This window comes from Physcomitrium patens, chromosome 11 (genome assembly GCF_059467195.1).
Source record: "Physcomitrium patens ecotype Gransden chromosome 11, ASM5946719v1, whole genome shotgun sequence".
Lineage (NCBI taxonomy): Eukaryota > Viridiplantae > Streptophyta > Bryopsida > Funariales > Funariaceae > Physcomitrium > Physcomitrium patens.
Window position 1 is genome coordinate 3,867,995 of NC_143420.1, and position 50,585 is coordinate 3,918,579.

The 50,585-nt window shown below is 36.4% G+C and overlaps 3 protein-coding genes and 1 long non-coding RNA gene across 12 annotated transcripts; 2 read left to right on the top strand and 2 right to left on the bottom strand.

Annotated features, from left to right (window-relative positions):
- Positions 1–4,866: 4,866 nt before the first annotated feature.
- Positions 4,867–15,387, bottom strand: LOC112288307 (enhancer of mRNA-decapping protein 4). 5 transcript variants are annotated; one of them, XM_024532378.3, is made up of 17 exons: positions 15,108–15,387; positions 13,695–14,349; positions 12,935–13,194; positions 12,671–12,763; positions 11,135–12,167; positions 10,947–10,996; positions 10,501–10,651; positions 10,108–10,335; positions 9,742–9,867; positions 7,659–9,521; positions 7,428–7,512; positions 7,000–7,271; positions 6,661–6,780; positions 6,367–6,537; positions 6,057–6,209; positions 5,737–5,877; positions 4,867–5,568 (listed from the first exon to the last, which is right to left on the bottom strand). In XM_024532378.3, exons 5-17 carry the CDS (start codon positions 12,125–12,127, stop codon positions 5,263–5,265), a joined length of 4,659 nt encoding a protein of 1,552 aa, XP_024388146.1. In that variant the 5' UTR covers positions 12,128–12,167; positions 12,671–12,763; positions 12,935–13,194; positions 13,695–14,349; positions 15,108–15,387; the 3' UTR covers positions 4,867–5,262. The 5 variants fall into 5 exon arrangements, with proteins under 5 accessions (XP_024388146.1, XP_024388145.1, XP_024388151.1 ...); XM_024532377.3 differs by having other exon boundaries at positions 15,103–15,387; XM_024532383.3 differs by having other exon boundaries at positions 6,661–6,777; positions 13,695–15,387.
- Positions 15,388–20,152: 4,765 nt separating this feature from the next.
- Positions 20,153–31,185, bottom strand: LOC112288189 (kinesin-like protein KIN-14I). 4 transcript variants are annotated; one of them, XM_090254114.1, is made up of 27 exons: positions 30,772–31,181; positions 30,462–30,605; positions 29,939–30,267; positions 29,445–29,534; positions 29,183–29,246; positions 28,817–28,945; positions 28,462–28,530; positions 28,117–28,286; positions 27,659–27,983; positions 27,104–27,203; positions 26,685–26,863; positions 26,043–26,158; positions 25,610–25,712; positions 25,238–25,390; positions 24,917–25,063; positions 24,619–24,831; positions 24,303–24,467; positions 23,862–24,059; positions 23,458–23,595; positions 22,978–23,172; positions 22,668–22,794; positions 22,344–22,546; positions 21,875–22,057; positions 21,596–21,700; positions 21,290–21,487; positions 20,850–21,121; positions 20,153–20,614 (listed from the first exon to the last, which is right to left on the bottom strand). In XM_090254114.1, exons 3-27 carry the CDS (start codon positions 30,082–30,084, stop codon positions 20,446–20,448), a joined length of 3,957 nt encoding a protein of 1,318 aa, XP_090110240.1. In that variant the 5' UTR covers positions 30,085–30,267; positions 30,462–30,605; positions 30,772–31,181; the 3' UTR covers positions 20,153–20,445. The 4 variants fall into 4 exon arrangements, with proteins under 4 accessions (XP_090110240.1, XP_024387891.1, XP_090110241.1 ...); XM_024532123.3 differs by having other exon boundaries at positions 30,462–31,185; XM_090254115.1 differs by lacking the exon at positions 30,462–30,605 and having other exon boundaries at positions 30,772–31,182.
- A 289-nt stretch (positions 31,186–31,474) lies between these two features.
- On the top strand, positions 31,475–35,048 carry LOC112288190 (peptidyl-prolyl cis-trans isomerase FKBP42). The gene is made up of 8 exons (XM_024532131.3): positions 31,475–31,581; positions 31,874–31,943; positions 32,085–32,445; positions 32,575–32,664; positions 33,032–33,216; positions 33,370–33,492; positions 33,722–33,874; positions 34,218–35,048. The coding sequence occupies exons 3-8, from the start codon at positions 32,109–32,111 to the stop codon at positions 34,551–34,553; spliced, it is 1,224 nt and encodes a 407-aa protein (XP_024387899.1). The 5' UTR covers positions 31,475–31,581; positions 31,874–31,943; positions 32,085–32,108; the 3' UTR covers positions 34,554–35,048.
- Positions 35,049–47,359: 12,311 nt separating this feature from the next.
- On the top strand, positions 47,360–50,239 carry LOC141045947 (uncharacterized). 2 transcript variants are annotated; one of them, XR_016505398.1, is made up of 4 exons: positions 47,360–48,201; positions 48,506–48,794; positions 49,177–49,312; positions 50,177–50,239. It is a non-coding gene; the product is annotated as an uncharacterized LOC141045947 (long non-coding RNA). The 2 variants fall into 2 exon arrangements; XR_012218563.2 differs by lacking the exon at positions 50,177–50,239 and having other exon boundaries at positions 49,177–49,565.
- The last annotated feature ends 346 nt before the right edge of the window (positions 50,240–50,585 follow it).

Consider the following 50,585-nt stretch of genomic DNA (forward strand, 5'->3'; position numbering starts at 1 on the left):
TTGTACATGATACAAAATGTGCCATTTTGGTGATGTGATCGATGATTATAAATATAGAATCATATGAACCTAAGATTAGGAGATCTGTGATAAAATCTATAGAAACAGAAGACCATGGTTATTCTGGAATATGTAACGGTTGAAAGAATTCATAAAATTGATGGCAAGGAGTTTTGGATCTTGAACAAGTATTGCATGATTGTACGAAGTCTTTGATTGCCTTCCATATTTGAGGCCACCAAAAATCTCTTGATATTAGCTCTAAAGACTTATTGTATCTAAAATGTCTCGCTGCTGAAAAATCATGATGAGCTTGAAGGACATGTAATTGTGTCTTGCCTTCTAGAATATATAAGCAGTCTTTGAAATATAATAGGTTATTTTTGAATTCAAACTTTGAAGTGTCATAGGACTTAGAGGAATTATTCTTAATATCATGAACAAGAAGATCAAATGACATACTTGATTGAATTTGCTTGACAAAGGTTAAATCAACAGTCAATGTTGATTTTATAGCTCAAAGATGAAAATGGTCGGGCTTCAAGAAAATCATTCTTTGTTGATCAAAAGATGCATCTCTTTCTTTTGGTACAAGATAAGAACATCTAGAAACAGCATCTCATAGACCTTGTTGTTTTCAGGGTTGATAAGTGATCTTGAAATTGAATCTGAATAAAGACATACTCCAATGGGCTTGATGACAATTCAAAACATATGCTGACATGAAATACTCGAGGTTCTTATGATCCCTATACATGGTGACTAGACTTGAGGTGCCTGTTAGATAATAACGCCATTCTTAAAATGAATCCATGATTCTAAGGAACTCTTTTTCATGAATCTCATAATTAATCTCGATTGCTGAAAATTTCTTGGAATGAAAAGCTATTGGGTGGAATTTTTTATTTGTTTCTATTTGTAACATTGTGGCACCTATAGCAAAGTTTAACTGGCCTATTTCCACAAAAAATGTCTTGGAAAAATAGACACAATGGAAGATTGATGCAGAAGTAAATTCCTTTTTTAAAGCATCAAATGATGCTTTTGTTTCTTTATTCCACTCAAGTTTGTCTTTACAAGTCAAACATGTGAGTGGAGCTACAACTTCAAAAAAGTTCTTTATGAAGATTTGATAGTAATTAACAAAGCCCAAAAAATATTGCACATCTCATACTCTTCTTAGAATCTTCTAATCTATGATAATTTGAATTTTTTTGGGATCCATCATAAGACCTTCATTGGAAATGATGTATCCTAAAAAGTCAACTTAAGTAGTGTAGAATATACACTTTTCCAACTTGGCATATAATCTTGCATCTTTAAGTTTCTACAATACATGACAAAGACAAAGTTCATATTCTTCTATATTCTTAGAATAGATTAGAATATCATCTAAATAGTCAATGAAAAAATCATCTAAAAACTCATGAAAAACATCATTCATAAGATATTAAAAAGTGGTCAGTGCATTCGTAATTCCAAAAGGCATGACATCATATTTAAAATATCTATATCTAGTTGAAAAACCAATCTTCCATTCATTTCTTTCTTTGATACCAACTAAGTTGTATGCTCTTCGTAGATCTATTTTAGTATAGATCTATTTTGGTATAGATCTTTGCTTAATTGAGTTGATCAAGAAGTCCTAAAATCAAAGGCAAAAGATATCAATTCTTGATGGTGATCTTATTGAGTCCTTGATAATCCACACACATCCGCAAAGATCCATCTTTCTTCTTCACAAATAAGATAAGAGCTCCGGCTGGGGATTTAGAATGACGTATGAAGTTTTTTTTCAAGTTCTCATCAATGTACTCATTTAATGTAGCCAACTCATTCTATGATAAGCTATAGATTGGTCTGAATTGTGGTTGAACTCTTTTTTACAAATCAATTGAATAATCATCAGGTTGATGCTCTAGAAGAATATTTGCATTCTTCTTTTAAAAAACGTCTTAGAATTCTTCATATTGGCTAGGAATACCACTTGATATTTTTTCACCATTAGAAATGGGTGTAGCATATATTGCAAAAGATGACGCTTCTTTTGCAGCATGCATGAAAGCTCTCACACCTACTGGTAAAGGTTTGGATATACTAGACTTTTGTGCTTCTACTTTAATAACTCGATCTTGGATTATACTACCATAAAAATTAAAGTTATGAGAAATCCAATCTATTTGAGGGTTATATTTTTTTAGGCATGATAATTTTAAAATAATTAGATAAGAGGGAGATCTTATTATATTAAATACTACTATGCTATTATGATCTTTAATGCTTACATCCAAAGGAGCAGTATCATGAATAATATTTTCAAAAGACAACGAACAACCATCTATGATTTCTACATGTACGGATATAGTTTTCTTGACTAAAGGTATTTTTTGGTTTTTGACAAAATCTTTGTCTATTAAAAAAGGCTGAGGCACTTGAATCTAATGAGACAAAGACTTTGTGATTTTTAGGTCTTAAACATACATCTATTATAAAATAAGGTGAAAGATCTGAGGAGAGAATAGGACCTTTATTAGATATTGTACATGATTTCGGCCGCATAGTTTCTATTGTAGCTAAAAAAAATGATTTTTCAACATACTATCTTCTTTGGTAATTGAACTCTTCATTTTGTAATTGCATTACTTCTTTGGGCAATGTTGAGTAGAGTGCTTAGCTTCTCCATAGTATAAACATAAACCCTCTGGGCAATGTTGAATCTTTTCCTCCTTTGTGAGACTTCTAAAATGTATCGTATCAATTTGCATTGGTTTTGGCTTAGATGAATACATTTCAAAAAACTTGGAAGCTACTGCCATTACTTGACTTGTTTCTTTCTAGCCAAGTCTTTGTTCTTAATGCCTTTCAAATAATCGATTACTGCATGCAATGGCTTGAGCAATAAATTATTCCAAAGATTTTACTTTTGGCATTGTTAATAAAAAATCTTTGACATTGTCCTTCAATCCATATCAAAATTGATTGATAAGTACTTTGTCATTTCAGTCCATATCGCAAGGTAGATTTTGGAATTCAACAGCATATGTGGTGGCTGATTGTGATCCTTGTTGTAAAGACAAGAGTTTAGTTTCTACTATTTGTTCTCGATCACTTTCTCCAAATGTGGCCATAAACACTTCTAGGAATGAATTCAAATCATAGAAGAGTCGCAAATCTTTTTCCATTAAAGGTGCAAACCAAAAGAGAGCACTTCCTGATAGAAGTGTGCCTATGAATCCAACTTGAGTAAATCCATCAAGATATTGGAAAGGATGCAACCTTAGATAGAGCTTGACTTGTTACAAAAATCCTCAAAATTTTGATCTTGTTCCATCAAACTTCTCAGGCATACTAATCCTTGCTCCCATCATACTTGTAGAAGTAAAACTCCTTGGATTTGGTTGTAAGGTCGATCTACTTACTTCTTTCAATTATACAACTTCTTGTTCTAGACTCTAAACTTCTTTCATAGGCATAGGTATAATATCTCCATGATTCACATTAGAAATATGTGAGATTTCTACTCTAAGAGTATTGACAAGTTTATGAAGATCTACAATAGTTGCAAATCTATTCTCACTTGTGCTAGGATCAACATCCATAATCTTTCTTTCCATAGGCAACTCAAACAAATCCAAAAAAAATAAATTAGAGGAAAGTAATCTACAACCTTTGATAAAAATTTCCAAAAAGAGGGATAATCTACTTTCTTTAAGTACTTCTACTTAATCATATAAGTACTTCTACTTAATTATATAAGTAATTATTGAGAAAAATGTATATATCTGAGACACATAGATACCTTCAAACAAATAATGGACTTATTAGATGACTTTATAATTACTATTTTTCAAGGCATGTTTATTTTACTTAGTGCTATTCATGCACATTTGTATCTCTATGATATTTTTGCATAATAAATGGTGCACAACAATTCAAATGACTATATTCAAGAATTTTATTTTAATCTTTAGCAATTTAAACGTCAATATTTGTATTGGCCTTTTATACAACAAGTCATTATGTATGTACAAATTGCATAGCTTCAAATAGGCTAAATGCCAATTCTTTCAAATTTTCTTCTATTATCTCTAAAAGGTCAATCCATTTGCACCAAAAATATGATAAAGTTATCAACCAATCTTGACTTATCTACCTCTGACGATGCAAGAAAGAAAGTGCAAAGATGTAAACAATATAGTTTCTTTAACCACAACAAATACATGTATCTTTTGTGCAAGATATATTTCCTAATATCTATAGTAGCCAACATATAAACATTTCTTGCTTCCATATCCATTTTTGCCAAATTTGCACCTTTTAATACAAGCATGAAAGATCTGACAACCAACAAGATTAATTGAAAGTTGTAAGCTAATACAATCATTTTTTGATACAATGGTAATTGAAGAAAATTACATAGTGGTGTATAATAAATAATAAGTGGCAATTTGTGTCAACATTAATAATATCCTAAATTCATTTAAGTTATAATCTAATTTTATTTGATTTCAAAAAATAATATAGCAACATATTAATTTAACATTATGATTTAATCAAATTAACATTATAAATCAAAGATATAATTAAATTATATACATGATTAATATTAATTTATGTCTTTGTCAAAACTTTAAATATAATGAAGAATACATACATAGAAGCTATTTTTAAAAAATAATGATATGAAGCTTTTGTTGAATAAAATATTATTTAAGTAATAAAAATTATATAATATAATAATTTTAGAGTTCATTTTAAATACCTCCAAAACATAATACTAAGTAAATTTCACATAAAAAAATTTGTTCTAAAGAAAAATTTGCAATACTATCTGTACAACTCAAAAGAGTTTCTAACTTGTATATGTTAGCAGTCAAAAAGAAAAAAACGAAGCCACTGTGGTAAGTGGACAAGAACTGTATTTAATCCATAGCACAATAAAGAGGTGAAAAATCTAACAGCAAGATGGCATGTGCATCTGTGCAAAGTTCTTTCATATACTCTATTCTGAAATGTTCTAATAGGGCCGTACAAAACTCTTATCTATGACAACTTTTTCAGAGCGTTTTCGACACGTTCCTTTCCATTTTACGCAAGTATGTAATTGCATTTTCTAGTCAACTATCCTCAACAACACACCAGACCATATTTAATTGAAGAATTCGAGGGTCCAAGTTGCCTGTGCTGACTGTTCTTCTGAGATTTGCAGTCACAATGGTTGAGGAAACTTCAGAACCTTGTCACTCTCCCAAAACCCGTCAGTCAGTTGCACGTACTTAGCAAAGAGTTGATGACATGCGAGATAAGTTTTAATGTTGACTGTTCAGATTGATTCTTTGTAGTACTTATCATTTGATAGCAATTCTGGTAGCATTGTCCAAGGTATCCACGTAAATGCGGAACCAAGCGAGGATCATAGGGATCCAGAGCAAGTGCAGCTTCTTTGATCCACTGGAGCTTGTTCCCTGTGTCCTTTACCAGATCAAAGGACAAGTTTCGCACTAGAGACAGCAACACTCCTTGGCTTAGAGGTAGAGGCACTCTTGAGAGAAGGGAACTGGGTTCAAGCTGTACACAACACATTCATAAGGATGAGTACCTACAGTTGAAGAAAACGTAAACGGACTACCCTGCTCTCGGTCTTCACCTCGCTTTATTCACAACTGCTAAATCGTTATATATTTGGATAGTGGGAGAAATGAACTTTAGGGTGAGCAAATGGGTAGAGCAGAGAACCTGTAGGCACAGCCAAGAAACAAGTTGCAGATCACCAGATAATGCTTTGTGGAAGGCCTCCTCCAATTTTCCTTCCTTGAGCAGTTTATTCAACTCAACAGTTGGATCCAAAGTCTGTTCCACATGTTGCACCGTAAGCGCCTACATGAAATGAACGCAATTATTTGATTAGCTAACCTTAAACTAATCGAAGAATAAAAGAGAACTATTTAATAATATGTTAGTGAATGTTTAACACTCCATTTACTGAAGATAGTGCTTCAGCATCAGCGGAAAGGGTAAATGGCAACGAAAAAGAGCAATGGGTGCTACATATCTACCTGCTCAGGTAGGCTCCTTTTGTTGTGATTAATCACGTCATTTCCAGAAAAATTTGCACAGACTGTTTCGATAAGCTCCAATAGCTTTGCAGTGCCATTTAATAGGTCATCACTTAAGACATTGGCTAAAACTGAGGCGCCGCCAATTACTTCCTGTGAATTTTTAATACAAAGTTCAGACTTGTTAGCTGATTTGCGGAACAATGTCACAGAATCTGAACATTTGTTATATGACCCTAATGAGGCTTACACGAGGAACATGCGGTTTTGAGACGCTACAGCATATAGGAAAGTTGAAAAACCGAAGCACCTGAAGAGTCATTGCAAGAGGAGTATCCTCCGAAGCCTTTTGCTGCTGAGCATTACAAAAATGCTCGGCCATACCCGTCTGGAAGGCCGTATCGAGCTGCTCTGATATTGCTTCACAAGATCGTTCAAATGCTGGAATCACTAAGTTCTCAAGGCCTGCCCGAAGTTCTTCCTAGAATCAAGATCAATCATCACAAAGTCAATATGAAGCTTAGAAATGATTCATTACATAGTTGCTCAGAAACAGATACTTTCGGAGGATTGATTGTCTATCTTGTATGTTGATTAAAAATACCTGCAATGTTTGTCTTCCAGAAGTTTGAAATTGAATCTTGAGCAGTCTGGTTATAGAAGCCTCCAACTTTGCAACTGCTGTTTTCTCCAACTGGGGTAGAAATTTCTCGATTGCACTCTTCTGGATGCCGAGACCAAACCACCCACACAGATAAAGAGTGAGATTCTCGTCGGAACTTCGACATATAGAATCATCTGAGGAAACTGATGTTGGTACTAAAGTCGGAACTTACAGCCTTTTAGTGTCGAGTAAAAGAAGACTCATAAATCAATTACTTGAATGATGGTAATTTGCAGCCTTACAGAGTTAATGATTCACGAAAATTGTCATAGGGCATACCTGAAGAGCTTCAGCTACTCCTGTTAACAGTGATTTTTGAAGAGGTAAAAGCAGAGTTTGAGAAATCTTAGGCCCAACGCCAGAAAGCTCTTTCAGCCCGCATTCCAAGGCGATTGGCATATCTTTGTCTAAAAGGTTATTTAGAAGTGTCGAGACTTGCTGCGCTCTATCAATATCTTGCTTCTCCCTCCTTACATTCTCGTCATTAACCCGTGCCAACATAGCATCCATATTAGCTTTCACAACTTTCTCCATATGTTGGCCAAAAGCACCTGTGAAGATTATCTATATTAAAAAGCATGTTTCAATCATAGAAAATGATGTCAAGAGAAGTGCAGTATCATAAAACTTAATATTTGGGTCCCACAAAAAATTACCAGAATTAGAATCCACTTTAACCAGTACTGAACAGGAATACTATCACAAACCTTCCAATCGTTTGGCTTCCTCGGCAACTGGAACTGCAACCATCACCGGTATTTGTTTCTGCCAATCTTTTTGAATTGCAATCAACTGCATGCAGTAAGTTCGAACATCATTAGTTACATAAGCGATCCAATTACAACGTAACGATGACAAATTGCATCTTTTAATCAGGCCCTATACATCACCGATATATTAAGAGGAAGTAGCAAGGTAGTAAATTAGTCAAAGAGAACCTGATTCAGAGACTCTTGCATCGTAGCAACTTGAGTTATAAGGCCAAGGTCCAAAAAAGCTGAATTGAGTCTTGATTCCGCTTCACCCTCTGGAAGTGTTGCAGGAGCAGAGAAGGGTTTGGAGGGATCAGAATTTAGAGGTAGGCTTGCCGAAGCGAGATTGGTTTTGTTCTTACTCTTCCTCCCTTTCACAGATGCAATCCTATGTTGCGCGGCAGTGGCAGAGACACCCGCTTCACGTTCCTTAGCAATCACATTTTTTAGTTCATCTTGCGAATCCACTTCTGAGGCGGACCACAGCTTATCCTCCAAGAAATTTTCAGTATGAGCGTCATCCACGACTATTAAATGCATAACCTCGGACGACCCGAGTTCGGTAGTACAATCCTCAACATTCTGAATGACTGATATGTCTTTCTCAATGAACTCAGTGCCTTCCTCGTCGTCTTCCTTAAAGGCTCTTAGATGTGAGGTTATCGTAGAAGCACAGAATGCATCTTCTCTTCGTGCAAATAATAAACTATCTGACGACTCGGCAACGCTGTCCTGAACACCAGTGCCACTGCTGAGGTTCTTCACCGTGGATGGAGTACATGATTGCGTAGCTTCTTGCGAATCTTTCACATCCGTTTGATTTTGGGCTTCATCTGAAATACAGGCCATTTCTCCTTTGGCCCTTCCCGCATGAGACATGATCTCAGAAGGTCTGACTAAATGTGGACTTCGAAGCTGCTGAAAGGCGTTTGGTTTAAAAACACTGCTGCTTTGAACTGCATCCTTATCGTCTTTGACATGATTATCATCCTCAACAGAATGGCTGCTTGAAAAAATATGAGTCATCCCAACTGATGCTGGAGGTAGGGCTGGAATGGGGGGTAGTGCCTTTGTGCTGTCCTTCTCCAGCCATATGTCCTTCACCATTTTCCCTTCCTCAGCTTTCAGGTTTGAAAACGCAGTATACTTGGTTTCACACTGCTTGTCGGTAACTTTCGCCGGACTTATTGACCTTGAACGCCTTCGTAATAGCCGTGCAGGTGGTTTTGCATTGTTCGAGGATGAGTAGCCTTCTCTTGTAACCTCCGGTCGTATGTTCGATCTAGTACTTGGCTGCAATCCTCCTCCAAAAGTTAAAATACCCGTTGGTTTCGCTGCCCCATCTTGATGGTCTTTCAAAGGTACAGCCGTGATCAAATTTGTGCGCTCGGTCACTCTATTTCCTTCTGCTGCCACAGAATGTTGGGTCGTGGGCCTCAGAGGAATCCCCGGATTTGCACTTCCGGAGGACATGCTTGTGATTCCTATTACTGTAGAGCCAGTTGTGGTTGTCAGCTTTTGATGACCTTTTTCGAGTGCAGTGAAAGCCGTCGAGGTTGGGGTCCATTGTGTCTGTGTTACACTAAAGCTCTTTGTAGTTGTGCTGGGAGTAGAGCCCTCCGAACACTGTTCATCTACAGGAGGAGGTAGACATTGTGACAAATCAAGAGCATATTGTTGAATTGCTTGTGTCTGGACACAAAACACTTTGAGGTTGCCCTCGCAGCTTTCAATGGCAGCATCATCAGCGACTGTGAGGCTGAGGATTGGTATCGCGACAGCAAATTCAGTCAAGTAGTCCATCCGAGGAATACCGGAGGTGGAGCTGAATCCCACATGGATTGCATAAATTGCATGCCTCTTAGCATTAGCCACTAAAATCAGACCCGCTCGAGGTGCTACAACGATCTGGTTGAAGAAGGCCTTCTCTGGCTTGATGGTGCTAGAGACTTTGAACTCAAGTGTCTGAGTACATTTCCAAACACCTTGACCAGTCTTGGACGAAATCTCATCAAGCATCCAGAGTCTTATACTTTGATTTAAAGGCCCCTGCAGCATCACATGGTGGATCATCACAACCTATTGTGGAAGAGGAAAATGATGAATTAATGGGAGAGAACGCCTAATCAACAAAATCCCTGTTTCACCAAAAATAAAGAAAATAGAAACGAACAACTAGACAACGAAGAGATGTTTCGCGATTGTAAGCATAAAGTAGCTAATTATTAGTCATATGAGATGAGGCGATTGTGTTCCAGAAAGGAAATACCCCAGTAAGCAGAAACTGCAAATTTCCGTTTTGTGGTGCAAATAAATAGGACACTGCATCAACAGAGTTTCCATTGTACGGTGTGAACTTAGAAAGACATTGCTTGTGTTCTTCCCAAACGCGCACCTGAAATAAGCAGATAGAGGAAGTGAATTGTGATGATTTTGGATTAAATTTTCTTTGGTCTTGTTATCATTTCTTGTGTAACAATCGTCACCAACAATGAAGGATAATTACAACCACCAAAGTGGAAAAGGACCAGAATTTTAAACCAAAAATAAATAGTTCTTAATAGCGAGTTGACACAATTAGCACATGATCAAATAGACGTGATGGAAATGGAAATAGTTTGAGAATAGTATCTACCGTGCCATCTTTAGAAGCCGATGTTAAACGACAGGGATCTGAAAAAGGGACAGCAAAATCAGTGATTACATCATCATGTTGTGCAGTCACAGAGATACCCTTGCAAGCATCTCCCAATCGACATACAAGAGGATGTTCAGTGCTAAACGCCTCAGACCCTCCAGATTGCTTTGCCTCATTTATATCAATCTTGACGACATATTTTCCAATGGCAACAAAGAAGACGTCCTGCATTCACAAGGTTTCAAGGTTGTCACCGAACTGAAAGTTAGTGTACTAGATGTCAAACATCTATCGATTTAAAGAAAATAAGGAAACATGAAAATGGCTTGTGCCCAACTACTATATTTCGTATTTCGCTTCTCAATAAGCACATACAGCCTTCAGTATTACCTGTGTAGTTGGATGCCAACACAGGCGGGGATGGCAAGCTTCCCAATCACCCACAAGTTGAATAGCGAAAAGAATGTACTCAGCTAGCTTTTCATTCTCCCCTAATCCTTCATGTATTTGACGTACGAAAATATTCCCATCCTCGCCCGCGCTATGAACGTCAGTTTTCAACATTACATTGGATTAATTATGGGCTTCTCAGATTTGCAAGTGCAACAAAGAGGAATTCTAGATGTGCAGTAGAGGTTCAATTAGGGAAGACGTGTTTGGAATACATTTCAAAACTTGTGAAACGGAAAGAATTCTATACATGAATGTCAAAAAAAAAAAAAAAAAAAAAAGAAAAAGACAAAAAGAAAGAAAGAAAGAAAGAAAGAAAGAAAACCAATCAAAACGAACAACAACCATGTCGGCAAGAACCCACTACATAGTTGCCGTAGGTCTACCTTGCAAGTAGATGCACGCTCTCTGAGAAGAAAGCTATGTCAGATACCCTCTGTCACAAACATAAGATTGATTTAAAACGTGCTAAACTCAAAGAGTACTAAATCTCCTGATCTTACAAAATAGCATGTATTAATCTGAGCTATGACGGGTATATGCATGTTGAGTTCAATAACATCAAAATTCTGACCTGAGTATGACCGCGAAGCAATATTTTCTGTGCGTTGTTTTTGTTGAGCACGCGAATAGTTCCACCACGCAATCCATAACATATGAACTTTTTGTTCACTGCAATTTGCCTTCCTAGTACCAGACTTGGATCTGAGCCGTAAACTGTAATCGGACTCACTTTTAACTGTGGTTGCGCCTCTCCAGATTTGCAGATATCCACATCGTATATGATATGATCGCCTCGAAGATGTTGTCCTTTCAGAGGTTTCGAAGCTAACCGTCTTGGTGCTGCAGAAGTAACAAGTGATGCTATAGGCAACGCTACAGACACAGGAGATGCAGGACTAGATGGCTGTATTCCAAAAGAAACATTTGAATATCTCGGAGAGACAGGGAGACGCGGCGACCTATGATGGGCCCCGGGTACAGAGGAATTTTCGTCATCTTCATTCGCTCCTTGACCTTCAGACTGCTGAGTAGTCAGGAGCGCCATTAGACGAGTTGCTTCCACTGAATGACCAGAAGCTGGACTACATGGTATGCCAGTCTGAGAAAATTTGGATTGGGAGGACAAGGACGATGATGACATAGGAAGAGAAGATTGAGCTTGGTTGGAAAGTAAGGATGATGAAGGAAGTCGAGGAAACGATGACCCAGGCTGTTGATTAAAGAGAGCAGTTGAATAAGGGGCCTGAGTGCGAGGCCCCTGATCTTGGACATTGTGCATGAACTTCTGACTGTCACACACCGGAGAGCCAGATTGCTGGTTTTGTGTTCCAAAATATGTGTAATTCGTGCATTGAAGGTTAGAAGACGCATATGAGCTTGGCTGATAGCTGCTCGGAGGATTACTTCCCAGTGGGTTGGAGTCACGAGACGGTAGTTGATAGTGAAAAGAACTGACTTGAGATGAAGGTTGATAGCTACCCAATTGAGGTGAGTGAGGACTTTGAGTTGGTCCTCTTGAGTACTTTTGAAGATCATAAACCCCGGGTGGACCTGGAGCCCCCATTGTATGCTGCCTCCGAAATTCAAATGAGAAACACTAATATCTGCAACCACAATGAGCATATTATGAGACCGATTACTTGTGATGTTGGAGTCCTGAAGATAAACTTGTCGCATAATTTCAATCGTCTTTTTATCATAGCTCACGATGGTTTTACTGTTAAGATATTTCAGACAAGACAAAAAATGTCAATCTTTCTACGATTAAATTAGGGATACAGATAAACTAGATATTGGAATGACTGAACATTCATGATGTGCAGGTTGAGAGAAGTTGTTCATGAGAAATCCTGTAGAGAATATAAGATTCAGCTTTGAATCCTTTGAAGTGAACGCAGCTCCACATGGTTTAAGAGGTTTCGATCAACCATTGAGATCCGTACCAATTGCGCAAAATGTAGACCTAATAAAACTTACGGTATTGACCACTACAAGAACGTTATTACCAAATTAACAGAAATCTGTGAATTGGTGAATTAAAGCCATTCCAAAGGAAACTTCTCTGAAGTAAGTGTGGACGAGACAACCCGGGAGATGTTACAATTACCTCCAATGCAGTGCTCATCTATTGTGTTTCGTTCTTGCAGACATAACTTGAAATATTCACCAGGGTGGTGATTGAGAGCTGCACCAGTAAAAACTGCTTTGCAAATGTTAAATTGCAAGGACTACAGAATTAATTATTCGAGAGAAACTTAACGCAAAGTGAGGAGAAACGAGCAATCAGCGCAGCCGCCTAATTTTTCGGAAAATAAGACCTGAGGCAGGTGAAGAGCACTTTATGCAAATCGTAGATGAAACAGTCACTTACAAGTTCATTCATGGCACAGAGGTAACCCCCATCAAGAACTGGTTCAGTGATATGTCCTTCGTTAGCCCGTGTGAGTAGCGTTTTCCGTTTTCCGTTTTCCGATTTCTCTGGAGTTCTCCGTCACTGAGAAATACTGTCCGAGCTGCAAAGTCGCCGAAAGTGGCTTTCCTTCTGAGAATGGAGGTCGCTCTTCTATGAGAAAGGCACGGAGTCAGATCCTCAGGCTCAATGTTGAAGAACGACTTTAGGTTACACAGAGTCTGCCACGGGTATGTCACACAATGCTAAATCAATAAGCAGGTGCAAACTGCAGAAGGGAAATTGCTAATTGTATGCTAATCACCAAAGTCCCATGACAGGATTCAGTGGAAGACTACCACACAAAATTCTAAGCAGATATTTCAGGACTTCCTTGAGGTTTGGTAATCTCTGAAGTTACGCAGGGGTTCGGTATTCAATAAACCACGAGAGGCGGCGAGAGGCAGCGAGAGGCAATTTCCTCGATTGCGGACGCTCTAGATAGGGGCAATGAGTAACAATCGCATTGAGGTTGGTGAAGCGGTGCACACATTGTATACAAACAAATCATCTAAGAATTCCAACAAAAGATTTAATTCGTCTCCAGCAATAACGACCCTGAAACCCGCGATTGGCCGAGTATTCGTCAAAAAAATTCCACCTCACTAATTTGCGAATTGTTATATCAATACTAGTTTTTTTGTTTGATACAGACAACTAAACCGTTTCAAGATGTCCTCACCAACTTTAGCATGAAGTCTCGCATGAAAAAATCTCCTCTGGGAAAAGAATTCCAAGCTGGATCATATTTGATCAGTGATACCGCAACAAAATATCTTCTGACATGATTTCATACATCGTGCTTGGAATAATATCCCATCAGTGACTCCTCTATTCACATCTGATGTGTACACCGTGTGCTGAGAAAACTGAATGTCTTCAGCAAATTCAGATCAGGAATTTCAGCATTAGATTACCTTACTCCATCTCCTGCACCTTAACATAAACAATGAAAATTGGTTGTTCGAGAAAACCTCAATACAGACCTATTCCACGTGTATTCAATGAAGTCAAAGTTTGGTATTCATTCTCGGCTGTGTGGTACCATGAGAAGACTCCTCTATGGGGCCTAGGTTCAAGATCAACCTCCACAAATTCAACAAACCAAGAAAAAAGGATATTGCCTCTTTCTATCAATCGGAGCACAATCCACACACTGCAGGAGTAGCCATTTTGAAGCTCTAAAGTTCACAACTCCTTCCAAGCTACTTCATACTTACACCCTTGCGGCAGAGCGAAAACTGAGCATAGTTTGTCATTTACATAGTTGAACTAAAAGCGTGTTCTATGATGCAGAAGACCTGGTTCAAGCGATTGAAAGCTTATCCAACCTGTACCTGAATGTACATCAACCGGTTGCAAATCAGCTGACATGATCAATGAATCAGTGAACATCTATATCAGAGTCGTTCTACAACTATCAATATAGTTATCAGCGCCGTGAAGGCTAACATTTGCAAGCAACTTATACGAGTGGGACCGGGCGTGGAGATATATTGCATGCAGAGGTAAAGAAATGATCCATATAATGCCAAGAGGTGCAATCTTTCCTCCATTCAATCCCTGAATATAAGCAGATGACTGAATTAAAGTCCACTGAGCACACGCAACAAGAATGTTCATAGCATGAACACGGCAGGCATTCAACAACACGTTCCCTTACTACCTCGTACCGTACCTCCACAAGCTCCAAAACTACTCCACTAACTGACGACCAAAACGACAACTCTGAACAACGAGTTAGTAATCCGTCGGAAAAAAGAAACGATCCAAAAAGCAAACATGCAAACAAAAATCAAATAGTTGAAATCCAGAGCCACCACTATTAAAATTCTTGAAAGAAAAACTTCAAAAACAATAGCACAGCTCAGTCTCACACTCTCTTCAATCACTTTCCTCCTCTGAATTCCCACCGCGTGCAATCGCCTCTTTGTCTCTACAACTGAATCCACTCTCCCAAAGAAATCTTGAAATTCATCTCAAATTTAAAACTAACTCTCCACCCAAGTCTCGCTCCTACTGAACGTTTTCTCACACGAAAGAATCTCTAGATCCCCTCAGAATTGATCAGGAACAGCACATCTAGGCACCTGACCAGCAATCGAAACGAAAGCCTGGAAAAACTCGATATCTGGAGCAACGGGCCTCCGTTCACAGCAAGGGAAAGCTCGCCAGAGTGAGGGCAACAAGACTAAGAATACGATCACATCGAGAATGGCAAGCGAGGACGGAAAGGCCATGCAAATCAGAGTCGACTTCGAGGGTGTGCCACACAACGGTCGAGGCTCGAGCAAGAGGCCATGGAACACAACCATGCCCCCCTAACCACGACGAATTGTCCCATTCCCTCTCAGCCACGGTAACTGAATAACACGGCTCTTCATTCCGATTCAAGACTATTTCCAATTATGGGGACGCTCAGATTACTTTGGACCACGCTATTAGGGTCATCGTTCATTACGCTGCATAGTGTCCCCTTCATAAGGAACAAAAAACCACACGGTAGTATACTTGAGACTCAACTGTGCTCCTACTTTTACTTTTTAAAGAAAGTACACGGTATGATATATGTGGTAATTGTGGGTTGAGCTTAGGGCCCCACGTGGTAGTGTTTAAAGTATGTCAGCCCTTTGTAGTAAATAGATTAGCTGTTTTCAACTTGGTTTTCATGCCTTTTATTGGAAATAATTTTAATGTTGCAACTTTTAGGTCTCATGTTTTAGAAAATATGAGTTATGTAGATGATTTTTTCACATGTCATATTGTTGGGGTTTTTCCTCTTTTTTCTTTTTTTTTCTTTCATAACTATATATGAAATAAATTATTTTGAAATAAAACCTTCTAAATACTTGCTTGAAGGTTTTATTTCATATATAGTTATGAACTGCGCCCTTAAGATTACTCAATTGATGGAGCATTTACATGAATTAAAATTTGAAATGATTTTTTTCTGGTCCAAATTAATTTATGGTGATTTTGGTAGGGGTAGAATGTCTGTATATATGTATGTATGTATTTACATATATATATATATATATATATATATATAGGAAATTGATAAGTTGATTGGGTTTTTACTAAATTGACAGTGTTTTTGGTCACAATATTTTATTGTGTACGTCAAAAATTTATTCTTATGGAAGTACAAAAAATATGCTCATATTTATCAATGATATGTGTTGAAACTGGTTGGAGTGTTAAAACTAAGTTAATGTACCACATTTATAAATTGATATGTGTACACAATATTTTATTTTTGTGTTAAAATTATGTGTACACATATCAATTTAAAAATAAATAAAAAATTATGTGTTAAAATCATGTGTACACATATCAATTTAAAAATAAATAAAAAATTATGTGTTAAAATCATGTGGTACACAATAAGATACTATGACCAGAACCGGGTCAATTTTGTAAAATCCTCAATCAACATATCATTTCCCATATACATGTATAGATATGGATACATATATATATATATATATATATAAAGTACAAAAACAACAAGGGAACTAATACCAAGATACTCCTCTTTTACTTTGTGGACACCCCTTTTGCAACATACCCTTGCACGCACACTCTTGCAAAAAGTAACCAATTTTTATTTTAAATCATGGTTTTTATTATATTTATTATCAAAATGTATTTATAATTTTACATCAAATTTAATCAAAATTATATTATATTATATTATATATTTTGAATTTATGTATAATATAATATGTATTTGATATTCCATAATATCTTAGTCTTCAGTTCTTTTGTCTTTGTAAGCTTTTATCAAATTTATTTTTTGAATGATAAAAACATACGAAAATGTGTTTTATTATTTTTCATGTTTATCAATGTCAAATAAAATATTTAAAAATCTTATTTTAATTCAAAACTATATATTTTTAGAGGAGATATGTATGCAAGGGTCTCCACCTAACCATTCCCAGTAACAATTGCAGAAATACAAATCAATGTTTTATTTCATGTAACAAACAAAGTTGGTGCTAGATAATATTCAGATGAAAATATTTCATTATTTAAAGTGCATCACTTCAGATTAAATATTCAGAGCCACAAGATTGTGTTGCATTCATAGTTTGTATAATATTTTTTGCGTAAAATCATATATTCAACTTTTGAAATCTTATCCATTTGATCGAAGCCCAATACTTCAAAGACACCATTTTTTATTGAATTCTTTGGCATTTTTTGACATACTAATTTAAAACGGAAAATGGAACCAAAATTTGTAAAATAAAGATAGTATCTGACTTGAACCAACATTTGTATGGAACATGTCAGAAAATTAGTTTAAAATAATATTTAAAGCATTGATGGAATTAAATCACATCTATTCTCATGATATCATGCTAACATCAGCATCAAAGTGTGATTGTTATTTATATTTATTTAAATTAAAACAAAAACTATAAATGTACTTAAATTTAACAGGATTTTTTGGTACTCTTGATCTCATTTAAACACATAGATGGATTTACAGTTTTATTCTTTGTGATGAGAATTAGGCGTCAAAAAGTCTAAACTTATTTTGTGTTAAAAATTGTCATTCTTCAATCAACAAGCAAAAAGTCACTGAAAACCAATTCAACTTTGAATGTGTTTGTGCATTCCAAAAAAGTGATAGTGATATTGAAAAAAAATCTAAAGCATCAATGACTTATTCAAAAAAAATTCAACAAATAAATTATTCTTCATCATCATCATTGTTTTGTCCTTGATTAACATGCACCTTTCTTTAAAAATTTCATGAAATATAAATAAGTAAATATATATATATATATATATATATATACACACACACACATATTTCATATACAACAGCTATTCAATGTTTTACTTATTCATGGTAGAGAGTGAACCCCCATAATTCCTGTTTTAACCAAACATGGTTTGCATTGCTCCTTCGTTTCAGACTAAACAGACGGACAAGGGCCAACTCATCTGGTCCCTTGGAACTACCATTCCAGACAGAATCGGTGGCCCCTCTCTCCGTGTCACACCCTTAAGCAGGCTGGCTGGCAGCTTTGAATACTTCCCCCGCCCCGCAGATTCTATTTCCAGAATAGTCGTCCTCCCTGCCCAGGTTCGGATCTTTTGGGTTCACACTTGGACAGAAACCCTGGTTCCAACAGGAATCTGACCTGGATGCCACGTCAGGCATCCTGGTTCCAAATCTGGGGAGCTGGACCTTCATCTGCCAGCGTGTCGCAGCCTCCCCTGCACAAGCTGGACTAAAGGTGGTGGTTCCAAATTTCTGTCGATGGATGAATGTCGACGAATGAGAACAAGACAGTGTCTGTTTCAAAAAGGATTTACTTTAGGGTTCATATCAAATACATGCATAAATAAGTATTTAGATAAGTAATTAGATAAGTAATTAAATAATTATGAATGACGTAAGTTCCCGTAATAAATGGCCAGGTACTTCATGATTGTTCCACCAAAATGATTTTTCGTTCTTTACTTTTGTTATATATATATATATATATATATATATATTTTTTTTTCATTTAAAATAAAATTCAAATGTGTTGAAATGATAATCATTGAATAAAATTTTATTTTTTTGAAAGTTAAATACCAACAAAGATATTCTCTAAATAAAACTACACAAACCGTCATAGCAAAAACCAAACTGGGTGAGCATGACATAATGGAGTTTTAACATTATTCATGGAGGTCAAGATTATTAGTTAAGAAAAAGAAGAAGCAGGTTTAGGGGTTTATTTGAAAACACTCTTACATAACCAAAATAATTTATACAAACTGTGATTGTTTCAAGAATATAATACATGTTTTTAAATTTATAAAATTTGATTATTTAAGTAAAATATTTAAATAAAATGATCAATTTTCTTATTTAAGTAAAAATTTGAAATTTTTATTTAAAATGTAATTTTTTTTCATTTTTTAGTAACCTATAGAGAAATACTACTTAAGTATGACCTTAACATATTTAAATGGCACAAAAGTTACAAGCATATCCACATATCCCACTCAAAGTTTTCAAAGTTTTCCAACATAAATCCTCAAAGGTATTTTCTAAAATGTTGTAGAAAGTCTTTTATTCCATCCTATCAATGTATGAATGGTGGCATGATCATGTTTTGGTTTATTACTCCATACCAATCTTCTCCAAATATTAAGACTCCAAAACAAGTGACTAATTCAATGGACCCAATGTACCCACATGCATTAAGATGCTTGCCTTTTGAATACCTGTTTGTACAAAGGGCCACAATTGCATTGGGAGAGATTATATGACTTCAGACTCTATTCTTTTCAATTTTCATTTATTTTTTTATTTTTTTGTCCTTTCAAATATTTATACTTCTAAAAAAATTCAACTTTTTCTCTTATAGTTTTATGTTATTTTCAAAGCATGCTTTGGGACATGCATCCATGGATTTGCATATCCATATTCAAAATGCATAAGATTAAATTATATGATTGGCAAACAAACTACGTATCAATGAGAGACTACAATTTTTCTATCTTTTTTTTTTTTTTTGTTTTTTTGTTTTTTTTGTCTCAAAATGTGGAGTGACCCATGATCCAAATGATTTCTCAGCTTGACAATTTCTTATTCCTCTAGCCGACCATATCCCAAAACCCAACAGAGCCTGTTCACGTATCAAAGTTGTCTAGTCCCTAGAAAACGTTTAATATAGTCGGTGCTGATTATATGCCAGGATTGCATCCATAATGGAATCTACCTGTGATTCCAAAGGATAAGTTGGGGACTTGCTGGATAATGCTAATTCCCTAGTAAAAAAATATTATAAAGCCAACATGAGGAAGAGGTGTAGGGTGCTGACAATGTTGAATCCTGTTTATCTGTCATAAGGGTGTTTATAGCAGTGGAAGCATTGTGGTCTGAAACTTGAAGCATCCAAACAAGCTGGGGAACTAAAGATGTAGAAAGAGCAGAGAAAGCCTTCACATGTAAGTAATGGGTACCCAACTCCCAGATGCGAATACTCCCCAGGCAACAGTCATCACATATTTCCTCATCCAGGTATGCAAATTAGGCACATTTCCAATTCTATGATACAGCGAAGCAATTCAATGATATGGGAAATACCAAAAATATATCAAACACAAGCGGTGATGAATGAGACATAATGAGAAAGTGAAACGTGTTGCTAAAGCTTTAGTACAATGTAGTCTGATTTCAGACTGCTCTCTATGAAATGGGGCAGGACGGGCCGATATAATGTTCTTTACCTGCTAGACAACTTCACTAATCAATGAATCGTTGAAATTCTTGCTCGTAATGAGGCTAGCGGAAGGAAAATCCTGAGCTTAATCAAGTCATCAAATGCCCCTCTAATTGGGGCAATATTCACACAGCCACAGATCAGGTTCATTCGATATATGTGGACACAGTAAAATTAAACGAATATTTGTACACCTCACTCAGCATATTTCAAGCGTTCTTCCACAACCTCTTCCAACTCCTCACCCCCAGGGTTACCAGCTCTTTCTTTCCAAAATTGTACCTGTTTCTTGAGACGCAAGATCTCCTTGGTCGTCAAATTCTTGCTGGGATCATTGATAATGGACCTCACACGAGTAGCGTAACTGTGCAACAGAAAACAGACATTAGAATGTAACCAAATAGCTCAACATACATAGAAAAGCCTTCTGTCAAATGATAATAACTGATGCAGTGTAATGAGCACGCGAGTTAGTGGAATTCAAATCGTGCCTAAATTATTTAGTGTACGGAGGATTCGAAGTATACAAGCATTTCTCGGAAAGGAACTGCTAGAAAAACAATTCGAGCTACGCCTAAGAATAAGACTTGAGGGATTACCAAAGAGAGTTATGAGTCTCCTCGAGGTTGGAACCAGCTGGAGAAATGTTGGCAAACATAAGAGCTTTGGCGTTCCCGCCAAGAGAATCGCTCATAAGCATAGTCAATTTGTGGTTCCGATAAGGGATGTGCTGCTCATCTGTTGCCAGGGCACTGATAACATCTCCAAGAGCCGAAAGGGACTTATTGATACTTTGAGCTTCCTTCAGCTGTTCCCCACTAGAACCGGATTTCTTTACTCTCTCTGAGCCAGCCAGATCAACAAGGCTCAACTGCAAAGGATACGGAAACATAGAGTAAAAAATATAAACATTTAGAGATTATAAGGAAGTAAAAAAACATTTTTCGAAGAACTGACCACCTTGCCAATATAAAAACAGGGAAATGGCTTCGTTAAATAAGGCCAAAGTAAACGTAAGCAATCAGAAACAACAGTTCACCTTGCCCTTCATTAGCACTTGGCTTTGCAGATTGGTACTCTCAATTATTATTGATAGTATGAGATGCGACCGTGAACTCTCAGCATTCATTTGAGTGCCGGATGTATGCCGCTTTTCCAAGCCCTTTGCAATGACGGAATCTAGTTCTTCCCGTGTTACCACTGGGATGAGTGTCGCATTCTCAACCACCACCATGCCCTGCCGATGTCAACTCCAATCAATCTATGAACGTAAAATAATCAAGCCATACATTACGTTCTATGTCCAATGGCATTATCAAACCAGATGTGTTCCAAAGCGACTTACCTTAGTATCCTTCTTGATGTCGAGCTTCCTTGGTTTACCACCAAATCCAAATTTGGGCTGAAGTAGGTCAACCAAAGTGTCCTGGTATATTTCTAGCATGTAGACCTGTCGTTCACAAACCAATTCAGCAATTCAGTGTCTCAAGAATCGACCGAGAAGAACAAAGAGTAACATCCAGGATCGATCATAGCAGTCTGTTCTATCAGTACTGATATAAGAAATAAACCGTCCTGGAGCAGTTCCTCCGACTTCATGACTACAAGAATTTTGCTGCATTACCTGCAAAGAAAACTGGAATTTGTTGGAATCACGCTTCATACAGTTGAATAGTTCCTGAGTAACTCGAGGGGTAAGCCCAGGATTGCTATTGGAGCCATATATTGTGTAGGTTTTGCCGGAACCTGTTTGCCCGAATGCAAAAATACACACATTGTATCCATCGATGGCTGACTGAACCAAGTACTGCACAAGTCAAAGCAAACGACCAATTCAGAAGTGAGGAAACAACAACAGATCAAAAGCATGACCTGATAAGGTGCATGATTAAAGGAATTTCTGTTCTGTGCCGTTCATATGAACGTCATCTCTCATGGCCAGCAATGTTCAATGCTAGTTCGCTGGAACACCATCAATAAAAGTTAAATCATGGTGCGGCATTAATCTCAACAACTCAAACAATTAAATCCACAAAATCATTGAAATCATATCTATGGTTCACATTCAAGAGTTACAGGACTTGAAGCGGCACCTTGGTGTCCTCAAAAACTTCCTCCTGAGTAGCAAATTGATCAAAGATATGATCAAATTGGTGCTGCTTGATCTTATCATCTTTCCACGGATGCTCAATTGTGAACTCATCACAAGAAGTCAACATCAATTTTTCACCTTCTCTGATCTCTTTGTCGCTCAACGGCCTCCAACGTGCATAGACTCGTATCTTACCTTTCATGTCTGTGAGTAAAGATAGGTCATAAATCTATTGATAAATAAAAAAAGACGCAAGAGAGTGAAACAAAACTAGGCAATTGATAAAGAACCCAAGCACGAGGGGAAGAGCATGCAAAGGACATACCCTCCATCATATTGAAATATCGTTTTCTCAATATTTGCTCCTCTTTATATAAAGCCTGTAACTCTACTATCTGATCTGCTTGCCTCTTCAGAATGGCTGCTGTTTGCAGATTCTTTCTGTCAATGTCCTGAATAAGACATTCACATAATAATCAATATCCTTGTGAATATCACTTGTAGAAACAGCCATACAGCCATTCACAATCAGATGAATGCTGAAGAATAATGTTGGACATAATGACATCCACAAACGCAAAACAACACAGGTCAAAATCGAGCAGTCTAATAAAATACTATGCCGATCATTTCACCTCCTTCATTTCCCGAAGCTCCTCAAGCTCCTTAACATTTGCTTGTAATGTGTCAAATTCACCACTACGGCTAGAGAGTTGTTGCTCTGCAAGACTAAGCTCCTGCGTTCGATCTTGCAATTTCTTCTCATTTTCTGCTACTCTTGCCCTAAGCTCATCTCTCTCCTGTTCGAACTTGTGCTCCAGTCCTCTTGTCTACAGGTCACATGAGTAATAACAATGCCAGTCAACAAAAGTATGGCCCGACATACAGTATGCCACACTATTGCGACAACATTACTTTAGATTCATAGCAGCACAGTCTAAGCTGTAAAACGGCAGAGGAAAGGATCGAATTTAAAATACTGCACCTAGTCCAATAATAAGTACTCACTTCTTTATGGCAGTTTATGACACACAGTGCTGAACCTGAGTATTATAAAGATGTGGAATGAAACCATCATTTTCAAAATATTTCTAAGGACAATGCGACCAACAAACCTCATCAACTTTGTTCTTTTCTAAGCGCCCGATCTTCTGCTCAAGAAGCTGTTTGTCTTTCAGCAAATTCTTTGCCTTGTCCTCATGTTTCCTCAAGTCTTCGGTCTTAAGCCTTACCTCCGCACGAATTTCTTTAATCTGCACGAGTTTACACATTTAAGATTCGGTTGAAAAAATCAAGCTAGATTGAAATGACACTGAACTAGAGGTGTCAAAGTGGCAGTTCCATAAATTGATGACAAGGCAAACAAGCATACTAAAGTGCGGGTTAGAATCAAAATAACTTACAGATGAACACGGATACACAGAGAGATACATAGATAAGTTGCTCATAAAATTTCTACAAATTTACAGTTTGGTATGTATTCTATAGTGAATGACAGAAAATTAAGCAAGACCTCCACCTGATTTTCGAGAGTGCGGATCTGATCATCTTTTCTTTCTTTTCCAACAGAAGAAAGGAAATCTCTGTCTCTTCTAGCGCGAACAGTAGGGGCCTTTCGTATAGAAGTCTCGTAATCACTCATGTCACTTGTAGCATCATCGCCAGGTTGACTACCGCCTACTGATGCTATCAATGAGGCTTTCTCAGTAAGCGCTACCTGCAAACATTAAGAACTTATCATTTTAGATTCTGTAACTGATCAAAATGAGCAATGAAGGATCCGAGGTATGCCCTATTCAGACTAATCGTCCACGCTAAGCAACCAAATTCGCCGATCTTTAACAAGGAAGCATTCAACTCCCTTTTTCTTTTCCTTTTGTTCATCTTAATTTTGTAAAAGAAAACAAACAAAAGGCTAAACTCCTACAAAAATGATGATGTCTCAAGGCACGGTAAGAACCTGCAAGGCACCCTCCATGTCCACCAGTTGCTTGGTCAATCGCTCTCGCTCTTCTGCAATCTCAGAATGAGTTTGTTCCTCCGCACGAAGAGAATCGCGCAATCCTGCCAGCTCTTCCATCACTAGAGTCTCTCTTTTGTCTTTAATTCTAATCGCTTCTGAAAGCTGTCAAAATGTGACATAGAAACATCAGTTCTAAGTCCTTGACCTTCATTTCTGTTCCCAGCTACAACAGCATCACAACCATGAATCACCTGATCTGTCCAGCTCACTACAAGCAAAGAAACTATCGTATCATGTCTCGCTTAGGACTTGCCTGATCTATTTTCCTCTGGGACTCCTCCAACAGCTTTGACATCTCTTGTACATGCTTTTCGTAAACTTCAAGACCTGCAGGTTTAGTACTTAGTGTAGCAGTCGTATCCACTTCATTTGATACCTGCCCATTAGGAATATTTTTGTTTCTGGAGTATCGCCGCAACATAACATCATTAATGTGTGTCTGAAGTGCTACGCAAATGTCTTCCCCCTGCTCACAAGACAAACCAAAAATAAATCTCCAAAATAATATAGGGATTTGCAAGTACAAAGCAAGATCTAGGTACGAAAATAACCTGCTTAGTCTCAAACTGAAAAATATGCAGTACACCCGCTACACGCATTTTGAAAAAGACGGCTGTGTTGCTGCTACCAAATTGCATAATGTCGCGCAGTTCAGCTGAATGCAAATACTCTTTAGGCACAGGTCGGAAAAAATGCACCTGCAATACAGAAACGTGACAAAATAAATGCAGGCAACAACGTCAAAAACCCTATACCCCACGATAATCAAAGTCATGAAATAACATATGAGGGAAAAGCGTCACAACGCAGCTGGTCATAAAAATGTTTATGGAAGTGATAAAGCATACAAAGATGAAGGCGCTCCCACATACCCCACGCTTGTTGATGCCAAGAATAATCCGCCCTGGCAGCAATCCAATAGGGTCCTCAATTTTTGTAACAGTAAAGAACACCGAATTTCCATAAGGGAGTGACCGGAGAATGCGAAGCAATTGCTGCCGAGCCTCAGCCTTTGATAGATGTGTCTGCGCATGACCAAAAGTGATTTCTGCCATGCTATTACACCAACGGAGAACTGGTTTAAACTGAAAGCCTAAACAGTTGTTCTCTGCACTATGTAGCAATCAGTTTATTCCCGTTCCTTCATCCTTACGTAAAAAGGAGACAGACACATAGGAGTACCTAGAAAGAAAGCATTCATAAAACTCTGCTGATAATGACCATCCGATACAGTTGAATCTTACAGTAGCTTGATATCGATTCAGGATGTCAAGTTCCCAGTCCCGTCTGGCACGAGTAACAGCTATCTGCTTCGGTAAAGAACGATCCAGCAGTGCTTGCCAATCCCTGTCGAAAGATACGATAATTAATCAAAGAGAATAGTCTATGTCATTACTATCACGTTCCAGATAACATGTAAGACCAATAACTCTTTTAGGTAGAAGCAAGGACCAAATCTATAATCTACAATAATAATCGTGTAAATACTACGGTTAGTCTTGTATTACCAAGAAATTGCACAGATTCAAGATGCAAGTTCTGGAGCGTTACACCTTCATGCTTGCACTCAAGGCAACATTACTAGCAATAATAACTGTCCTTATACGAATATAACTTGATCGCATTACTAGAACCAAACGATTGTTCTAAAATGACAAAGACTAATTTCCAACATACGTGGTAGATTCTGGATTCGGAACTGGACCAATGTCGACCAATATCTGCAGGGCTGCCAATTGTGCTGCATCATCTCTACCAACTGGATAATTTCCAAGCATGTAGTCATGTTGTGACTGCATACACAAAGGATAGTTAACTACGAGGAACAATTACTTGTTCCTGTTCAACACACGTTGCAACAGTTTGCTCAAAAGGAGATATAGATACAATTGGAAAGAACAATGGATTCACAATAGCAGTAATTGCGTAACTAAGATCGCTTCCTAGGCCAGCCCAGCCAGTAAGTGTACTCTAAGCATGGGCACAACTTGAACAGGACTCAGCCGGATTTGTACGACTTTCTTAAGAATCTAAACGTCCTTACAGAAACCTATACAACCTAAAGAAAGAAAGGAACAGCACACGAGAGGTCAAAAAAAAAAAAGCCACTTTATTCATCCAAGCTAGCAGGAAGAAGAAAGAAAGTTAAAGACTTCTTGTCTATGTACTCCTAACCACAGCATTACTTCTATCAAACATCAAACCTAAATCGAAGAGGTATTTTATAATCACGGAAATAACTTATTGCACAACTGAAAAAATTAACAGTAGTTTTAGACATGAGATTACATTAAGGAGAAAGTGTGGTAGAAATTGCACCTGTACATATAACAGTTGAACAAACATAGGGTCTACGATAGCTTCATCTGATTCCCGAAAAAGGCGTTTTTTGAATAATAATCTACATTGTAGCTCTCCCTTGGCTTTTTCTTTTATAGTCTTAAACTCCGCAACGATATCACCGATATATTTGTTGTCATCAAGCCCAATGTGTTCCTCTGCAAACCACAAGTGTGGATACAGTAACAATCAGAACATACATATGCAGAGACTAACTCAACAAAACAAAAAGAGACAAAAATTTGAAAGAACTGCACACCAGTAACACGCTAAGTAAAAATACTCCTTCACCATGTAACATAATTGAACCTACACATAATTGTTCCAGTACATCCTACACCCAAGTACATAAACGTCTCAAGTTAAATATACTTCGGTTTCCATCTCCAGAAACATACCATTTCCAGAATCACTGATTTTCGAGCCAGTTACAGACTTTCGACACTCGAAGAGACCAAAAGTGCTCGAAGATGCCAGCTTGATAATACCTGCTAATTGCTGCATTCAAAACCAATCACTATCTAATATGTTACAACATTCGTCACCAAGTCAACTTCAACTGCATCTGTTTCTAACAAAAAGACATATTTCGAGTAGTTATGTATACCAAATAAATAAGGAGTATTAGTACATATTGCAATCCGATTCACCATTAAATCAATAACACTTTATCAATATTATTGTTGTTGTTCTTTTTCTTCCAAACCACAAAAAAGATATTTTTAAACAGTTTTTATAACACCAAATGCGTAAAAAGACCAAGTTCAACGTATAAGATTCCCTTTCAGAATTTTAAAATGCTATAAATGATAATACCAACAACAATTTGAAACCAACGCATATGCCTAAAAGTTAACTCTTCTGAGATTACTGTTTTGCACAGCTCATTCTTAAACGTAAACTGCTCTAGATACAATCATTAAAAGACACAAACAAATTTAACATAGTATTACCTCGACAGCATCAGCAATGGTTGACGTCATGTCGTAAGTGATTTCTTCGAATGTGTCGTCCAAGAAATATACTAAAGTGGTCAAGTTTCTACTCTCCAAAAGAGCTTCAATCTCCTCTGCAGTCGGAGTTATCCTTCGAGGTCCTCCTTTAACAGAGCGCTTGAGAGCATTCAATGTATTCAAAGCAATCCTTTGGATTTCAGTGTCACCGGGAGTATTGGCTACGTCATGAACATATTCCGAGAGAGGAGCAGCGAAGTCTTTGGTAGGAGGCATTGCAGAAGCACAGAGAAATAATAACTCCCACGCCTTCAATAACATCGACCTGTCCATATGGTACACGCGGAGTAAATTCAGCACAAGCCCTCACATTATAAAGTTTCCACCGACAACCATGTAGAAATACCAGCAAGCAACCGTTCTCTAACTCACTAAAGTAAAGACATTATTTGTCCCACCTATCTGGATTGTTGCGGATTTGTTTCGAAAGTTGTACAAACAGTTCATCCCGAAGCTCAGCCCGTTTCAAGGTAGAATTATACAACTTCAACACCATATCAATTTGTTCCTGTACGGTGGGAGGAGGGGATCCAGGAGCTAGATCTGCTCCTGTATACTTTAGGATAACCTGTCAATAAGCACAGCGCAAATATTAGACGCAATTGGATTTCTAAATAATCAGAAATGACCATTCGTTTTAGAGAAAACTCTGTCTAGCTTCTCTGTAAGTTGCAATTAGAACATACTAGGGAAATTAGATTCTTAAATCAAGGCACCAAAATGGAAAAGAAAAGCCAATGTACCTGAAAGAGCTTAACAGCCCGGGTCATTGAATCACTATTCAGTCGCAGCAACGAAGTAGGTATTGGGTCCTGTAACAACACCATAATCATTATCAAACAGACCTACTAGACAACATTAAAGTGCATGTTTGATCCACTTTTACATTATGCTCGAAAAAAACCTTTCTGCCTCTACTATGATTCTGACCTCTACCATAACTTAAGCTGATTAGAAATTACATTAATATCCTAGAGTGGACCTTCATCAGAGCATTTTGAATTGTTTTAGTATCAAGAAATGAGATAGGAGTACATGGAAGAGAGAAGCCATTGTTGTTGAGACAACCCCCCACATATATCTGACAGAGTTGCTTACTCTCTGATATGATAGCATGTCTTCAAGCGTGAACCTGTCTCGACCAGAAATTGAGAATTTCTTGCCAAAATAAGATCTTCTTCCTCCAATCTGAATGATTCTTTGCATTGACTTCAAAAATGCTTCAACCTGCACTAGGTTCAACAAATTCATCTCAAACGAGAAAACTTGAGGTTTCCCATGCCCCAATAGGAAGGAGAAAACCCCCAAGTTCAGCAGCGGGTATACAATATGAAACCAATTCATACTCATGTAATCAAAAGATGACAAGCACAGCGTCCGGAATAACATTCAACGATAACAAGATGCCATTCATGGACACAATACAACTGGATGCACGACAGGGCTATACAATATTAAACGCACCTGGTATTTCTCCAAAACCGGGCCAGAAGCCAACGGATCAGACGGAAAGAAGGTTGTTGCCAACCTGCACAGTCATGAAGCACCATTTCGTCACCAGCTCAAAAGCCGAATATAATCAGAGAGAAGTTTACGTGCGAAAATGTAACCCTCTCCAGTCTAGCAAAATCAAAGTTCTGCCCCATGAACACAGAAAACATTAAGCGGAGCACCAAGTTAAAGAGCTGGTAGAAAAGAGATGAGTTCAGGTATAGAAAAAACTCACACTCCATGGACAGTATTCCCATTCTCACTGCCCTCACTCTGATTCTGATTGATATCTCCAGCATGCGAGCTCCCGCGACTTTGCGGCCTCCTGCTCCCATAAGCCAATCAAGGTAACATTAATGACCGATAAGAGTTGATGAGTGTAGAGTGTGGTGACTTTGTCCATCCGTACTTAAAATACTCTGCGCCTTTCACATTGCATTCTGGACAAATTCTGACTCAACAAATCATAGCAAATGGAAATATATACATATATCAGAAACCTACACAATAGCTCTGTATGAAAATACTTTTTGTGTCCGCAAGAAGGACACCTCATTAAGCTGCTCTGCTTGCAAACTGAACAGATGCTTTGAAATAATCAACTAGATTTGAAAAACATGCATACCACCCACAACCCCATCCTCGTCTCCTTCACAAAAGATTCTTGAGGTCACGCAATGAAGGTTTAAAATGTTTAAAATTTATTTGATGGTCACTGAAAAAACTTACGAGCCAGCATAATCCACATCGCCATCTTGGTCGTCGCAGTTCATAATAGATGCTGACACTCGAAGACGCACAGGAGTGGAATTATTGAATTGCGAGGATTTTCTTCCTCCATACAGCCCTGTCGAACTCATCCCATCCGAAGCCATTGTTCCGCTTCCTTCGTACACACGTTATACTACCTCTATTCTTCTCAAATTTCCTGCTGAAACTTCACTCTAGTCTTCCGTTCCACACATGCATTTTCTCATTAATACCCCAGACCTCAACTCCGCGTCCTTCATCTTCCACATTCTCCATTCTTGTCATCCCCTCTCCAATACCCTACAAATCTTCGGATCCCCAAAAGCACTCCCTTTTCAGTACACCAAAGAACATACCCCAAATCTCTCCAAGATTTAAATTTCTCTCAGCTTCAGCCCAGATTTCCAGACCTTAACCCACCTTCACACCTCACACTCACCGAAAAACCAGTAAATTCAAAGCAGACTTCCGATTACAACCACCGAAACCCACAAAAATTTACCTTCTCATCAAAGCCGACGGCCTCACCACTCCGCTCAACTTATTACCTTCAGCCTAAAAACTTCCAATTCTCGTGACCAAGTCCGAAAACCCCGATGAACCCAGACTTCACCTCTAACCCCAACCCACAACCCTCTAATCTCCCCTGCACCAAAAACGGCAACTGTTCAGAATAGGGCGAACTCCCCAAGCTCTACAGAGAAGCCGAAACGAATCTCTGAAACATGCCAAGAAAACAAGAGAACTCCCGTCCTAAATTCAAGCCGCCTACGCACTACGAAGAATTCTGTGAAACATTTGATGCATCCCACCTCTGCTTCTGCCCACGAAAGCTCGTAACCTTATGTTGTGCCCCAACAACCCCCCGTCCTAGTCAGTCGTTTCTATACACACAGTTGCTTATGGAAGCTACTACCCTACATAGTTCCGGGAGAGTTTCCCTACACCCCTTGCTCGGCACAGTTACCCCAAAACTCACAATCTCCACCTACAGAGGCCGAAACACAAATCCAGATGCTCCAATAACCATGCCGCGAAATGCAAACACGCCAGCAGGCACAACGAGAGGATCGAGAGGTAGGCTGGCTATGGTGTGGATGCTTGAGCCTGCGAGAGATGGCGAATGCAACGTCAAGAATTCATGGTCATCAGATGTTCTGGGCATGATTGTTGGTTTGGGTGGTGGGGTGTGGCAGAGCTTCTCCTACTACAAGCCCAGTGAACCAAACAAACTTGTCTGAGAGTTCTCCAGGTGAGTCACTTTTGCCACTCTGTTTCCTTCGAAGATTTTGGACACCGTGCTCGGTCTCATACCTCGCCCTCCTCCGGATGTCAACCCGGGTACTGTATCCGAAACATCCAGAGTCTGCGTCTGGGGCACAGATTTATAATGCCGCTAACCTAGGCTGACTCCAACCTGCCTACGTTGAAATCAATGAAGCTCTTCACTGTTGTTGCGTGCAACATGTTATGTGTTCCGATTGATGAAAATCGAGCTGTTCAGGAATTTTTTAATTATGTCTGACGCATGTTGATCAAGAGGGTCCGCAATCTGATATTCAAGGCGTCAATTTCGATTGGCGGAGACTGGTGGAGAAGTTGTGGAATTTAGTCTGGCACTTGTAAAGCTCGTAATCCTGTAATGTGGCTGAATCTGTTGAGGGTTACGCGGTGTTGATGCGTGAGTTGAGAGTTCAGAAGCTGTGAAGTTTTTTTCTGGGTTGCGCGAGTAAGTGATCAATCATAGTTGCGGACTCGTGAGGGCGCCAGTTGCTCCCCTGCTTTAGTCACAGGAAGAATGAATGTCTGAATATGAGTTTCTAGGGCGTGAGCCTCACGATTACAAGTCATTACATATGTTACGCTTGCAGTTGTTCCTTCCATTTTGAAATTGCGTTGGCCTTGCAATCGTAGGGTTTTTGCGCATCGTGAGGACTCTGTTATTGCCCATCATCGGATCACATTTCAAATTGATTCTGTCAAGGTCTGAATTGAATTCATATGTTGTTTACAGCTCTAAATGTTGAGAGCTGCACTCAAACTCTCGAGGTGCTTCAAGGCTGAGGGTTGTTTGATTGGATTTCATATATGCAGGGTCCCCACCTGATGATGTTGTAGGGCGCAGGGAAGTAGTATCAGTGAGGCAAATATGGGGCACGAGTATGATGTTCAACCGTCGGTAGAATCAGAATCAGCGGCCTTGCTTGAGGAGAGAGAAAAAGCAGCAAGTTCAGATTCCGACACAGAAACCAAGGTCCAAAACCAACAAGATCACGAGAGACCCATTGCACCAGCTAGTAAAGTTGATGCTTCCGAGACGGCTAAGCATGAGACAACTGAAGAGGGAGACATTTTGGAAGAAAGAGATGAATCATTGCCACCAAGGGTGAAATCGGAGAAAGTATTAATCAAAGAGGGCGTCAGTAAGCAAGTCATCAAAGAAGGGCAGGGTGACGGGCCGCCTCCTAGGCATTCAAGCTGCTTTGGTATGCTCGTGGCTCTCATCTTGAGATTTCTCTCGACTTTGAAGCCTGATATTTCGATGTGATTCCAATTTGTCTTGTAGATCTTTACTGTGTGCTGACAGGGGCCTATATATGTAATTTTCCCCACAGTGCACTATCGAGCATGGACAGCGAGCACAATGCACAAGTTTGATGATACTTGGAATGAGCAACAACCCCAAGAGCTTAGGCTTGGTCATGGTACTCATCTATAATAACCTCATTTGTTTGATACTTGTGCTTAGTGAGTCAATATGGAGTGCCAAGCCAGAGTATGACTGGTTTTGTAGACATTGGTACTTTATTATGTAATACCGTGAAGTTTTACTGTAGTGGTTCACCGAGAATAAACTCAATGCTTGTTTGCGACTTTTCATTCTTTCAAGTGTGCAATTTTGTACTTGGAAGTAGTTTTCCTGCACGTCGATAGGGTTCTCTATGTTGTCCTACAGCAGGAATGAGGCACTGAACATAATTTATGTACTCTGTTGTCAATCTTTTCAAGATGGCATGCTGTCGGAAGCAAATTTGAGTTGAGGATAACTCATCTTGTGATGCTCTGTGACAGAGAAGAAAGTGCTCAAAGGGCTTGCTATAGGAGTGGGCAGCATGAAAATAGGTGAACGCGCTCTACTTCATATCAGCTACAATCTTGCATACGGCAAGGAGGGCAGCTTTTCCTTTCCCAATGTGCCCCCCATGGCAGATGTCCTGTACGAGGTGGAGCTCATAGGTTACCAAGAACCTCGAGAGGTATGATTTTTTGTAAGAGCTGGGGTTATACTATCACAAAATGTACGCTAAACAGTTCTTGTGATATCTGATTCTTTGTTTTGTGAACAAGCAGTAAGCTGCATCTGAGATTTCTAATTATTGCCTTGATGAGATTTGTGTTTCTGAAATCAGGGAAGAGTGCCAGGTGAGATGGTAGTAGAGGAGCGCATCGAGGCAGCGGATCGCCGGAGAGTGGATGGAAACGAGTTATTCAAGGAAGGGAAAATTGCCGAAGCCATGCAGCAATATGAAATGGTGCGCTTCTATTTTTATCTAGTATCCCGACTAACTCATCTGGTGGAAGAGGCAGGGTTTTATGATTTCCAATTGTACTTGTGGGCACTTGAGGATAGAAAAGTTGAATATATATTTAGCAGTCTCATACATTTTTGGGGCAAAAGCGAATTTTGAGGAAGACATTTAGGTTATTGTTGGGTGTTGTCACTCCAATCAAGTTCTAATTCCGCGAGTGGTTGGTTGGTAGGCACTCGCTTACATGGGTGATGACTTCATGTTTCAACTCTTTGGCAAGTACCACGACATGGCCATTGCAGTAAAAAATCCGTGTCATCTCAACCTTGCTATGTGTATGCTCAAAATACACCGCTTTGAGGAAGCCATCGGTCACTGCTCTGTGGTACGTTTTGTGACTTTTTCCTTTGTCTCCTATGGTGGAGATTAGCATGTGGTTTGCAGTCAACCGTATTCTTCTATTACATGCTATTGTTGAATTCTTAAGACTGCTGATGCTTCTTTACATGGATTGGTCACATCCTTCAGGTCTGAGTATTTTTGGGTGTGAGTGGTGCCGCCATCGCTATTAATGGACAGTTACTCAAGATGGTCCTTGTGATCTGTTGAAGATTTCATCAGATTAAGTTGAAAATAATGGTTTTCATGATCTATGTTGTGAATCGATACAAGTCATTCAGAGAAGCACAATAGTCTGTAAGCATTTACGAGTCAGTGGATTGCTGTAGGTGCTTGCTGAAGATCCGAAGAACACCAAAGCCTTATTTCGTCGCGGGAAAGCACGTGCTGAGTTAGGGCAAACCGATGCAGCTAAGGGAGACTTTGAGAAGGCTCGACAGCTAGAGCCAGACAACAAGGACGTGATTCGCGAGTTGCGCTTGATTGCAAAGCAAGAACGTGAGCTCTATGATAAACAACGAGAGATGTACAAGGGCCTCTTCAAACCGCCCCCTACTACCACTACTTCACAGAGCAGTGCGACGCATTGGTATTCAAAGGTTTGGCAGTGGATTGCACCCCTCTTCCGAATCTTTTCCAAGCTTCAACGGTCCAAAGAGGAATGATCGTCTTTAATCATCGCACCTGCTCTTTCCTTTCCTCTTCAACAAGCAGAATCATGGCGCTGTAGGGTGTTCAGTTTCCTAATTCTTCTCAGAAAACACTGCAGGACGCGTCAAGTAGGCACAATCCTGTGGGTACAAAAGATATTGAGGTGTAATACTTCTAGATTACAGCATGAGTTAGCCTTTTGAGTGCTTGTCATTCACTGAACTAGAATTACGAGAAAAGCTACAAGAATAACAGTTTTTGCAGATTTTAGTTGCTCCATGTTTTCTTGAACTGTTCCGTGACGACAAGGTGAAACAAGTGCGTGGCTAGAAGACGGAACAAACTGCCTTATTTGTCACACGAAACCGTCGAGTGGTAAGCTGACTCATATTCGTAGTATTGAAATGGGCCTGAATTGGTCTGCTATCTACTCATCCTGCTCTGCTTGGCCAACGAGAGCATGAACATTGTTTTCCAGTTTCTGGTTGTAAGCATGGAACGTTCTCAAATTTGAGTATCCACTAGTCTTGTACTACTCCTAGCCTGCTCCTTTTCTACAGGGTAACCCAGAGTAGAAGACTGGAGCTTCTTCGCTTGTGGGGCTTTCGTTTCCCGAGATAAACTTGGTAAAGTGGATGCGTAACAATGTGTAGGACAATTTTTCTCTGGCCATTTAGCAATTTAGTCAAAGTGTAGTACAATCATGCTTGGTTGCTTGACTCTGCGTACCTTGGGGTTCAATGATTGTTGTTTTCTCGTCTGTTTCAGTGTGATAAGAATATTTTATTAGTGCAGAGCCTCATGGTGCTCAGCTGGGCCATTCTTAGGGTTGCTGCATATCAGGGGTCATGTGTGAGCGAACTTGAAGCTGTGGTAGCTTGCGGCAAAGAAAAGTTGAGCTTGATACAAGTTCAAAGTTGGGAATCGGAAGAAACTAAAAATAAAAACGTTCTTAAGCCTTGGAGTCATTTCATACCCCATGTCTTTGGTGCATATGGAATTACAAGTGGTGCATTGAATTTTATTTTTTTTTAAGTTCGGCTCTGAAACTAATCTTATCTTCCATCAGAATGGTAAGAACAGATTTTGCATTCCGACAATCTCTCATTGAATGATGGTGGTTCTAAGTGAAAAGCCATCTTTTGGTGTCTCTTTTCTTGCAATCACAATTGAAGTACAGTTGGATGTTAATTCATTTACAAAATCATGCATGTGTGTATTATGTTTCTATGTATGTATTTTTATTTATTTTGAATATGTGTGTGTGAGAATAAGAGAGCCGTTTTAATTTTTATTATGATAAATTTAAAACTATATTTGATTAATGTTTGGTGCATCATTGTTGTATGGTTCAGTAATAAGTTTATGCTTTCTTTCTCAATAGATCTAAGGTTTTACTTTTCCTTGTTCTTATATACGTTTTTGAAGAGCACTCATATATCAGAAAACATTCTCTAATTTTTGAATTACTCTCAAGATTATATATTACATTAGGAAAAAATTATAATTAATAAATTGCCAGTTTGCAATTAGTGTAACTAGTATTCCTTTGTTTAATTTTTAACTATATTATTTTTTTTATTGGTGTATTTATTTATTTGGGTATTTAAAATTGAATGAAAACAAATTTTTAGGTGAAAATCTTATTTGTTGAGTTAAACATCCAAAAGATATATTTACAAATGCTTCTTAGACCAATAAAATGTAAGACTTGGCATCCATATAAAGATTTTTTAAACTTGGTGATTTAATTGAGAAATAAAATGGAATTTACAAGAGAAGATGGTCACCTGTTTTTGTGAAACAGTTTGTGACAAGTTTCGCTTTTCTAAATTGCTTTAAGAAATCATTTATGTCCTTAAAATTATATATATATATATGTATTCAAAATACAAGTGTGGGTATTTATATTTATAATATAAACATATAATTTCAAATGATGATAGTAATAAATCATCTAAACCAATTGTCATTACATTTGGTTTGTATCAATGCTTTTAACTACTAACTGATAAAGTTTCAAAAATATTTCAAACCTATTCATTTAAAATCATTATCTAAATTATGTTAATAAGATACATGGTGTCCAGGTTTACATCTAAAGTTATATGTACCAACTTTTACATTTATCACATATAAAAATATTCATACATAAATATACGTTTATCAGGTAAATCAAAATTATTTGCTATTATTCAAATTCAATAATTGAGTACATAATAATAACAGAAAAATAGCATATTCAGATAAAAATTGTTCCTGAAGTAAGAAATTCTAAAAACCATCATTCATAATAGTTTATAGTATAGAATAGTAAATGTAGTGATTGAAATATTTATGTTGATGTCATCAAAAATATTGCCCAAAAAAAACCAACTACAATTATAATCAGTTTTTAAACATAAAGGCTAAAACTTTTAGAAGTAACTAAATTATTGTTGCATTTTATTAACAGTTAACTCTACTAAGCAATGCCATGGGTCACAAATCAAATGTAAAAGTTGGTACATATAACTTTTAGATGTAAACATGGACACCGATGTAACTTGTTTTTTAAATATTGTAGGAATGTCAACTTGTTTTTAAATATTGATAGTAAAAAAAAAGTTTTATTAAAAGTGATGCGAACATTATAATGTCTTTAATATGAAATATGAGAAATTACTACAGCAGTTAAATTGCAACTGATTGATATGACGAACAATAATTGCATCCATGAAACAAGATAATTATAGACTTCAGAATCTTTTATTTAATGCTGAGAAAAATGAAAATAGAAACATTCTTTTCAATCAAAATAATTATTGTGAAGGTGTAAAACTCTTGTAAATAATATTAAATGAAAAAAAAATGGTAGTAAAGTAACTGATCTTTGTAGAAATCATATCAAATTTTACATAGCAAAAAATGGGTATGCTAATTATTTTTCCTGATTAAACTGTGATTGTATGATATTTCTAAAATAAAATATTCCTTTTTAAAAGTCTTCTCAACAGTATTATTTACATATTAATAGTATTTAACTTTTTAATAATACTAAAAAATACTATGAATGCATATTTTAGATTTTTTTTAATTGCACATGTCTAAGACTTTTCAAAAAGAAGCTTCTAAGAATAAAGCATCGTATATTTTAATACTTTCTTATTTTATTTCTACCAAAATTCAGATGTTGAGTGAAAAGTGAACTTTAATACTACAATGGCTTTCAGAGCAATCAATATTGAGCTTTATGTTGTAAAAAGCATTCTGTATTCAAGTTTTTAAAGATAGACATCAGTGTTTAAAAAAATCTCTTCATATCCAGCAAAGCAAAACATATTTTGAAATTTTAAACCAGGATTCTTTCTTAAAATTCAGGAAATTTTAAAGCACAAAACTGGACTTACACAGAATAGCATTGTATCAAATGCAAGACGAAAACCAAATCAAAAATAAAAATAGCCAATTCAAACAAAACCCTTAAGATCACCTTTAATAGAACAAAATTGAGCCACAACACCTACATTTTTAATTCTTACCCTTAAAAAATATATATATAAAAATAATCCAAGCCCTTAGTATATCCAAACCATAATTTATACAAAAAAAAATTTTGGGGTCTCTAGGAGCATAGTTCACTATAGTTTCATCCCCCAAATTTTATATTGAAGTGCATTTATCCTTCAAGTTCTCAACTAGAATTTGCCTTCTTTTGGTCCCCCTACATGGAGCTTGTCCCTTAGTAATTGAACTAGAACCCTTGGAATCTCAAATCATACTCCACCCACAATATTCTATATTATATCCTCAAAGACATGAACCAACGTGTCCAATTGTTGGGTCTTTTAATCCCTTTCTCCAAATTAACATCTATGTGTCATCAAATGGTTAGTCAAAGCACTACAAAATAATATATGAAACTAAATATAAAAATGAAACAAAAAACATAATGAAAGAAAGGAAGGGATGGAAAAAAAGAAAGATGTGAAGAAAGAAGCAAAAGAAGCAAAAAGAAGGGTAAAGAAGGATTATTTATTATTTTTTATTATTTTCTATAATTGATGTATTATTGTTATTATTATTATTATTATTATTATTGTAAAATGACAATCCCTTGTGAATCTTTCTTTAAAAATGCCCCCTTTTCCGCCTTATAAGTCATGAATGAAACAAATGCCAATGGACATGGAAACATAGTCTTTATCATCACTTTGCCTTCCAAAATGAGAGAAGAATGTTATGGTATTCTTCCTTTGCCCCCACAAAGCATAACCCACAAGTCCAAAAGTCCACAAACTTATGTTGCATTATTTGGCACTTGTATTGTATGGAATCATCCCCCCCCCTCCCTCCCCCACCCCCTCTTTCATTGCATTTAGTGGGGCTCCTTCCTTCATTGTTTCTGTGTCATTCTAATGTAATATATATATATATATATATATATATATATGTTAAAAAAAACACAGTTAAAAAAAAGGGTAGTCAAACAACAAGTGAAAAAACCAACACATCCCCATATGCAAAGAAGAATGTCATATTGATATGCATCACCCAACCATGTCACATCTTTGGATTACAAAAAAACCTAAAAAAATAAAAATAAAAATGCTACAAACTTTACTCCAAATGAGGAAAAAAAGATAAGAAAAGTAAAAGAAGAAGTGCCATACTCGTACATATACATACATACAAAGATGTAAAAAACAAATGAAGAGGTTGGGTTTCAATGTAAGAGAAAAGGGAAATCTTGAGGACCCAATTATTGACCCCAAAACAAGGTCCTCATTGGTTATATCATATGTTTGGAAGACCGGGGGGCAGCCCCATGCGCCTGCCCGAAGATGAAAGAAGTGATGGTACCCGAATTATTGCCCTGCCATTGAACCGGGCAACACGCTGCCCGCTGTTTAATGCGCCCTCGTCGCCGGCGCCCGGGCCCCGCCCATCCCAGCCGTTTTTACAGGGCCCGGTATCATCCCGGGGTAGCGGAGTCGCTGCAGCGCTCGCTCTACACCAGGCGGCGTGCTTTGCTTTGCTTTGTATTTTTTTTTCTTTTCTCTGGCGATCTAATGCTTCTCCGGGGCCGTGCGTCGCGATCCTCGAGGATCACTTTTTTGCCCCATTTGAGGGTACTCATGCGAGGCATAGATTACATGGTGCTGTGTGCCCCTGATCATTCATCATGCGGGGTTGAGTCCCTACAGCTCCGCCTCACTTTTTGTCTGCTTCTTCTTCTTCTTCTTCTTCTTCTTCAGTGCGGGATCCACTTCGCTGATCAGGAGGAGGAGAAGGAAGAGGAGGAGGTGGAAGTGGGGGGAGCTTGTCGACTGTGCCCAGTGTGTGTTCATGTCCCATTGAAGCTTTCGCCATCTATATTTTTGCATTGCCGCGTAGTTTTTATGGGATGGTAGTGAGGTTTTGGCCGTAGGAGTGGTGTGAGATGGCGACTTGTGGGGAGAGAGAGAGCTGGCTTGCGCGTGGAGGACTGCGATGGCTTGTTGTGCAGCTGGACTAGTGGTGGCGTTTTGTTCGCGATGACCAAGTCGTGATTCAATGGTGTCAGTGATGGTGATATTCGAGAGTGGCTGGGACGCTCGTCTAGCTCGTTTCGGTGACTGCAGGGTGGGAGGTGCTTTCTTGTTGGCAGCGGGGTTGTGAAGGCGGGACAGTAGCTAACAATTGTGCTGTTGTCGAACTGTGGGTAGCTTTGGGCATCTGCGGAGAATTGTGGTATTGGAGTTTGGTGGTGGAGTTTTAGTTGAAGAATTGGGGTAGAATTTGGTTGTGGGAGGAAAGTTCAGCTCTGGACTTGTTAAGCATTGACTAGATAAGACCATCGCCTGGATTGCACTCCTCGGTAAGCTGGGTGTGTCGAAGAGGAAAAGAAAAAAAGAAAAAAAAATCATCTCCGTCAATTTGAAGTCTGAGTGATATTCGAGAGTGGCGAAACTCCGCGTTTGTATGCCGCTGACGTGAACTGGTTCAGTTGAAGAAGAACGAATCAGCATTACTCGGTTTTGCGGGGTAGCAGTGCGTCGGCGACGTTTATCGGGCTCTATTCGCAATGTGTACGCAGGAGTTGGATTGATGCAGGTGTCTTCACTTAGCTGAACGTGGCTGTATGTTTACATGTTCCACTCTTTGGCTTGAGATTTTATTGTCCGTGATCTTCAGCTAGTTCCGTCGAGCTAATGGCGACCAAGGTTCACGACCAAGACGACCAGGACTTCGCTGAAATTGACATCATTCTAGCGCAGGCCAAGCTCGAGCTCCGCAAGGATCGATGCCGAGACCGCAAGCTGCGACACAAGTTGAACCTGTCCGACATCCCGGAGAATTTCGCCCACGTACCCTCGTTCATGTGTAGAGATACCAGCACATGCTGCAACGCGCTCTCCGTGTCACTCGAAGCCTCGCCGCCAAACCCCGAATATCGAGATGCCAGGAGTCGAGGGCGATTGCACAAGCCCCGCCATAAATTCTCAATTCTGAGTCTCATTGTGTCGATGAAATGGCTCCGAGAACTCATGGGCTGCGTCACGGCAGGCGCACAGGACGCGAACTGCAACTCAAGACAAACCGTGAAAAGTGGCACCATAATGACCGGACCAGAAGGCGTTTTATCTCCGCCACAACACTCTTCACGGCAACGAGCTTTCTGTGGCTTGTGATCAGACGGTTCTGCTCGGATCTCTTCTCACTAGGAGACGATGCCATGATTCAGATTTCTCGAGCTTTCGCAATTGTTTCGCCCTTTCACTTCGGTCACAAGTTCCAAACTCATGCCCAAGACCACCGGAGGACTGGATTTCCATGTGCCCTCTGCAAGCTACCGCTGTCAAATGTTAAACCCCAGAATTGTGATGGATTTGCACCACTGAATCAAGGGTGGTAATTCCGTGAAGTCTGATTATCATTCTTCCCAGCGCAGTTCTGACGACCAGGTCTCAGCACTGTGCTCACTCCGCATATGTAGATAGCGACACAGTGAACAAAGTAACCCAGCTTTAACGTTGACTGAGATCGCTTACGAGATGGTAGTTTCTGTACAATATTCTCGCATCTTTTCGTAAACATGCGAGGACATCCGCAATTCAGCGGTGGGTGCTGATCATGTAACACGCGTCCTTCACGTGAGCTGGCCCGTTGCCTCCACGGCCTGGATATGTCGAATGTCGTGGAAATAAACTTCACAGGTTGTTCCGTAATCACATTCTTGTCTCCGAAACACATGGCATTTCCTCCAACGCTGGTAATCCACCACCACATCTCGCATTTATTTCCACGTCACGTAAAGCACTCTTCCACCTGGAATTCGAACTGCCAAAAAGGTACAACCTGCACTCATACACAAATCAATCTTCCACTGACATCCACCATCAGTGCACAGACACGATTCCGTGTTCCAAGAGCTGTCCTGCTATAATAGCTAGATCAACACCACGTTTGCGAACTTGAACAGGGCCATGTTCTGGCTCCCATGCGTTGGTCTCGACTCGATTCGGAAAGCTGAGTGGGAGGATTTCGCAGCCGCACACGCAGCAGGCTTAAATGATCTTCATTGAAGCCGACGCCTCAAGGCCCACTCAAATTTATATACACACACACACACACACACTTCGAGCTCTAGCTGGCATTCTTACCAGTTCCTTAAAGTTGGTAGTTGACTAGACTCACCTTTCTGAGCCACTCTCTGCACCCTAAAACTGCTTTTTGCGTTGTCCTTCACTTGAACTCTGCATGCGCAGCAGCAACTGCGAGACCCAACAGTAACCAGAAGCCTGTTCAGTTCTGGTCTGTTCTGGTTCTGGTAAGCCTGAGAGACTGATATGCTTGGGGACGGATGACCTGCAGCTTGATACGTGATATCCTTCACACTCTCTCTCTGTATTCATGCTTCGCTTCGTCTCTTTTGTCTGTGGAAAAGGATTATGTTTCCAGTGTTGGGATGTTGCCTGCACTGCTCTCATGTTGGATTCATGTGGCTATGGATGTCTGACTTTGTTTGTTTGTTTGTTTGGTCTTTGTCGTTGTTCTTGACAGTTTCATTTTGACATGAAACCCCACAAAAAGACTTGTTGGATTGTGTTTGTGTAAATTGGTTGTAAGTTGTTTGTTTATTCTTTGTTTTTAAATTTTCTAAATTTTTTTGTGTAACATGATGATCCGTTAAAGAGCATTCGATCAGGTGGGTTTTTGTCTATCATGTTAGATTTTCTCTTGTAGAACTCCATTCAAACATATAAAATAACATTAAATGGTCTTTCGGGTTTAAAAAGGTTTATATGACATGGCTTCAATTCAAACAACTAACGTGATAGTTTAATAAAGGACTTTTGTGTTTTGAAGTATTCAACAAGTGTGGTTATTTTCAGTATTTGCAATAATTTAACCATGAAAAAGGTCATAATATGCTTATTTTTAAATTTTTAAAATAAAAAATAAAAAATTGTGTATAAGCATATAATACACACATATAAATACGGTCATCATTAAATTAATATTAAACTAAAATAGATAAACAGGTGTAAAAAATGAGATGGTTTAGAAAAAAAAAAAAAAAAAAAAAAAGACTTTTTAGATATTGTATACATAAGTTTAAAATGAAAATTTTCAACTTATTTTACAAAAGAACTTATGGTGTTTGATAATATTAAATATCATGGCAATGATAATAGTAATAAATCATATTTAACCAAAATAATGTACACCATTTTAAGTTCTTTTTAAGAAAAATTAAAATTAATTATCTCTATATACTGTTAAAAAAAAATCTATTTATAAATTTATATGAGTATATGTGCATGTATATTGTATTTTTATTGTATTTTCTTTTTCTTTTTGATGACATTATTTTTACTAAAAATTTATTTTACAAAAAATTATCATAATAAATTCTTTCAAGAATTCTAATCTTTCTTCTTTTATTAAATTAACTTTATTTATGTAGATATATATATATATATATATATATATATAGTTACATAATTTCTTTTGTATTAAATATTTATAAAAAACTGAGTTACAAAAAAAATATATTTTAATAAAATAATATTTTATGTATTTTATCAAATAACTTATAAAGCATAAGCTATTAATCTGTAAATCTTATTTGGAATAAACAGAAAGGATTGCGGTAAGATACTTTTATTTTAAAATTAATATATTGAACTTTTGTAAAGAAAGAAATTCTAATTTCTATTCTTGCTGTTATTTATTTACCACATTTTTGTGTCATAGTTATATTTTATAATTTGTCTACTTGATATTGATGTAGCACAATGAGTTGTGAAGGGAAGAGACAAACTTTTTAGCCCTCTCTTGACAAGGAGATCATGAGAAAAGAATAAAATACACTAAACTACAAGTATTCATATGTTGATCAAATATTAACAAAATGATTTATTACGTGTTTATGTTCAAGCTCCTTACTAGCCATTGATCAATCAGCTTCTCACCTTTGTCTTCAACACTTGACATGTTTGACACCAGCCTTGGTCTTTTGTCATAGTTGTGATGGCAAAGCGCTCTACAAATACTGCAAAGATATGCAACGACCCATCTGCAGTACCCCAACATCGGGAATCAACTCCAAGTTTTTTGACGTCTGTAAGGAATGATGTCAAGGATTCAAGTGGGCATGGAATCCTGCGCAGCTCGATTCCAGTTCTGTTTTTTGACGAGGTCATGTTTGTTTGTTTGTGATTGAATGCGATTCTGGGGTTCTTTACAACAACGTGGTGAGCCAGACTACCTCGAAATCTGCCATCATGCAGCGGTTTTGTGGAAGGTGCAAGAGCTGAGATTCTAGCATTGCAGTGGAAGTCTTCGTGCTTCAGATGATTGTTTTTCTTTTGATTTTACTGCTGGAGCACAATGCTACAATTGAGTAAGCAGTGATTTGTATATTTGCATGTAGGATTTTCATAACCAAGAGTTTCTTTATTTGCTTCATAGAATTCAATTTATACAATTTGAACATGAGTTTTTTAAATAGTTCAACTCAACCTTTTATTCTATATTTTGTTTGAACTACACTTTCTACTTATGATTGTGATTGATGTTTACCCTGATCACATTGAAAACTGGTGAGTATGAAGTTTGTCCTTGTATCACCATGGTATTAGCTTTGTATCAAGATAGAAACCTTAGGTGCTCTTTTTTCTAATATTTCCTCTAGCCTAGAGTTTTCTTTCTTTTTCACATTTTCATGTGTGTTTTAGCTCCTGTTCACAGCTCTAAAGAGAGGACGCAATGTAGCACTTGCTTACTCCTATCAACTACTCCAAGAGTCTCTAAGTCATTTTGATGAGACAAAACAAGAGGATGAGTACAACAAATGCTGCAATACTGCTTGTGAACAAGACATTCTGATAAACAATACTTTATTTGAGAACTTCTCTTTTAACAGTGTTAGCATTTTTCAATTCAAACAAGCACCATTGTCTAATGTGTTGCTCCCTTGGCTTTAACTTGATATTAAATTTATAAAAAATAAAATTGTAAATAAGCTACTAGTTGTAAATAATCCTTTTTTGATTATGAGACTACAGGGTTTGAGCAAAAGTTGGAAACATAAGAAAAAATCCACTGATTACTAGGATATTTTGACATTTACAAGGTTAATATTCTAAGCTATTGACAAATTGTCATAATTAAAGGTATTAAATGTAAACATTTATTATATAGATACAAAGATGAATACCTTTGCTTTATGACTATATGTAGTAAAAATATAGAAAGTTTAGAAGAAGAACTTACGTTGTGTATTTTAAATAGAAGTGTAAAACAAGGTTCAAGCTTGCAGGTGATGTTGTATTAAAAAATATCTGTTTCAATTCCATATACTTTCTTAATTTGTAGTGTCATTTTTTGTCGACATATTTAGTTAATATATTTTCAAATTATTCTTAAATAAGAATATATAAGATTTAAAACTTTATCAAGTCATATCTCTTTATAAATAAAATAGAAATATATTTTAATATGTTTTATTTGTACATGTAATATAAGATTCACCACCAATTTAATTCATCTTTGATTGTCATTCATTATTTGAGTTGCATTATTGATAAATATATAAATCCTTAAATAACCTTCATAGCCATGTAATGCTTCTTGCTACTTTTGATAACATTCAATATTCTACTTCAGTGGTACATAATACTATTATGCTTTGTAGTTTTCAGCTCCAATTAAGTAGTGAGTTTTCAATCAAATATAAAAGTTTGGATATAGACTTGTGTGAGTCCATATCTTGTTTTCAATCTACATCAATATAAGCAACCAATTTCCAAAGTTGGCATGTTGAATAATTAATTCCAAATTCTTTTGTATCCTTCAAATAACATAGAATAAACATCCTAGCTTTTTAATGTGACATTTGTGGCAATGTATAGTATCTGCTTATAAAGCTTATAATAAAATTAATGTTTGGTCTTCCTATATTTAACAAATATAATAAACTACTAACAAACCTATAATATTCTTTGTTATCTACTAATTTTTGTGTTATATTAGTTTGCAACTTAGTACCTTTATTTATAGATGTTGAACTATGATTATAGTTCAAGATGCCAAATCTATTAAATATAATATTAATATAATTTCTTTTATGGTGAATTACACTATTTTTGATGTACATGAATTTTGCTCTAAAGTATACTTGTACTAATTTTATATTATTCATTTCGAATTTAAATAATAATTTTCTTTTAACTTTAATAATTTTATTTTAATAATTATTAAAATAATTAGAATATTTGTTATCTAATAATTTTATTTTGATAATTATTGTGATAATTATTGTGATAACTTTAAATAAGAGGATGATTTTCAAGAAATATATTATTGTGATAATTAGATCATCTATATATAATAAAATAAGTATATATTTATCATTATAATGTCAAATATAAATATTAAAATATATTAACATGTTTAAGCGTATCTTTTATAAATATTCATCAATTCTTCTATATTAAGCTCAAAGATACTATAAAAAAATTATATATTGATTGTTTTAATTTGCATATGTTGTTGTTTCTTTCATATCCTTCAAATCCAAGTAGAATGACTATAAAATCTTTTTCTTCTAGTATTCCATTTAAAAATATTATTTTTATACTACATTATTTTATTTTTCAATATTAAGTAGTTTCTAATGCTGAAACTATTCTTATTATGTTCTAGTGTATGACAAGAGCAAAAGTTTTAAAGTTTTAAAGTTTTTTTTTTTTTTTTTTTTTTTTTTTTTCGATCTTTCTCAAATTCAGGTGTTGCTACTTGAGCCTTTTATTTTTTTAGTACTACCTAAAGTTCTAGTCTTCTTTTTGAAGATCTATTTAGTAATTATGTATCTCTTTTTAGATAGTAATTCATAATTTTTTTAAGTATTATTTTTTCTGATGCTTTGAATTTCTTGATTAATAGTTTTTTTTTTTTTTTTTTTTTTTTTATTTCTTATTCTTAACTATCTTAAAGTAATTAATAGGATTTATTTAAGCATATACATTTAATAACTAATTATCTATCATATATATATATATATTCTAATAATAATCTAAATAATATGAATAATTAGAAGTAGATTAAAATAGATAAATTTGATAATATCTTATAGATAAGTGTAGAATATGTAAATAAATTTTGTGGTAAGTTACTCGTTGGTTATTGATAACCTTGAGAATTAGATTGATGGTTAGGCAGTTTAGTTGATAACAGTAGGTTGTTAGTAGAACAAATGGTTAAGAATTCAAAGGGTCATAACCTTTGGAATCTATTGGCCGACGATCCATCTTTTGGGTAGAATAAAGAGGTTGAGGAAAGAAAGATTGGACCTAGACTCTGAGAGTCGTAAGCCGGAAGGCCAGATTGTGAGAGTCGTAAGCCGGGGGGCCAGACTATGAGAGTCGTAAGCCGATGGGCTAGACTATGAGAGTCGTAAGCCGAGGAGCCAAACTATGAGAGTCGTAAGCTTGGGAGCTAGATTGTGAGAGTCGTAAGCCGGAGTAAGCTTGGTGCTACTTCTTTATTTTCTTTTCTTTTATTATTTGCTTATGAAGAAATGTGATTGAAAGAAGTATTGTTGAAACTAAGATTAAAATATTGTGGAATATGACTTTGGACTGATCGTTTTGGAGAAAATTTGTGACCTTGAGAATTGAAATTATCGAATTGTATTGTACTAAGTGAAGATATTGAATTCTGTGTGATGAATTGAGAAACTAAATATAATAAGTAAGCTGGAGATCAGTAATTGAATATATATAAACCGCAAAGAGAGTAAGTGAGAGATGAACTGATAAGAATATGGAAGTATTGTTGAATTGATAGTTGTAGAATGGATTATGTGTTGAATTAAGATGGAAGTAGTAAGCCTTGGTATTTTGTAGTTTGATAATTGATTTTAGATAGCTAGAGTACAATCAATTGTGACACTAACAGACCCAATTCATATAACCAGTCTTTCCTCGTGTTCGAACCCATGTCTATTAGTTCAATTGCTTTGGTATATTAAAGCTTGAATACAACGAGAACAACATTTTGGCACCGTTGCTGGAGAAATGATAACAATATGAAATATTAGAAATTGATTGTATGGGAGATAGAAATATATGATGAATGAGAACGTGAGAAGAACCAGTTTTAGGATTACAAATATGTGAGTTATAATTCAAGGTAGTATTGATTTATATATAATTGAGAGCCATTATAAATTTAAATAAATTAGATTTATTTTTTTTCATTAAAAAGTTAAAAAAATTATCTATTTAAAAATATTTTTTATTTTTATTTTTATTTTTTACTAAATAAAAATCTAATAAATAAACTATGACTAGTTTTGTAGTATGTAATTGCTTGATTGTACTTATTCCACTTGTTTTGTGTTGTACTTGTTTTGTTCTTATTTTTGCTACTTCCTTTTTATACTACTAATTACAAACAAGTCTTAATTGAGGCCATCTTGTAATTTGGATTGAAGAATAAAATTTATCTTTGCACCAAAAGATGAATAAGTGAAGTTCAATAGCAAGATAAGAAAATGCATCTTTATTTGATATGACATCAATAGCAAGGTTTGATGAGACTATGATTCTAAAAAAATGAATAATCATCAATAGAGATTTTATTTTTAACAAAATAAGAGTTAATTATCAATATCTTAATATCAATAATAATAAGAATTTTAAAGATTTATTTTTTTCACTACTAAGAAATTTATAAGAACAATTGTAATGGCTCTCAAGGTGGTAAAATTCAATTTTACCAAGGTCTTGAAATCTTCTATAAAAATTCTAAAAAAATTGTAAAAAATAATATAATAATTTTATAATAATAATATATATTCAAAATTATATTTTTATATCTTGATAATATTTTACAATAATAAAATAAATTTATATCCATTAAAAATTCTATTTTTTATATAATTAACAAAAAAGACATGAAGTTCTCTTTTATGCTTTTTTTAACAAGTAACTAATATTTATAGTTTTTTTTATAAGTGATACATATAGATATAAGGCCAATATAAATATTAATCTTTAATACTCAATAATGAATAAAAATACTAAACCAACTAAGATAATTACTTCTAAGACTTATTGAGACTCTATTTCTACAACTAACATTTTAATTTTCTATTTGTCTAAGGATTTTTACACTACTCACCATATATTATGATTTTAAGATCTCTAAATACATCTTTTTGTTCTAAAATAATTAATGAGTTGATTTGATGACTCACATATGGCACATGCAAATAAGCAATACAATCAAATATCTTTAGGTATTGTAATTTTGGTTTCTTCTTATAATATAATTCTATTGGTATCTTTCTATTATTGAATTCACTTGGACACAAGTTTACTAAGTAGTTTGATGTATTAATAGCTTTAGGCTATAGGCTCAAATATAATTTATTTTCATGAATCATACTTTTGGCTTTTTCTACTATTCTTCTATTGCACCTATTAGCAATACCATTTTGCTAAGAAATCAGAGCTTATATTATTTGTCTTGTTATTTTGCATTTTTTAAAAAAATATTGAAATTCTTTAAATAAGAATTATCTATTTTTTTTATTCTAAGCATGAGCAATTTCTTAGTTGTTTTTTTTTTTCTTCAACTTGAGCTTTGAATATGTAAAACTTAGAGAATGTTTCTTTTTTGGACTTAAGAAAGTAAATCCAACTTTGGTAAGAAAAATTATTTTTAAATACTACCAAGTACTTGGTCTTGCTTAGAGATGGTTTTTAAATTTATCCAACTATATCTACATGCACAAGTTGAAGTAGATTTTTTGATCTATTAAGACTTTATTTTAAAACCCTCTTTCTATACTCATAACCTGCATTGCAAATTTTAAAATTTTCTTTAGGTATAATTTTAATAATAGATAAGTTTTTTATTTTTTTATTTATATAAATTTTTCTTAAAATAAAAAATAAGGTATCTAAATATATCATATTATATTTTAATCTTTTTTATAATTGATAAATTAACTTCAGTTGTAAATTGGTTTATACAATACATGTTATTCCTTGATTCTTGCAACTTATTGATAATCATGATATGTTCTCTTTTTTTTTTTTTATCAATAATTCAAAATTCATCCATCAAAAAAATTACTAAATTTCTTTTTTCTATAAAGAAACCAATTGATAACAAATTTTCTTTAAAGAAGGTAAAAATAAAATATTGATTACCTTATTTGATTTTCCATTTTCAATTTTTATGTTTATTTTCCTTTATTCAAATGTAATATGAAGTTCACCACCTTTTGCTCTTATTTTTTAAAATAGACTTACAAGTTTGAAATAGCTTAATGCTAAATTGTTGCTTGTTACATATTGAAAGGCTCTACTACAAAGATTCTAATTGAAATTATTTTTTTCTTTTTCTAATGGTTTTAGTTAGATTGATATTTACTTCTTGAAAATCATCCTCTTATTTAAAGTTGGATGAATTGTTTGTTTCAATAATACATGCCCTTGGCTTATTAATATTTGATAGTAGCTTTTTAAACCTGCAATCTTTTGTTATGTGTTTTGGCTTCCCAC

What these genes read in the sequence shown, in the direction of transcription:
- LOC112288307 (XM_024532378.3), bottom strand. Translation starts at nt 12,127, where the DNA reads ATGGGGGCTCCAGGTCCACCCGGGGTTTATGATCTTCAAAAGTACTCA. An exon ending in AGCGTGCATCTACTTGCAAG is followed by an intron (nt 10,652 to 10,946) that starts GTAGACCTACGG and finishes TGACGTTCATAG; the next exon opens with CGCGGGCGAGGATGGGAATA. An exon ending in GTTGGCATCCAACTACACAG is followed by an intron (nt 10,336 to 10,500) that starts GTAATACTGAAG and finishes TTGTGAATGCAG; the next exon opens with GACGTCTTCTTTGTTGCCAT.
- LOC112288189 (XM_024532121.3), bottom strand. Translation starts at nt 30,084, where the DNA reads ATGGCTTCGGATGGGATGAGTTCGACAGGGCTGTATGGAGGAAGAAAA. An exon ending in TCCGCACTCTCGAAAATCAG is followed by an intron (nt 23,596 to 23,861) that starts GTGGAGGTCTTG and finishes AAACTCGTGCAG; the next exon opens with ATTAAAGAAATTCGTGCGGA. An exon ending in AAGTTTTTGAGGACACCAAG is followed by an intron (nt 22,058 to 22,343) that starts GTGCCGCTTCAA and finishes TGACTTGTGCAG; the next exon opens with TACTTGGTTCAGTCAGCCAT.
- LOC112288190 (XM_024532131.3), top strand. Translation starts at nt 32,109, where the DNA reads ATGGGGCACGAGTATGATGTTCAACCGTCGGTAGAATCAGAATCAGCG. An exon ending in CCATGCAGCAATATGAAATG is followed by an intron (nt 33,493 to 33,721) that starts GTGCGCTTCTAT and finishes GTTGGTTGGTAG; the next exon opens with GCACTCGCTTACATGGGTGA. An exon ending in CCATCGGTCACTGCTCTGTG is followed by an intron (nt 33,875 to 34,217) that starts GTACGTTTTGTG and finishes GGATTGCTGTAG; the next exon opens with GTGCTTGCTGAAGATCCGAA.